Genomic DNA, 72089 nt, shown 5'->3' with positions numbered 1-72089 from the left:
ATGACGAATACAGACGGATTTCTCAGGTTTTTACTACATATGAACACTTTTCACCATCTCGCGTGCAATTCGGCTGCTAGTCCTCCTTTCATGCAGAACCTTAAGGTCCTAGCTCATGTCCAAGGCACCTAAGCCTGCTAAAAAGTCAATAATCGATACCTAAAACTGGTATTGTACTAATTCTTACTGGCTATTTCATCATCTTAGAAGCTTCATCTGTGTCCTACTATGGTGCTTTTAGTGTCTCCGCATACCGCAGCACGCGACATAGCTATCAGACGATAAGTACAACCGTTTCAGAGAGGAGAGCGGCCAATGTGACGATCTGGCTTTAAGTCGATTCGATAACAAATGACGAAAACGGACAGATTTCTCAGGATTTTACTACATATGAACACTTTTCACATTCTCCCGTGCAACTCGGCTGCTAGTCCTCCTTTCATGCAGAATCTTATGGTCCTAGCTATGTCCAAGGCACCAAAGCCAGCTAAAAAGTCAATAATCGATACCTAAAACTTGAGTTGTACTACTTCTTACTGGCTATTACATCAACTTAGAAGCTTCATCTGTGTTCTACTATGGTGCTTTTAGTGTCTCCACATACCGCAGCACGCGACATAGCTTTGCAGACGATAAGTACAACCTTTTCAGAGAGTTGAGCGGCCAATGTGACGATCCGGCTTTAAGTCGATTCGATAACAAGTGACGAAAATGGGCGGATTTCGCAGGTTTTTACTACATATGAACACTTTTCTCATTCTCCCGATCAACTCGGCTGCTAGTCCTCCTTTCATGCAGAATCTTATGGTCCTAGCTCATGTCCATGGCACCAAAGCCAGCTAAAAAGTCAATAATCGATACCTAGAACTTGAGTTGTACTACTTCTTACTGGCTATTACATCAACTTACAAGCATCATCTGTGTTCTACTATGGTGCTTTTAGAGTCTCCACATACCGCAACACGCGACATAGCTTTGCAGACGATATGTACAACCGTTTCAGAGAGAAGAGCGGCCAATGTGACGACCTGGCTTTAAGTCGACTCGATAACAAATGACGAAAACGGACGGATTTCTCAGGTTTTTACTACATATGAACACTTTTCACATCCTCCCGTGCAACTCGGCTGCTAGTCCTCCTTTCATGCAGAATCTTAATGTCCTAGCTCATGTCCAAGGCACCAAAGCATGCTAAAAAGTCAATAATCGATACCTAAAACTGGTATTGTACTAATTCTTACTGGCTATTTCATCATCTTAGAAGCTTCATCTGTGTCCTACTATGGTGCTTTCAGTGTCTCCGCATACCGCAGCACGCGACATAGCTTTCAGACGATAAGTACAACCGTTTCAGAGAGAAGAGCGGTCAATGTGACGATCTGGCTTTAAGTCGATTCGATAACAAATGACGAAAACGGACGGATTTCTCAGGATTTTACTACATATGAACACTTTTCACATTCTCCCGTGAACTCGGCTGCTAGTCCTCCTTTCATGCAGAATCTAATGGTCCTAGCTATGTCCAAGGCAACAAAGCCAGCTAAAAAGTCAATAATCGATACTTAGAACTTGAGTTGTACTACTTCTTACTGGCTATTACATCAACTTACAAGCATCATCTGTGTTTTACTATGGTGCTTTTAGAGTCTCCACATACCGCAACACGCGACATAGCTTTGCAGACGATATGTACAACCGTTTCAGAGAGATGAGCGGCCAATGTGACGATCTGGCTTTAAGTCGATTGCATACCAAATGACGAATACAGACGGATTTCTCAGGTTTTTACTACATATGAACACTTTTCACCATCTCGCGTGCAATTCGGCTGCTAATCCTCCTTTCATGCAGAACCTTAAGGTCCTAGCTCATGTCCAAGGCACCAAATCCAGCTAAAAAGTCAATAATCGATACCTAAATCTGGTATTGTACTAAATCTTACTAGCTATTACATCAACTTAGAAGCTTCATCAATGTTCTACTATGGTGATTTTAGTGTCCCCGCATATCGCAGCACGCGACATAGCTTTGCAGACGATATGTACAACCGTTTCAGAGAGAAGAGCGGACAATGTGACGACCTGGCTTTAAATCGATTCCGTAACAAATGAAGGAAACGGACGGATTTCTCAGGTTTTTACTTCATATGAACACTTTTCACATTCTGCCGTGCAATTCGGCTGCTAGTCCTCCATTCATGCAGAATCTTAAGGTCCTAGCTCACGTCCAATGCACCAAGGCCAGCTAAAAAGTCAATAATCGATACCTAGAACTTGAATTGTACTACTTCTTACTGGCTATTACATCAACTTAGAAGCTTCATCTGTGTTCTACTATGGTGCTTTTAGTGTCTCCACAAACCGCAGCACGCGACATAGCTTTGCAGACGATAAGTACAACCGTTTCAGAGAGAAGAGCGGCCAATGTGACGATCTGGCTTTAAGTCGATTCCATACCAAATGACGAATACAGACGGATTTCTCAGGTTTTTACTACATATGAACACTTTTCACAATCTCGCGTGCAATTCGGCTGCTAGTCCTCCTTTCTTGCAGAATCTTAAGGTCCTAGCTCATGTCCAAGGCACCAAAGCCTGCTAAAAAGTCAATAATCGATACCTAAAACTGGTATTGTACTAATTCTTACTGGCTATTTCATCATCTTAGAAGCTTCATCTGTGTCCTACTATGGTGCTTTTAGTGTCTCCGCATACCGCAGCACGCGACATAGCTATCAGACGATAAGTACAACCGTTTCAGAGAGGAGGGCGGCCAATGTGACAATCTGGCTTTAAGTCGATTCGATAACAAATGACGAAAACGGACAGATTTCTCAGGATTTTACTACATATGAACACTTTTCACATTCTCCCGTGCAACTCGGCTGCTAGTCCTCCTTTCATGCAGAATCTTATGGTCCTAGCTATGTCCAAGGCACCAAAGCCAGCTAAAAAGTCAATAATCGATACCTAAAACTTGAGTTGTACTACTTCTTACTGGCTATTACATCAACTTAGAAGCTTCATCTGTGTTCTACTATGGTGCTTTTAGTGTCTCCACATACCGCAGCACGCGACATAGCTTTGCAGACGATAAGTACAACCTTTTCAGAGAGTTGAGCGGCCAATGTGACGATCCGGCTTTAAGTCGATTCGATAACAAGTGACGAAAATGGGCGGATTTCGCAGGTTTTTACTACATATGAACACTTTTCTCATTCTCCCGATCAACTCGGCTGCTAGTCCTCCTTTCATGCAGAATCTTATGGTCCTAGCTCATGTCCATGGCACCAAAGCCAGCTAAAAAGTCAATAATCGATACCTAGAACTTGAGTTGTACTACTTCTTACTGGCTATTACATCAACTTACAAGCATCATCTGTGGTCTACTATGGTGCTTTTAGAGTCTCCACATACCGCAAACTCGCGACATAGCTTTGCAGACGATATGTACAACCGTTTGAGAGAGAAGAGCGGCCAATGTGACGACCTGGCTTTAAGTCGATTCGATAACAAATGACGAAAACGGACGGATTTCGCAGGTTTTTACTACATATGAACACTTTTCACATTCTCCCGTGCAACTCGGCTGCTAGTCCTCCTTTCATGCAGAATCTTATGGTCCTAGCTATGTCCAAGGCACCAAAGCCAATTAAAAAGTCAATAATCGATACCTAAAACTTGAGTTGTACTACTTCTTACTGGCTATTACGTCAACTTAGAAGCTTCATCTGTGTTCTACTATGGTGCTTTTAGTGTCTCCACATACCGCAGCACGCGACATAGCTTTGCAGACGATAAGAACAACCGTTTCAGAGAGAAGAGCGGCCAATGTGACGATCCGGCTTTAAGTCGATTCGATAACAAATGACGAAAATGGGCGAATATCTCAGGTTTTTACTACATATGAACACTTTTCACATTCTCCCGTGCAACTCGGCTGCTAGTCCTCCTTTCATGCAGAATCTTATGGTCCTAGCTATGTCCAAGGCACCAAAGCCAATTAAAAAGTCAATAATCGATACCTAGAACTTGAGTTGTACTACTTCTTACGGGCTATTACATCAAGTTACAAGCATCATCTGTGTTCTACTATGGTGCTTTTAGAGTCTCCACATACCGCAACACACGACATAGCTTTGCAGACGATATGTACAACTGTTTCAGAGAGAAGAGCGACCAATGTGACGACCAGGCTTTAAGTCGATTCGATAACAAATGACGAAAACGGACGGATTTCTCAGGTTTTTACTACATATGAACACTTTTCACATCCTCCCATGCAACTCGGCTGCTAGTCCTCCTTTCATGCAGAATCTTAAGGTCCTACCTCATGTCCAAGGCACCAAAGCCTGCTGAAAAGTCAATAATCGATACCTAAAACTGGTATTGTACTAATTCTTACTGGCTATTTCATCATCTTAGAAACTTCATCTGTGTCCTACTACGGTGCTTTTAGTGTCTCCGCATACCGCAGCACGCGACATAGCTTTGCAGACGATAAGTACAACCGTTTCAGAGAGAATGGCGGCCAATGTGACGATCTGGCTTTAAGTCGATTCGATAACAAATGACGAAAACGGACGGATTTCTCAGGTTTTTACTACATATGAACACTTTTCACATTCTCCCGTGCAACTCGGCTGCTAGTCCTCCTTTCATGCAGAATCTTATGGTCCTAGCTATGTCCAAGGCACCAAAGCCAGCTAAAAAGTCAATAATCGATACCTAAAACTGGTATTGCATTAATTCTTACTGGCTATTACATCATCTTAGAAGCTTCATCTGTGTTCTACTATGGTGCTTTTAGTGTCTCCGCATACCGCAGCACGCGACATAGCTTTCAGACGATAAGTATAACCGTTTCTGAGAGAAGAGCGGCCAATGTGACGACGTGGCTTTAAGTCGATTCGATAACAAATGACGAAAACCGACGGATTTCTCAGGTTTTTACTACATATGAACACTTTTCACATTCTCACGTGCAACTCGGTTGCTAGTCCTCCTTTCATGCAGAACCTTAAGGTCCTAGCTCATGTCCAAGGCACCAAATCCAGCTAAAAGTCAATAATCGATACCTAAAACTTGAATTGTACTACTTCTTACTGGCTATTAACTCATCTTAGAATCTTCATCTGTGTTCTACTATGGTGCTTTTAGCGTCTCCGCATACCGCAGCACGCGACATAGCTTTGCAGGCGATAAGTACAACCGTTTCAGAGAGAAGAGCGGCTAATGTGGCGACCTGGCTTTAAGTCGATTCCGTAACAAATGACGACAACGGACGGATTTCTCAGGTTTTTACTACATATGAACACTTTTCACATTCTCCCGTGCAACTCGGCTGCTAGTCCACCTTTCATGCAGAATCTTAAGGTCCTAGCTCATGTCCAAGGCACCAAAGCCAGCTAAAAAGTCAATAATCGATACCTAAAACTGGTATTCTACTAAAAATGCTGGCTATTACATCATCTTAGAAGCTTCATCTGTGTTCTACTATGGTGCTTCTAGTGTCTCCGCATACCGCAGCACGCGACATAGCTTTCAGACGATAAGTACAACCGTTTCAGAGAGAAGAGCGGCTAATGTGACGATCTGGCTTTCAGTCGATTCGATAACAATTGACGAAAACGGACGGATTTCTCAGGTTTTTACTACATATGAACACTTTTCACATTCTCCCTTGCTACTCGGCTGCTAGTCCTCCTTTCATGCAGAATCTTAAGGTCCTAGCTCACGTCCAATGCACCAAAGCCAGCTAAAAATCAATAATCTATACCTAAAACTTGAATTGTACTACTTCTTACTGGCTATTACATCAACTTAAAAGCTTCATCTCTGTTCTACTATGGTGCTATTAGTGTCTCCACAAACCGCAGCACGCGACATAGCTTTGCAGACGATAAGTACAACCGTTTCAGAGAGAAGAGCGGCCAATGTGACGATCTGGCCTTAAGTCGATTCCATAACAAATGACGAAAACGGACGGATTTCTCAGGTTTTTACTACATATGAACACTTTTCATATTCTAACATGCAACTCGGCTGCTATTCCTCCTTTCATGCAGAATCTTAAGGTCCTAGCTCATGTCCAAGGCACCAAATCCAGCTAAAAAGTCAATAATCGATACCTAAATCTAGTATTGTACTACTTCTTACTGGCTATTACATCTTCTTAGAAGCTTCATCTGTGTTCTACTATGGTGCTTTTAGTGTCTCCACAAACCGCAGCACGCGACATAGCTTTGCAGACGATAAGTACAACCGTTTCAGAGAGAAGAGCGGCCAATGTGACGATCTGGCTTTAAGTCGATTCCATAACAAATGACGAATACGGACGGATTTCTCAGGTTTTTACTACATATGAACACTTTTCACAATCTCGCGTGCAATTCGGCTGCTAGTCCTCCTTTCATGCAGAATCTTATGGTCCTAGCTCATGTCCAAGGCACCAAAGCCAGCTAAAAAGGCAATAATCGATACCTAGAACTTGAGATGTACTACTTCTTACTGGCTATTACATCATCTTAGAAGCTTCATCTGTGTTCTACTATGGTGCTTTTAGTGTCTCCGCATACCGCAGCACGCGACATAGCATTCAGACGATACGTACAACCGTTTCAGAGAGAAGAGCGGCGAATGTGATGATCTGGCTTTAAGTCGATTCGATAAAAAATGACGAAAACGGACGGATTTCTCAGGTTTTTCCTACATACGAACACTTTTCACATTCTCCCTTGCAACTCGGCTGCTAGTCCTCCTTTCATGCGGAATCTTAAGGTCCTAGCTCATGTCCAAGGCACCAAAGCCAGCTAAAAAGTCAATAATCGATACCTAAAACTTGAATTGTACTACTTCTTACTGGCTATTCCATCAACTTAGAAGCTTCATCTGTGTTCTACTATGGTGATTTTAGTGTCTCCGCATATCGCAGCACGCGACATAGCCTTGCAGAAGATATGTTTAACCGTTTCAGAGGGAAGAGCGGCCAATGTGACGACCTGGCTTTATGTCGATTCCATAACAAATGACGAAAACGGACGGATTTCTCAGGTTTTTACTACATATGAACACTTTTCACATTCTCCCGTGCAACTCGGCTGCTAGTCCACCTTTCATGCAGAATCTTAAGGTCCTAGCTCATGTCCAAGGCACCAAAGCCAGCTAAAAAGTCAATAATCGATACCTAAAACTGTTATTGTACTAATTCTTACTGGCTATTACATCATCTTAGAAGCTTCATCTGTGTTCTACTATGGTGCTTCTAGTGTCTCCGCATACCGCAGCACGCGACATAGCATTCAGACGATACGTACAACCGTTTCAGAGAGAAGAGCGGCGAATGTGATGATCTGGCTTTAAGTCGATTCGATAAAAAATGACGAAAACGGACGGATTTCTCAGGTTTTTCCTACATACGAACACTTTTCACATTCTCCCTTGCAACTCGGCTGCTAGTCCTCCTTTCATGCGGAATCTTAAGGTCCTAGCTCATGTCCAAGGCACCAAAGCCAGCTAAAAAGTCAATAATCGATACCTAAAACTTGAATTGTACTACTTCTTACTGGCTATTCCATCAACTTAGAAGCTTCATCTGTGTTCTACTATGGTGATTTTAGTGTCTCCTCATATCGCAGCACGCGACATAGCCTTGCAGAAGATATGTTTAACCGTTTCAGAGGGAAGAGCGGCCAATGTGACGACCTGGCTTTATGTCGATTCCATAACAAATGACGAAAACGGACGGATTTCTCAGGTTTTTACTACATATGAACACTTTTCACATTCTCCCTTGCTACTCGGCTGCTAGTCCTCCTTTCATGCAGAATCTTAAGGTCCTAGCTCACGTCCAATGCACCAAAGCCAGCTAAAAATCAATAATCTATACCTAAAACTTGAATTGTACTACTTCTTACTGGCTATTACATCAACTTAAAAGCTTCATCTCTGTTCTACTATGGTGCTATTAGTGTCTCCACAAACCGCAGCACGCGACATAGCTTTGCAGACGATAAGTACAACCGTTTCAGAGAGAAGAGCGGCCAATGTGACGATCTGGCCTTAAGTCGATTCCATAACAAATGACGAAAACGGACGGATTTCTCAGGTTTTTACTACATATGAACACTTTTCATATTCTAACATGCAACTCGGCTGCTAGTCCTCCTTTCATGCAGAATCTTAAGGTCCTAGCTCATGTCCAAGGCACCAAATCCAGCTAAAAAGTCAATAATCGATACCTAAATCTAGTATTGTACTACTTCTTACTGGCTATTACATCTTCTTAGAAGCTTCATCTGTGTTCTACTATGGTGCTTTTAGTGTCTCCACAAACCGCAGCACGCGACATAGCTTTGCAGACGATAAGTACAACCGTTTCAGAGAGAAGAGCGGCCAATGTGACGATCTGGCTTTAAGTCGATTCCATAACAAATGACGAATACGGACGGATTTCTCAGGTTTTTACTACATATGAACACTTTTCACAATCTCGCGTGCAATTCGGCTGCTAGTCCTCCTTTCATGCAGAATCTTATGGTCCTAGCTCATGTCCAAGGCACCAAAGCCAGCTAAAAAGGCAATAATCGATACCTAGAACTTGAGATGTACTACTTCTTACTGGCTATTACATCATCTTAGAAGCTTCATCTGTGTTCTACTATGGTGCTTTTAGTGTCTCCGCATACCGCAGCACGCGACATAGCATTCAGACGATACGTACAACCGTTTCAGAGAGAAGAGCGGCGAATGTGATGATCTGGCTTTAAGTCGATTCGATAAAAAATGACGAAAACGGACGGATTTCTCAGGTTTTTCCTACATACGAACACTTTTCACATTCTCCCTTGCAACTCGGCTGCTAGTCCTCCTTTCATGCGGAATCTTAAGGTCCTAGCTCATGTCCAAGGCATAAAGCCAGCTAAAAAGTCAATAATCGATACCTAAAACTTGAATTGTACTACTTCTTACTGGCTATTCCATCAACTTAGAAGCTTCATCTGTGTTCTACTATGGTGATTTTAGTGTCTCCGCATATCGCAGCACGCGACATAGCCTTGCAGAAGATATGTTTAACCGTTTCAGAGGGAAGAGCGGCCAATGTGACGACCTGGCTTTATGTCGATTCCATAACAAATGACGAAAACGGACGGATTTCTCAGGTTTTTACTACATATGAACACTTTTCACATTCTCCCGTGCAACTCGGCTGCTAGTCCACCTTTCATGCAGAATCTTAAGGTCCTAGCTCATGTCCAAGGCACCAAAGCCAGCTAAAAAGTCAATAATCGATACCTAAAACTGTTATTGTACTAATTCTTACTGGCTATTACATCATCTTAGAAGCTTCATCTGTGTTCTACTATGGTGCTTCTAGTGTCTCCGCATACCGCAGCACGCGACATAGCTTTCAGACGATAAGTACAACCGTTTCAGAGAGAAGAGCGGCTAATGTGACGATCTGGCTTTCAGTCGATTCGATAACAATTGACGAAAACGGACGGATTTCTCAGGTTTTTACTACATATGAACACTTTTCACATTCTCCCTTGCTACTCGGCTGCTAGTCCTCCTTTCATGCAGAATCTTAAGGTCCTAGCTCACGTCCAATGCACCAAAGCCAGCTAAAAAGTCAATAATCTATACCTAAAACTTGAATTGTACTACTTCTTACTGGCTATTACATCAACTTAAAAGCTTCATCTCTGTTCTACTATGGTGCTATTAGTGTCTCCGCATACCGCAGCACGCGACATAGCTTTGCAGACGATAAGTACAACCGTTTCAGAGCGAAGAGCGGCCAATGTGACGATCTGGTTTTAAGTCGTATCGATAACAAATGATGAAAACGGACGGATTTCTCAGGTTTTTACTACGTATGAACACTTTTCACATCCTCCCGTGCAACTCGGCTGCTAGTCCTCCTTTCATGCAGAATCTTAAGGTCGTAGCTCATGTCCAAGGCACCAAAGCCAGCTAAAAAGTCAATAATCGATACTTAAAAGTTGAATTGTACTACTTCTTACTGGCTATTACATCATCTTAGAAGCTTCATCTGTGGTCTACTATGGTGCTTTTAGTGTCTCCACAAACCGCAGCACGCGACATAGCTTTGCAGACGATAAGTACAACCGTTTCAGAGAGAAGAGCGGCCAATGTGACGATCTGGCTTTAAGTCGATTCCATAACAAATGACGAAAACGGACGGATTTCTCAGGTTTTTACTACATATGAACACTTTTCATATTCTAACATGCAACTCGGCTGCTAGTCCTCCTTTCATGCAGAATCTTAAGGTCCTAGCTCATGTCCAAGGCACCACATCCAGCTAAAAAGTCAATAATCGATACCTAAATCTAGTATTGTACTACTTCTTACTGGCTATTACATCTTCTTAGAAGCTTCATCTGTGTTCTACTATGGTGCTTTTAGTGTCTCCACAAACCGCAGCACGCGACATAGCTTTGCCGACGATAAGTACAACCGTTTCAGAGAGAAGAGCGGCCAATGTGACGATCTGGCTTTAAGTCGATTCGATAACAAATGACGAAAACGGACGGATTTCTCAGGTTTTTACTACATATGAACACTTTTCATATTCTAACATGCAACTCGGCTGCTAGTCCTCCTTTCATGCAGAATCTTAAGGTCCTAGCTCATGTCCAAGGCACCAAATCCAGCTAAAAAGTCAATAATCGATACTTAAATCTAGTATTGTACTACTTCTTACTGGCTATTACATCTTCTTAGAAGCTTCATCTGTGTTCTACTATGGTGCTTTCAGTGTCTCCACAAACCGCAGCACGCGACATAGCTTTGCAGACGATAAGTACAACCGTTTCAGAGAGAAGAGCGGCCAATGTGACGATCTGGCTTTAAGTCGATTCCATAACAAATGACGAATACGGACGGATTTCTCAGGTTTTTACTACATATGAACACTTTTCACAATCTCGCGTGCAATTCGGCTGCTAGTCCTCCTTTCATGCAGAATCTTATGGTCCTAGCTCATGTCCAAGGCACCAAAGCCAGCTAAAAAGGCAATAATCGATACCTAGAACTTGAGATGTACTACTTCTTACTGGCTATTACATCATCTTAGAAGCTTCATCTGTGTTCTACTATGGTGCTTTTAGTGTCTCCGCATACCGCAGCACGCGACATAGCATTCAGACGATACGTACAACCGTTTCAGAGAGAAGAGCGGCGAATGTGATGATCTGGCTTTAAGTCGATTCGATAAAAAATGACGAAAACGGACGGATTTCTCAGGTTTTTCCTACATACGAACACTTTTCACATTCTCCCTTGCAACTCGGCTGCTAGTCCTCCTTTCATGCGGAATCTTAAGGTCCTAGCTCATGTCCAAGGCACCAAAGCCAGCTAAAAAGTCAATAATCGATACCTAAAACTTGAATTGTACTACTTCTTACTGGCTATTCCATCAACTTAGAAGCTTCATCTGTGTTCTACTATGGTGATTTTAGTGTCTCCGCATATCGCAGCACGCGACATAGCCTTGCAGAAGATATGTTTAACCGTTTCAGAGGGAAGAGCGGCCAATGTGACGACCTGGCTTTATGTCGATTCCATAACAAATGACGAAAACGGACGGATTTCTCAGGTTTTTACTACATATGAACACTTTTCACATTCTCCCGTGCAACTCGGCTGCTAGTCCACCTTTCATGCAGAATCTTAAGGTCCTAGCTCATGTCCAAGGCACCAAAGCCAGCTAAAAAGTCAATAATCGATACCTAAAACTGGTATTGTACTAATTCTTACTGGCTATTACATCATCTTAGAAGCTTCATCTGTGTTCTACTATGGTGCTTCTAGTGTCTCCGCATACCGCAGCAAGCGACATAGCTTTCAGACGACAAGTACAACCGTTTCAGAGAGAAGAGCGGCTAATGTGACGATCTGGCTTTCGGTCGATTCGATAACAATTGACGAAAACGGACGGATTTCTCAGGTTTTTACTACATATGAACACTTTTCACATTCTCCCTTGCTACTCGGCTGCTAGTCCTCCTTTCATGCAGAATCTTAAGGTCCTAGCTCACGTCCAATGCACCAAAGCCAGCTAAAAAGTCAATAATCTATACCTAAAACTTGAATTGTACTACTTCTTACTGGCTATTACATCAACTTAAAAGCTTCATCTCTGTTCTACTATGGTGCTATTAGTGTCTCCGCATACCGCAGCACGCGACATAGCTTTGCAGACGATAAGTACAACCGTTTCAGAGCGAAGAGCGGCCAATGTGACGATCTGGTTTTAAGTCGATTCGATAACAAATGACGAAAACGGACGGATTTTTCAGGTTTTTACTACGTATGAACACTTTTCACATCCTCCCGTGCAACTCGGCTGCTAGTCCTCCTTTCATGCAGAATCTTAAGGTCGTAGCTCATGTCCAAGGCACCAAAGCCAGCTAAAAAGTCAATAATCGATACTTAAAAGTTGAATTGTACTACTTCTTACTGGCTATTACATCATCTTAGAAGCTTCATCTGTGTTCTACTATGGTGCTTTTAGTGTCTCCACAAACCGCAGCACGCGACATAGCTTGGCAGACGATAAGTACAACCGTTTCAGAGAGAAGAGCGGCCAATGTGACGATCTGGCTTTAAGTCGATTCCATAACAAATGACGAAAACGGACGGATTTCTCAGGTTTCTACTACATATATTTCATATTCTAACATGCAACTCGGCTGCTAGACCTCCTTTCATGCAGAATCTTAAAGGTCCTAGCTCATGTCCAAGGAACCAAATCCAGCTAAAAAGTCAATAATCGATACCTAAATCTAGTATTGTACTACTTCTTACTGGCTATTACATCTTCTTAGAAGCTTCATCTGTGTTCTACTATGGTGCTTTCAGTGCCTCCATAAACCGCAGCACGCGACATAGCTTTGCAGACGATAAGTACAACCGTTTCAGAGAGAAGAGCGGCCAATGTGACGATCTGGCTTTAAGTCGATTCCATAACAAATGACGAATACGGACGGATTTCTCAGGTTTTTTCTACATATGAACACTTTTCACAATCTCGCGTGCAATTCGGCTGCTAGTCCTCCTTTCATGCAGAATCTTATGGTCCTAGCTCATGTCCAAGGCACCAAAGTCAGCTAAAAAGGCAATAATCGATACCTAGAACTTGAGATGTACTACTTCTTACTGGCTATTACATCATCTTAGAAGCTTCATCTGTGTTCTACTATGGTGCTTTTAGTGTCTCCGCATACCGCAGCACGCGACATAGCATTCAGACGATACGTACAACCGTTTCAGAGAGAAGAGCGGCGAATGTGATGATCTGGCTTTAAGTCGATTCGATATAAATGACGAAAACGGACGGATTTCTCAGGTTTTTCCTACATACGAACACTTTTCACATTCTCCCTTGCTACTCGGCTGCTAGTCCTCCTTTCATGCGGAATCTTAAGGTCCTAGCTCATGTCCAAGGCACCAAAGCCAGCTAAAAAGTCAATATTCGATACCTAAAACTTGAATTGTACTACTTCTTACTGGCTATTCCATCAACTTAGAAGCTTCATTTGTGTTCTACTATGGTGATTTTAGTGTCTCCGCATATCGCAGCACGCGACATAGCTTTGCAGAAGATATGTTTAATCGTTTCAGAGGGAAGAGCGGCCAATGTGACGACCTGGCTTTATGTCGATTCCATACCAATCGACAAAAACGGACGGATTTCTCAGGTTTTTACTACATATGAACAATTTTCACATTATCCCATGCAATTCGGCTGCTAGTCCTATTTTCATGCAGAATCTTAAGGTCCTAGCTCATGTCTAAGGCACCTAAGCCAGCTAAAAATTCAATAATCGATACCTAAAACTTGAATTGTACTACTTCTTACTATTTATTACATCAACTTAGAAGCTTCATCTGTGTTCTACTATGGTGCTTTTAGTGTCTCCACATACCGCAGCACACAACATAGCTTTGCAGACGATAAGTACAACCGTTTTGAGAGAAGAGCGGTCATTGTGACGATCTGTCTTTAAGTCGATTCCATAACAAATGACGAATACGGACGGATTTCTTATGTTTTTACTACATATGAACACTTTTCACAATCTCCCGTGCAATTCGGCTGCTAGTCCTCCTTTCATGCAGAATCTTAAGGTCCTAGCTGATGTAAAAGGCAACAAAGCCAGCTAAAAATTCAATAATCGATACCTAAAACTTGTGTTGTACTACTTCTTACTGGCTATTACATCAACTTAGAAACTTCATCTGTGTTCTACTATGGTGCTTTTAGTGTCTCCGCATACCGCAGCACGCGACATAGCTTTCAGACGATAAGTATAACCGTTTCTGAGAGAAGAGCGGCCAATGTGACGACCTGGCTTTAAGTCGATTCGATAACAAATGACGAAAACGGACGGATTTCTCAGGATTTTACTACATATGAACACTTTTCACATTCTCCCGTGCAACTCGGCTGCTAGTCCTCCTTTCATACAGAATCTTAAGGTCCTAGCTCATGTCCAAGGCACCAAATCCAGCTAAAAGTCAATAATCGATACCTAAAACTTGAATTGTACTACTTCTTACTGGTTATTACATCAACTTAGAAGCTTCATCTGTGTTCTACTATGGTATTTTTAGTGTCTCCACATACCGCAGCTCGCGACATAGCTTTGCAGACGATAAGTACAACCGTTTCAGAGAGAAGAGCGGCCAATGTGACGATCTGGCTTTAAGTCGATTCGATAACAAATGACGAAAACGGACGGATTTCTCAGGTTATTACTACATATGAACACTTTTCACATTATCCCATGCAATTCGGCTGCTAGTCCTCCTTTCATGCAGAATCTTAAGGTCCTAGCTCATGTCCAAGGCACCAAATCCAGCTGAAAGTCAATAATCGATACCTAAAACTTGAATTGTACTACGTCTTACTGGCTATTACATCAACTTAGAAGCTTCATCTGTGTCCTGCTATGGTGATTTTAGTGTCTCCGCATATCACAGCACGCGACATAGCTTTGCAGACGATAAGTACAACCGTTTCAGAGAGAAGAGCAGCCAATGTGTCGATCTGGCTTGAAGTCGATTCGAAGACAAATGACGATAACGTACGGATTTCTCAGGTTTTTACTACATATGAACACTTTTCACATTCTCCCGTGCAACTCGGCTGCTAGTCCTCCTTTCATGCAGAATCTTAAGGTCCTAGCTCATGTCCAAGGCACAAAAGCCAGCTAAAAAGTCAATAATCGATACGTAAAACTTGAATTGTACTACTTCTTACTGGCTATTACATCAATTTAGAAGCTTCATCTGTGTTCTACTATGGTGCTTTTAGTGTCTCCGCATACCGCAGCACGTGACATAGCTTTGCAGACGATATGTACAACCGTTTCAGAGAGAAGAGCGGCCGATGTGACGTTCTGGCTTTACGTCGATTCCATAACAAATGACGAAAACGGACGGGTTTCTCAGGTTTTTACTACATATGAACACTTTTCACAATCTCCTGTGCAATTCGGCTGCTAGTCCTCCTCTCATGTAGAATCTTAAGGTCCTAGCTCATGTAAAAGGCACCAAAGCCAGCTAAAAAGTCAATAATCGATACCTAAAACTTGAATTGTACTACTTCTTACTGGCTATTACATCAATTTAGAAGCTTCATCTGTGTTCTACTATGGTGGTTTTTGTGTCTCCGCATACCGCAGCACGCGACATAGTTTTGCAGACGATAAGTACAACCGTTTCAGAGAGAAGAGCGGCCAATGTGACGATCTGGCTTTAAGTCGATTCGATAACAAATTGACGAAAACGGACGAATTTCTAAGGTTTTTACTACATATGAACACTTTTCACATTCTCCCGTGCAACTCGGCTGCTAGTCCTCCTTTCATGCAGAATCTTAAGGTTCTAGCTCACGTCCAAGGCACCAAAGCCAGCTAAAGAGTCAATAATCGATACCTAAAACTTGAATTGTACAACTTCTTACTGGCTATTACACAACTTAGAAGCTTCATCTGTGTTCCACTATGGTGACTTTAGTGTCTCCGCATAACGCAGCACGCGGCATAGCTTCGCAGACGATAAGTACAACCGTTTCAGAGAGAAGAGCGGCCAATGTGACGATCTGGCTTTAAGTCGATTCGATAACAAATGACGAAAACGGACGTATTTCTCAGATTTTTACTACATATGAACACCTTTCACATTCTTTCGTGCAACTCGGCTGCTAGTCATCCTTTCATGCAGAATCTTAAGGTCCTAGCTCATGTCCAAGGCACCAAAGCCAGCTAAAATGTCAATAATCGATACCTAAAACTTGAATTGTACTACTTCTTACTGGCTATTACATCAACTTAGAAGCTTCATCTGTGTTCTACTATGGTGCTTTTAGTGTCTCCGCATACCGCAGCACGCGACATAGCTTTGCAGACGATAAGTACAACCGTTTCAGAGAGAAGAGTGGCCAATGTGACGATCTGGCCTTAAGTCGATTCGATAACAAATGACGAAAACGGACGGATTTCTCAGGTTTTTACTACATATGAACACTTCTCACTTTCTCCCGTACAACTCGCCTGCTAGTCATCCTTTCATGCAGAATCTTAAGGTCCCAGCTCATGTCCAAGGCACCAAAGCCAGCTAAAATGTAAATAATCAGAACCTAAAACTTGAATTGTACAACTTCTTACTGGCTATTACATCAACTTAGAAGCTTCATCTGTGTTCTACTATGGTGCTTTTAGTGTCTCCGCATACCGCAGCACGCGACATAGCTTTGCAGACGATAAGTACAACCGTTTCAGAGAGAAGAGTGGCCAATGTGACGATCTGGCCTTAAGTCGATTCGATAACAAATGACGAAAACGGACGGATTTCTCAGGTTTTTACTACATATGAAGACTTTTCACATTCTCCCGTACAACTCGGCTGCTAATCCTTCTTTCATGCAGAATCTTAAGGTCCTAGCTAATGTCCAAGGCACCAAAGCCAGCTAAAATGTCAATAATCGATACCTAAAACTTGAATCGTACTAATTCTTACTGGCAATTACATCAACTTAGAAGCTTCATCTGTGTTCTACTATGGTGCTTCTAGTGTCTCCACATACCGCAGCACGCGACATAGCTTTGCAGACGATAAGTACAACCGTTTCAGAGAGAAGAGTGGCCAATGTGACGATCTGGCCTTAAGTCGATTCGATAACAAATGACGAAAACGGACGGATTCCTCAGGTTTTTACTACATATGAAGACTTTTCGCATTCTCCCGTACAAATCGGCTGCTAATCCTCCTTTCATGCAGAATCTTAAGGTCCTAGCTTATGTCCAAGGCACCAAAGCCAGCTAAAATATCAATAATCGATACCTATATCTTGAATCGTACTAATTCTTACTGGCTATTACATCAACTTAGAAGCTTCATCTTTGTTCTACTATGGTGCTTCTAGTGTCTCCACATACCGCAGCACGCGACATAGGTTTGCAGACGATAAGTACAACCGTTTCAGAGAGAAGAGCGGCCAAATGACGATCTGGCTTTAAGTTGATTCCATACCAAATGACGAAAACGGACGGAATTCTCAGGTTTTTACTACATATGAACACTTTTCACATTCTCCCATGCAACGCGGCTGCTAGTCCTCCTTTCATACTGAATCTTAAGGTCCTAGCTCATGTCCAAGGCATCAAAGCCAGCTAAAAAGTCAATAGTCGATACCTAAAACTTGAATTGTACTACTTCTTACTGGCTATTACATCAACTTAGAAGCTTCATCTGTGTTCCACTGTGGTGATTTTAGTGTCTCCGCGTAACGCAGCACGCGACATAGCTTTGCAGACGATAAGTACAACCGTTTCAGAGAGAAGAGCGGCCAATGTGACGATCATGCTTTAAGTTGATTCCATAACAACTGACGAAAACGGACGGATTTCTCAGGTTTTTACTACATTTGAACACTTTTCACATTCTCCCATGCAACTCGGCTGCTAGTCCTCCTTTCATACTGAATCTTAAGATCCTAGCTCATGTCCAAGGCATCAAAGCCAGCTAAAAAGTCAATAATCGATACCTAAAATTTCAATTGTACCACTTCTTACTGGCTATTACATCAACTTAGAAGCTTCATCTGTGTTCCACTGTGCTGATTTTAGTGTCTCCGCATAACGCAGCACGCGACATAGCTTTGCAGACGATAAGTACAACCGTTTTAGAGAGAAGAGCGGCCAATGTGACGATCTGGCTTTAAGTCGATATGATAACAAATTGACGAAAACGGACGAATTTCTAAGGTTTTTACTACATATGAACACTTTTCACATTCTCCCGTGCAACTCGGCTGCTAGTCCTCCTTTCATGCAGAATCTTAAGGTTCTAGCTCATGTCCAAGGCATCAATGCCAGCAAAAAGGCAATAATCGATACGTAAAACTTGAATTGTACTACTTCTTACTGGTTATTACATCAACTTACAAGCTTCATCTGTGTTCTACTATGGTGGTTTTTGTGTCTCCGCATACCGCAGCACGCGACATAGTTTTGCAGACGATAATTACAACCGTTTCAGAGAGAAGAGCGGCCAATGTGACGATCTGGCTTTAGGTCGATTCGATAACAAATTGACGAAAACGGACGAATTTCTAAGGTTTTTACTACATATGAATACTTTTCACATTCTCCCGTGCAACTCGGCTGCTAGTCCTCCTTTCATGCAGAATCTTAAGGTTCTAGCTCACGTCCAAGGCATCAAAGCCAGCAAAAAGGCAATAATTGATACCTAAAACTTGAATTGTACTACTTCTTACTGGCTATTACATCAACTTAGAAGCTTCATCTGTGTTCTACTATGGTGCTTTTAGAGTCTCCACACACCGCAACACGCGACATAGCTTTGCAGACGATATGTACAACCGTTTCAGACAGAAGAGCGGCCAATGTGACGACCTGGCTTTAAGTCGATTCGATAACAAATGACGAAAACGGACGGATTTCTCAGGTTTTTACTACATATGAACACTTATCACTTTCTCCCGTACAACTCGCCTGCTAGTCCTCCTTTCATGCAGAATCTTAAGGTCCTAGCTCATGTCCAAGGCACCAAAGCCAGCTAAAATGTCAATAATCGATAACTAAAACTTGAATTGTACTACTTCTTACTGGCTATTACATCAACTTAGAAGCTTCATCTGTGTTCTACTAAGGTGCTTTTAGTGTCTCCGCATACCGCAGCACGCGACATAGCTTTGCAGACGATAAGTACAACCGTTTCAGAGAGAAGAGCGGCCAATGTGACGATCTGGCCTTAAGTCGATTCGATAACAAATGACGAAAACGGACGGATTTCTCAGGTTTTTACTACATATGAACACTTTTCACATTCTCCCGTGGAACTCCGCTGCTGGTCCTCCTTTCATGCAGAATCTTATGGTCCTAGCTCATGTCCAAGGCACCAAAGCCAGCTAAAAAGTCAATAATCGATACCTAAAACATGAATCGTACTAATTCTTACTGGCTATTACATCTACTTAGAACCTTCATCTGTGTTCTACTATGGTGCTTTTAGTGTCTCCACATACCGCAGCACGCGACATAGGTTTGCAGACGATAAGTACAACCGTTTCAGAGAGAAGAGCGGCCAATATGACGATCTGGCTTTAAGTTGATTCCATACCAAATGACGCAAACGGACGGATTTCTCAGGTTTTTACTAGATATGAACACTTTTCACATTCTCCCATGCAACTCGGCTGCCAGTCCTCCTTTCATACTGAATCTTAAGGTCCTAGCTCATGTCCAAGGCATCAAAGCCAGCTAAAAAGTCAATAGTCGATACCTAAAACTTGAATTGTACTACTTCTTACTGGCTATTACATCAACTTAGAAGATTCATCTGTGTTCCACTGTGGTGATTTTAGTGTCTCCGCGTAACGCAGCACGCGACATAGCTTTGCAGACGATAAGTACAACCGTTTCAGAGAGAAGAGCGGCCAATGTGCCGATCTGGCTTTAAGTCGATTCGATAACAAATGACGAAAACGGACGTATTTCTCAGGTTTATACTACATATGAACACTTTTCACATTCTCCCGTGCAACTCGGCTGCTAGTCCTCCTTTCATGCAGAATCTTAAGGTCCTAGCTCAAGTCCAAGGCACCAAAGCCAGCTAAAAAGTCAATAATCGATACCTAAAACTTGAATTGTATTACTTCTTACTGGCTATTACATCAACTTAGAAGCTTCATCTGTTTTCTACTATGGTGCTTTTAGTGTCTCCGCATACTGCAGCACGCGACATAGCTTTGCAGACGTTAAGTACAACCGTTTCAGGGAAAAGAGCGGAAAATGTGACGATCTGGCTTTAAGTCGATTCGATAACAAATGACGAAAACGGACGGATTTCTCAGGTTTTTACTACATATGAACACTTCTCACATTCTCCCGTTCAACTCGCCTGCTAGTCCTCCTTTCATGCAGAATCTTAAGGTCCTAGCTCATGTCCAAGGCACCAAAGCCAGCTAAAATGTCAATAATCGATACCTAAAACTTGAATTGTACTACTTCTTACTGGCTATTACATCAACTTAGAAGCTTCATCTGTGTTCTACTAAGGTGCTTTTAGTGTCTCCGCATACCGCAGCACGCGACATAGCTTTGCAGACGATAAGTACAACCGTTTCAGAGAGAAGAGCGGCCAATGTGACGATCTGGCCTTAAGTCGATTCGATAACAAATGACGAAAACGGACGGATTTCTCAGGTTTTTACTACATATGAACACTTTTCACATTCTCCCGTGGAACTCCGCTGCTGGTCCTCCTTTCATGCAGAATCTTATGGTCCTAGCTCATGTCCAAGGCACCAAAGCCAGCTAAAAAGTCAATAATCGATACCTAAAACATGAATCGTACTAATTCTTACTGGCTATTACATCTACTTAGAACCTTCATCTGTGTTCTACTATGGTGCTTTTAGTGTCTCCACATACCGCAGCACGCGACATAGGTTTGCAGACGATAAGTACAACCGTTTCAGAGAGAAGAGCGGCCAATATGACGATCTGGCTTTAAGTTGATTCCATACCAAATGACGCAAACGGACGGATTTCTCAGGTTTTTACTAGATATGAACACTTTTCACATTCTCCCATGCAACTCGGCTGCCAGTCCTCCTTTCATACTGAATCTTAAGGTCCTAGCTCATGTCCAAGGCATCAAAGCCAGCTAAAAAGTCAATAGTCGATACCTAAAACTTGAATTGTACTACTTCTTACTGGCTATTACATCAACTTAGAAGATTCATCTGTGTTCCACTGTGGTGATTTTAGTGTCTCCGCGTAACGCAGCACGCGACATAGCTTTGCAGACGATAAGTACAACCGTTTCAGAGAGAAGAGCGGCCAATGTGCCGATCTGGCTTTAAGTCGATTCGATAACAAATGACGAAAACGGACGTATTTCTCAGGTTTATACTACATATGAACACTTTTCACATTCTCCCGTGCAACTCGGCTGCTAGTCCTCCTTTCATGCAGAATCTTAAGGTCCTAGCTCAAGTCCAAGGCACCAAAGCCAGCTAAAATGTCAATAATCGATACCTAAAACTTGAATTGTACTACTTCTTACTGGCTATTACATCAACTTAGAAGCTTCATCTGTGTTCTACTATGGTGCTTTTAGTGTCTCCGCATACCGCAGCACGCGACATAGCTTTGCAAACGATAAGTACAACCGTTTCAGAGAGAAGAGCGGCCAATGTGACGATCTGGCCTTAAGTCGTTTCGATAACAAATAACGAAAACTGATGGATTTCTCAGGTTTTTACTACATATGAACACTTTTCACATTCTCCCGTGGATCTCCGCTGCTGGTCCTCCTTTCATGCAGAATCTTATGGTCCTAGCTCATGTCCAAGGCACCAAAGCCAGCTAAAAAGTCAATAATCGATACCTAAAACTTGAATCGTACTAATTCTTACTGGCTATTACATCAACTTAGAAGCTTCATCTGTGTTCTACTATGGTGCTTTTTGTGTCTCCACATACCGCAGCACGCGACATTGGTTTGCAGACGATAAGTACAACCGTTTCAGAGAGAAGAGCGGCCAATATGACGATCTGGCTTTAAGTTGATTCCATACCAAATGACGAAAACGGACGGATTTCTCAGGTTTTTACTACATATGAACACTTTTCACATTATCCCATGAAACGCGGCTGCTAGTCCTCCTTTCATACTGAATCTTAAGGTCCTAGCTCGTGTCCAAGGGATCAAAGCCAGCTAAAAAGTCAATAGTCGAGACCTAAAACTTGAATAATACTACTTCTTACTGGCTATTACATCAACTTAGAAGCTTCATCTGTGTTCCACTGTGGTGATTTTAGTGTCTCCGCGTAACGAAGCACGCGACATAGCTTTGCAGACGATAAGTACAACCGTTTCAGAGAGAAGAGCGGCCAATGTGACGATCTGGCTTTAAGTTGATTCCATAACAAATGACGAAAACGGACGGATTTCTCAGGTTTTTACTACATTTGTACACTTTTCACATATTCCCATGAAACTCGGCTGCTAGTCCTCCTTTCATACTGAATCTTAAGGTCCTAGCTCATGTCCAAGGCATCAAAGCCAGCTAAAAAGTCAACAATCGATACATAGAATTTGAATTGTACTACTTCTTACTGGCTATTACATCATTTTAGAAGCTTCATCTGTGTTCCACTGTGCTGATTTTAGTGTCTCCGCATAACGAAGCACGCGACATAGCTTTGCAGACGATAAGTACAACCGTTTCAGAGAGAAGAGCGGCCAATGTGCCGATCTGGCTTTAAGTCGATTCGATAACAAATGACGAAAACGGACGTATTTCTCAGGTTTATACTACATATGAACACTTTTCACATTCTCCCGTGCAACTCGGCTGCTAGTCCTCCTTTCATGCAGAATCTTAAGGTCCTAGCTCATGTCCAAGGCACCAAAGCCAGCTTAAAAGTCAATAATCGATACCTAAAACGTGAATTGTATTACTTCTTACTGGCTATTACATCAACTTAGAAGCTTGATCTCTGTTCTACTATGGTGCTTTTAGTGTCTCCGCATACCGCAGCACGCGACATAGCTTTGCAGACGTTAAGTACAACCGTTTCAGGGAAGAGAGCGGAAAATGTGACGATCTGGCTTTAAGTCGATTCGATAACAAATGACGAAAACGGACGGACTTCTCAGGTTTTTACTACATATGAACACTTCTCACATTCTCCCGTTCAACTCGCCCGCTAGTCCTCCTTTCATGCAGAATCTTAAGGTCCTAGCTCATGTCCAAGGCACCAAAGCCAGCTAAAATGTCAATAATCGATACCTAAAACTTGAATTGTACTACTTCTTACTGGCTATTACATCAACTTAGAAGCTTCATCTGTGTTCTACTATGGTGCTTTTAGTGTCTCCGCATACCGCAGCACGCGACATAGCTTTGCAGACGATAAGTACAACCGTTTCAGAGAGAAGAGCGGCCAATGTGACGATCTGGCTTTAAGTTGATTCCATAACAACTGACGAAAACGGACGGATTTCTCAGGTTTTTACTACATTTGAACACTTTTCACATTCTCCCATGCAACTCGGCTGCTAGTCCTCCTTTCATACTGAATCTTAAGGTCCTAGCTCATGTCCAAGGCATCAAAGCCAGCTAAAAAGTCAACAATCGATACCTAAAATTTGAATTGTACTACTTCTTACTGGCTATTACATCAACTTAGAAGCTTCATCTGTGTTCCACTGTGCTGATTTTAGTGTCTCCGCATAACGAAGCACGCGACATAGCTTTGCAGACGATAAGTACAACCGATTCAGAGAGAAGAGCGGCCAATGTGACGATCTGGCTTTAAGTCGATTCGATAACAAATGACGAAAACGGACGGATTTCTCAGGTTTTTACTACATATGAACACTTCTCACATTCTCCCGTTCAACTCGCCCGCTAGTCCTCCTTTCATGCAGAATCTTAAGGTCCTAGCTCATGTCCAAGGCAATAAAGCCAGCTAAAAAGTAAATAATCAGTACCCAAAACTTGAATTGTACTACTTCTTACTGGCTATTACATTAACTTAGAAGTTTGATCTGTGTTCTACTATGGTGCTTTTAATGTCTCCGCATACCGCAGCACGCGACATAGCTTTGCAGACGATAAGTACAACCTTTTCAAAGAGAAGAGCAGCCAATGTGACGATCTGGCTTTAAGTCGATTCCATAACAAATGACGAAAACGGACGGATATCTCAGTTTTTTACTACATATGAACACTTTTCACATTCTCCCGTGCAACTCGGCTGCTAGTCCTCCTTTCATGCAGAATCTTAAGGTCCCAGCTCATGTCCAAGGCACCAACGCCGGCTAAAAAGTCAATAATCGATACCTAAAACTTGAATTGTACTACATATTGCTTGCTATTACATCAACTTAGAAGCTTCATCTGTGTTCAATCATGGTGCTTTTAGTGTCTCCGCATACCGCAGCACGCGACATAGCTTTGCAGACGATAAGTACAACCGTTTCAGAGAGAAGAGCGGCCAATGTGACGATCTGGCTTTAAATCGATTCGATAACAAATGACGAAAACTGACGTATTTCTCAGCTTTTTACTACATATGAACACTTTTCGCATTCTCCCATGCAACTCGGCTGCTAGTCCTCCTTTAATGGAGAATCTTAAGGTCCTAGCTCATGTCCATGGCACCAAAGCCAGCTAACACGTCAATAATCGATACCTAAAACGTGAATTGTATTACTTCTTACTGGCTATTACATCAACTTAGAAGCTTCATCTGTGTTCTACTATGGTGCTTTTAGTGTATCCGCATACAGCAGCACGCGACATAGCTTTGCAGACGTTAAGTACAACCGTTTCAGGGAGAAGAGCGGCAAATGTGACGATCTATCTTTAAGTTGATTCGATAACAAATGACGAAAACGGACGGATTTTTCAGGTTTTTACTACATATGAACACATCTCACTTTCTCCCGTTCAACTCGCCCGCTAGTCCTCCTTTCATGCAGAATCTTAAGGTCCTAGCTCATGTCCAAGGCACCAAAGCCAGCTAAAAAGTTAATAATCAGTACCTAAAACTTGAATTGTACTACTTCTTACTGGCTATTACATCAACATAGAAGCTTGATCTGTGTTCTACTATGGTGCTTTTAGTGTCTCCGCATACCGCAGCACGCGACATAGCTTTGCAGAAGATAAGTACAACAGTTTCAGAGAGAAGAGCGGCCAATGTGACGATCTGGCTTTAAGGTGATTCCGTAACAAATGACGAAAACGGACGGATTTCTCGGTTTTTTACTACATATGAACACTTTTCATATTCTCCCGTGCAACGCGGCTGCTAGTCCTCCTTTCATGCAGAATCTTAAGGTCCTAGCTCATGTCCAAGGCACCAAAGCCGGCTAAAAAGTCAATAATCAATACCTAAAACTTGAATTGTACTACTTCTTGCTTGCTGTTACATCAACTTAGTAGCTTCATCTGTGTTCAATCATGGTGCTTTTAGAGTCTCCGCATACCGCAGCACGCGACATAGCTTTGCAGACGATAAGTACAACCGTTTCAGAGAGGAGAGCGGCCAATGTGACGATCTGGCTTTAAATCGATTCGATAACAAATGACGAAAATGGACGGATTTCTCAGGTTTTTACTACATATGAACACTTGTCACATTCTCCCGTGCAACTCGGCTGCTAGTCCTCCTTTCATGCAGAATCTTAAGGTCGTAGCTCATGTTCAAGGCATCAAAGCCAGCTAAAAAGTCAATAATCGATACCAAAAACTTGAATTGTACTACTTCTTACTGGCTATTACATCAACTTAGAAGCTTCATCTGTGTTGCACTGTGGTGATTTTAGTGTCTCCGCATAACGCAGCACGCGACATAGCTTTGCAGACGATAAGTACAACCGTTTCAGAGAGAAGAGCGGCCAATGTGACGATCTAGCTTTAAGTTGATTCCATAACAAATGACGAAAACGGACGGATTTCTCAGTTTTTTACTACATATGAACACTTTTCACATTCTCCCGTGCAACTCGGTTGCTAGTACTTCTGTCTTGCAGAATCTTAAGGTCCTAGCTCATGTCCAAGGCACCAAAGCCAGCTAAAATGTCAATAATCGATAGGTAAAACTTGAATTGTACTACTTCTTACTGGCTATTACATCAACTTAGAAGCTTCATCTGTGTTCTACTATGGTGCTTTTAGTGTCTCCGCATACCGCAGCACGCGACATAGCTTTGCAGACGATAAGTACAACCGTTTCACAGAGAAGAGCGGCCAATGTGACGATCTGGCTTTAAGTCGATTCGATAACAAATGACGAAAACGGACGGATTTCTCAGGTTTTTACTACATATGAACACTTTTCACATACTGCCGTGCAACGCGGCTGCTAGTTCTCCTTTCATACAGAATCTTAAGGTCCTAGCTCATGTCCAAGGCACCAAAGCCAGAAAAAAGATCAATAATCGATACCTATAACTTGAATTGTACTACTTCTTACTGGCTATTACATCAACTTCGAAGCTTCATCTGTGTTCTACTATGGTGCTTTTAGAGTCTCCGCATACCGCAGCACGCGACATAGCTTTGCAGACGATAAGTACAACCGTTTCAGAGAGAAGAGCGGCCAATGTGACGATCTTGCTTTAAGTCGATTCGATAACAAATGACGAAAACGGACGGATTTCTCAGGTTTTTACTACATATGAACACTTTTCGCATTCTAACATAAAACTCGGCTGCTAGTCCTCCTTTCATGCAGAATCTTAAGGTCCTAGCTCATGTCCAAGGCACCAAAGCCAGCTAAAAAGTCAAAAATCGATACCTAAAACGTAAATTGTACTACTTCTTACTGGCTATTACATCAACTTAGAAGCTTCATCTATGTTCTACTATGGTGCTTTTAGTGTCTCCGCATACCGCAGCACGCGACATAGCTTTGCAGACGATAAGTACAACCGTTTCAGACAGAACTGCAGCCAATGTGATGATCCTGATTTAAGTAGATTCTATAACAAATGACGAAAACGGACGGATTTCTCATATTTTTACTACATATGAACACTTTTCACATACAGCCGTGCAACGCGGCTGCTAGTTCTCCTTTCATGCAGAATCTTAAAGTCCTAGCTCATGTCCAAGGCACCAAAGCCAGTTAAAAAGTCAATAATCGATACCTAAGACTTGAATTGTTCTACTTCTCACTCGCTATTACATCAACTTAGAAGCTTCACCTGTGTTCTACTATGGGGCTTTTAGTGTCTCCGTATACCGCAGCACGCGACATAGCTTTGCAGACGATAAGTACAACCGTTTCAGAGAGGAGGGGCCAATGTGACGATCTGGCTTTAAGTCGATTCGATAACAAATAACGAAAACGGACGGATTTCTCAGGTTTTTACTACATATGAACACTTTTCACATTCTCCCATGCAACTCGGCTGCTAGTCCTCCTTTCATACAAAATCTTAAGGTCCTAGCTCATGTCCAATTCACCAAAGCCAGAAAAAAGGTCAATAATCGATACCTATAACTTGAATTGTACTACTTCTTACTGGCTATTACATCAACTTCGAAGCTTCATCTCTGTTCTACTATTGTGCTTTTAGAGTCTCCGCATACCGCAGCACGCGACATAGCTTTGCAGACGATAAGTACAACCGTTTCAGAGAGAAGAGCGGCCAATGTGACGATCTTGCTTTAAGTCGATTCGATAACAAATGACGAAAACGGACGGATTTCTCAGGTTTTTACTACATATGAACACTTTTCGCATTCTCCCATGAAACTCGGCTGCTAGTCCTCCTTTCATGCAGAATCTTAAGCTCCTAGCTCATGTCCAAGGCACAAAAGCCAGCAAAATAGTCAATAATCGATACCTAAAACTTGAACTGTACTACTTCTTACTGGTTATTACATCAACTTAGAAGCTTCATCTGTGTTCTACTATGGTGCTTTTAGTGTCTCCGCATACCGCAGCACGCGACATTGCTTTGCAGACGATAAGTACTACCGTTTCAGAGAGAAGATCGGCCAATGTGACGATCTGGCTTTAAGTCGATTCGATAACAAATGACGAAAACGGACGTATTTCTTAGGTTTTTACTACATTTGAACACTTGTCACATTCTCCCGTGCAACTCGGCTGCTAGTCCTTCTTTCATGCAGAATCTTAAGGTCCTAGCTCATGTCCAAGGCACCAAAGCCAGCTAAAAAGTCAATAATCTATACCTAAAACTTGAATTGTACTACTTTTTACTGGTTATTACATCAACTTAGAAGCTTCATCTGTGCTCTACTATGGTGCTTTTAGTGTCTCCGCATAACGCAGCACGCGACATAGCTTTGCAGACGATAAGTACAACCGTTTCAGAGAAGAGGGGTCAATGTGACGATCTGGGTTTAAGTCGATTCGATAACAAATGACGAAAACGGACGGATTTCTCAGGTTTTTACTACATATGAACACTTTTCACATTCTCCCATGCAACTCGGCTGCTAGTCCTCCTTTCATGCAGAATCTTAAGGTCCTAGCTCATGTCCAAGTCTCCAAAGAATGGTAAAAAGTCAATAATCGAACCTAAGTCTTGAATTGTACAACATTTAACTGGATATTACTTCAACTTAGAAGCTTCATCTGTGTTCTACAATGGTGATTTAAGTGTCTCCGCATACCGCAGCACGCGACATAGCTTTGCAGACGATAAGTACAACCGTTTCAGAGAGAAGAGCGGCCAATGTGACGATCTGGCTTTCAGTCGATTCGATAACAAATGACGAAAACGGACGGATTTCTCTGGTTTTTACTACATATGAAAACTTTTCACATACAGCCGTGCAACGCGGCTGCTAGTTCTCCTTTCATGCAGAATCTTAAGGTCCTAGCTCATGTCCAAGGCACCAAAGCCAGCAAAATAGTCAGTAATCGATACCTAAAACATAAATTGTACTACTTCTTACTGGCTATTACATCAACTTAGAAGCTTCATCTATGTTCTACTATGGTGGTTTAGTGTCTCCGCATACCGCAGCACGCGACATAGCTTTGCAGACGATAAGTACAACCGTTTCAGAGAGAAGAGCGGCCAATGTGACGATCTGGCTTTAAGTCGATTCGATAACAAATGACGAAAACGGACGGATTTCTCAGGTTGTTACTACATATGAACACTTTTCACATACTCCCGTGCAACGCGGCTGCTAGTCCTCTTTTCATGCAGATTCGTAAGCTCCTAGCTCATGTACAGAGGCACAAAAGCCAGCAAAATAGTCAATAATCGATACCTAAAACTTGAACTGTACTACTTCTTACTGGCTATTACATCAACTTAGAATCTTCATCTGTGTTAAACTATGGTGCTTTTAGTGTCTCCGTATACCGCAGCACGCGACATAGCTTTGCAGACGATAAGTACAACCGTTTCAGAGGAGAGGGGCCAATGTGACAATCTGGGTTTAAGTCGATTCGATAACAAATGACGAAAACGGACGGATTTCTCAGGTTTTTACTACATATGAACACTTTTCACATTCTCCCATGCAACTCGGCTGCTAGTCCTCCTTTCATGCAGAATCTTAAGGTCCTAGCTCATGTCCAAGGCTCCAAAGAATGGTAAAAAGTCAATAATCGAACCTATGTCTTGAATTGTACAACATTTAACTGGATATTACTTCAACTTAGAAGCTTCAGCTGTGTTCTACAATGGTGATTTAAGTGTCTCCGCATACCGCTGCACGCGACATAGCTTTGCAGACGATAAGTACAACCGTTTCAGAGAGAAGAGCGGCCAATGTGACGATCTGGCTTTCAGTCGATTCGATAACAAATGACGAAAACGGACGGATTTCTCTGGTTTTTACTACATATGAACACTTTTCACATACTCCCGTGCAACGCGGCTGCTAGTCCTCCTTCATGCAGAATCTTAAGCTCCTAGCTCATGTCCAAGGCACCAAAGCCAGCTAAATAGTCAATAATCGATACCTAAATCTTGAACTGTACTACTTCTTACTAGCTATTACATCAACTTAGAAGCTTCATCTGTGTTGTACTATGGTGCTTTTAGTGTCTCCGTATACCGCAGCACGCGACATAGCTTTGCAGACGATAAGTACTACCGTTTCAGAGAGAAGAGCGGCCAATGTGAAAATCTGGCTTTAAGTCGATTCGATAACAAATGACGAAAACGGACGGATTTCTCTGGTTTTTACTACATATGAACACTTTTCACATACTCCCGTGCAACGCGGCTGCTAGTCCTCCTTTCATGCAGAATCGTAAGCTCCTAGCTCATGTACAAAGGCACAAAAGCCAGCAAAATAGTCAATAATCGATAACTAAAACTTGAACTGTACTACTTCTTACTAGCTATTACATCAACTTAGAAGCTTCATCTGTGTTCTACTATGGTGCTTTTAGTGTCTCTGCATACCGCAGCACCAGACATAGCTTTGCAGACGATAAGTACAACCTTTACAGTGAGAAGAGCGGCCAATGTGACGATCTGGCTTTAAGTCGATTCCATAACAAATGACGAGAACGGACGGATTTCTTTAGGTTTTTACTACATATGAACACTTTTCACATTCTCCCATGCAACTCGGCTGCTAGTCCTCCTTTCATGCAGAATCTTAATTCCTAGCTCATGTCCAAGGCTCCAAAGCCAGCTGAAAAGTCAATAATCGATACCTAAGACTTGAATTGTTCTACTTCTCACTCGCTATTACATCAACTTAGAAGCTTCATCTATGTTCTACTATGGTGGTTTAGTGACTCCGCATACCGCAGCACGCGACATAGCTTTGCAGACGATAAGTACAACCGTTTCAGAGAGAAGAGCGGCCAATGTGACGACCTGGCTTTAAGTCGATTCGATAACAAATGACGAAAACGGACGGATTTCTCAGGTTTTTACTACATATGAACACTTTTCACATACTCCCGTGCAACGCGGCTGCTAGTCCTCCTTTCATGCAGAATCTTAAGCTCCTAGCTCATGTCCAAGGCACCAAAGCCAGCTAAATAGTCAATAATCGATACCTAAAACTTGAACTCTACTACTTCTTACTAGCTATTACATCAACTTAGAAGCTTCATCTGTGTTCTACTATGGTGCTTTTAATGTCTCCGCATACCGCAGCACGCGACATAGCTTTGCAGACGAAAAGTACAACCTTTACAGTGAGAAGAGCGGCCAATGTGACGATCTGGCTTTAAGTCGATTCCATAACAAATGACGAAAACGGACAGATTTCTTTAGGTTTTTACTACATATGAACACTTTTCGCATTCTCCCATGCAACTCGGCTGCTAGTCCTCCTTTCATACTGAATCTTAAGGTACTAGCTCATGTCCAAGGCTCCAAAGCCAGCTAAAAAGTCAAAAATCGATACCTAAAACGTAAATTGTACTACCTCTTACTGGCTATTACATCAACTTAGAAGCTTCATCTATGTTCTACTATGGTGGTTTAGTGTCTCCGCATACCGCACCACGCGACATAGCTTTGCAGACGATAAGTACAACCGTTTCAGAGAGAAGAGCGGACAATGTGACGATCTGGCTTTAAGTCGATTCGATAACAAATGACGAAAACGGACGGATTTCTCAGGTTGTTACTACATATGAACACTTTTCACATACTCCCGTGCAACGCGGCTGCTAGTCCTCTTTTCATGCAGATTCTTAAGCTCCTAGCGCATGTACAAAGGCACAAAAGCCAGCAAAATAGTCAATAATCGATACCTAAAACTTGAACTGTCTCTACTTCTTACTGGCTATTACATCAACTTAGAAGCTTCATCTGTGTTCTACTATGGTGCTTTTAGTGTCTCCGTATACCGCAGCACGCGACAAAGCTTTGCAGACGATAAGTACAACCGTTTCAGAGAAGAGGGGCCAATGTGACAATCTGGGTTTAAGTCGATTCGATAACAAATGACGAAAACGGACGGATTTCTCAGGTTTTTACTACATATGAACACTTTTCACATTCTCCCATGCAACTCGGCTGCTAGTCCTCCTTTCATGCAGAATCTTAAGGTCCTAGCTCATGTCCAAGGCACCAAAGAATGGTAAAAAGTCAATAATCGAACCTAAGTCTTGAATTGTACTACATTTAACTGGATATTACTTCAACTTAGAAGCTTCCTCTGTGTTCTACAATGGTGATTTAAGTGTCTCCGCATACCGCAGCACGCGACATAGCTTTGCAGACGATAAGTACAACCGTTTCAGAGAGAAGAGCGGCCAATGTGACGATCTGGCTTTCAGTCGATTCGATAACAAATGACGAAAACGGACGGATTTCTCTGGTTTTTACTACATATGAACACTTTTCACATACTCCCGTGCAACGCGGCTGCTAGTCCTCCTTTCATGCAGAATCTTAAGGTCCTAGCTCATGTTCAAGGCACCAAAGCCGGCTAAAAAGTCAATAATCGATACCTAAAACTTGAATTGTACTACTTCTTACTTGCTATTACATCAACTTAGAAGCTTCATGTGTGTTCTAATATGGTGCTTTTAGTGTCTCCGCATACTGCAGCACGCGACATAGCTTTGCAGACGATAAGTACAACCGTTTCAGAGAGAAGACCGGCCAATGTGACGATCTGGCTTTAAGTCGATTCGATAACAAATGACGAAAACGGACGGGTTTCTCAGGTTTTTACTACATATGAACACTTTTCGCATTCACCCGTGCAACTCGGCTGCTAGTCCTCCTTTCATGCAGAATCTTAAGGTCCTAGCTCATGTCCAGTGTACCAAAGCCAGCTAAAAAGTCAATAATCGATACCTAAAACTTGAATTGTACTACTTCTTACTTGCTATTACATCGACTTAGAAGCTTCATGTGTGTTCTACTATGGTGCTTTTAGTGTCTGCGCATACTGCAGCACGCGACATAGCTTTGCAGACGATAAATACAACCGTTTCAGAGAGAAGAGCGGCCAATGTGACGATCTGGCTTTAAGTCGATTCGATAACAAATGACGAAAACGGACGGATTTCTCAGGTTTTTACTACATCTGAACACTTTTCACATACTCCCGTGCAACGCGGCTGCTAGTCCTCTTTAAATGCAGATTCTTAAGCTCCTAGCGCATGTACAAAGGCACAAAAGCCAGCAAAATAGTCAATAATCGATACCTAAAACTTGAACTGTACTACTTCTTACTGGCTATTACATCAACGTAGAAGCTTCATCTGTGTTCTACTATGGTGCTTTTAGTGTCTCCGTATACCGCAGCACGCGACATAGCTTTGCAGACGATAAGTACAACCGTTTCAGAGAAGAGGGGCCAATGTGACAATCTGGGTTTAAGTCGATTCGATAACAAATGACGAAAACGGACGGATTTCTCAGGTTTTTACTACATATGAACACTTTTCACATTCTCCCATGCAACTCGGCTGCTAGTCCTCCTTTCATGCAGAATCTTAAGGTCCTAGCTCATGTCCAAGGCACCAAAGAATGGTAAAAAGTCAATAATCGAACCTAAGTCTTGAATTGTACTACATTTAACTGGATATTACATCAACTTAGAAGCTTCATCTGTGTTCTACAATGGTGATTTAAGTGTCTCCGCATACCGCAGCACGCGACATAGCTTTGCATACGAAAAGTACAACCGTTTCAGAGAGAAGAGCGGCCAATGTGACGATCTGGCTTTCAGTCGATTCGATAACAAATGACGAAAACGGACGGATTTCTCTGGCTTTTACTACATATGAACACTTTTCACATACTCCCGTGCAACGCGGCTGCTAGTCCTCCTTTCATGCAGAATCTTAAGCTCCTAGCTCATGTCCAAGGCACCAAAGCCAGCTAAATAGTCAATAATCGATACCTAAAACTTGAACTGTACTACTTCTTACTAGCTATTACATCAACTTAGAAGCTTCATCTGTGTTCTACTATGGTGCTTTTAGTGTCTCCGCATACCGCAGCACGCGACATAGCTTTGCAGACGATAAGTACAACCTTTACAGTGAGAAGAGCGGCCAATGTGACGATCTGGCTTTAAGTCGATTCCATAACAAATGACGAAAACGGACGGATTTCTTTAGGTTTTTACTACATATGAACACTTTTCACATTCTCCCATGCAACTCGGCTGCTAGTCCTCCTTTCAAGCAGAATCTTAAGGTCCTAGCTCATGTCCAAGGCTCCAAAGCCAGCTAAAAAGTCAAAAATCGATACCTAAAACGTAAATTGTACTACTTCTTACTGGCTATTACATCAACTTAGAAGCTTCATCTATGTTCTACTATGGTGGTTTAGTGTCTCCGCATACCGCAGCACGCGACATAGCTTTGCAGACGATAAGTACTACCGTTTCAGAGAGAAGAGCGGCCAATGTGAAAATCTGGCTTTAAGTTGATTCGATAACAAATGACGAAAACGGACGGATTTCTCTGGTTTTTACTACATATGAACACTTTTCACATACTCCCGTGCAACGCGGCTGCTAGTCCTCCTTTCATGCATAATCGTAAGCTCCTAGCTCATGTACAAAGGCACAAAAGCCAGCAAAATAGTCAATAATCGATAACTAAAACTTGAACTGTACTACCTCTTACTAGCTATTACATCAACTTAGAAGCTTCATCTGTGTTCTACTATGGTGCTTTTAGTGTCTCCGCATACCGCAGCACCCGACATAGCTTTGCAGACGATAAGTACAACCTTTACAGTGAGAAGAGCGGCCAATGTGACGATCTGGCTTTAAGTCGATTCCATAACAAATGACGAGAACGGACGGATTTCTTTAGGTTTTTACTACATATGAACACTTTTCACATTCTCCCATGCAACTCGGCTGCTAGTCCTCCTTTCATGCAGAATCTTAATTCCTAGCTCATGTCCAAGGCTCCAAAGCCAGCTAAAAAGTCAAAAATCGATACCTAAAACGTAAATTGTACTACTTCTTACTGGCTATTACATCAACTTAGAAGCTTCATCTACGTTCTACTATGGTGGTTTAGTGTCTCCGCATACCGCAGCACGCGACATAGCATTGCAGACGATAAGTACAACCGTTTCAGAGAGAAGAGCGGACAATGTGACGATCTGGCTTTAAGTCGATTCGATAACAAATGACGAAAACGGACGGATTTCTCAGGTTGTTACTACATATGAACACTTTTCACATACTCCCGTGCAACGCGGCTGCTAGTCCTCTTTTCATGCAGATCCTTAAGCTCCTAGCTCATGTACAAAGGCACAAAAGCCAGCAAAATAGTCAATAATCGATACCTAAAACTTGAACTGTACTACTTCTTACTGGCTATTACATCAACTTAGAAGCTTCATCTGTGTTCTACTATGGTGCTTTTAGTGTCTCCGTATACCGCAGCACGCGACATAGCTTTGCAGACGATAAGTACAACCGTTTCAGAGAGAAGAGCGGACAATGTGACGATCTGGCTTTAAGTCGATTCGATAACAAATGACGAAAACGGACGGATTTCTCAGGTTTTTACTACATATGAACACTTTTCACATTCTCCCATGCAACTCGGCTGCTAGTCCTCCTTTCATGCAGAATCTTAAGGTCCTAGCTCATGTCCAAGGCTCCAAAGCCAGCTAAAAAGTCAAAAATCGATACCTAAAACGTAAATTGTACTACTTCTTACTGGCTATTACATCAACTTAGAAGCTTCATCTATGTTCTACTATGGTGGTTTAGTGTCTCCGCATACCGCAGCACGCGACATAGCTTTGCAGACGATAAGTACAACCGTTTCAGAGAGAAGAGCAGACAATGTGACGATCTGGCTTTAAGTCGATTCGCTAACAAATGACGAAAACGGACGGATTTCTCAGGTTGTTACTACATATGAACACTTTTCACATACTCCCGTGCAACGCGGCTGCTAGTCCTCCTTTCATGCATAATCGTAAGCTCCTAGCTCATGTACAAAGGCACAAAAGCCAGCAAAATAGTCAATAATCGATAACTAAAACTTGAACTGTACTACTTCTTACTAGCTATTACATCAACTTAGAAGCTTCATCTGTGTTCTACAATGGTGCTTTTAGTATCTCCGCATACCGCAGCACCCGACATAGCTTTGCAGACGATAAGTACAACCTTTACAGTGAGAAGAGCGGCCAATGTGACGATCTGGCTTTAAGTCGATTCCATAACAAATGACGAGAACGGACGGATTTCTTTAGGTTTTTACTACATATGAACACTTTTCACATTCTCCCATGCAACTCGGCTGCTAGTCCTCTTTTCATGCAGATTCTTAAGGTCCTAGCTCATGTCCAAGGCACCAAAGAATGGTAAAAAGTCAATAATCGAACCTAAGTCTTGAATTGTACTACATTTTACTGGATATTACTTCAACTTAGAAGCTTCCTCTGTGTTCTACAATGGTGATTTAAGTGTCTCCGCATACCGCAGCACGCGACATAGCTTTGCAGACGATAAGTACAACCGTTTCAGAGAGAAGAGCGGCCAATGTGACGATCTGGCTTTCAGTCGATTCGATAACAAATGACGAAAACGGACGGATTTCTCTGGTTTTTACTACATATGAACACGTTTCACATACTCCCGTGCAACGCGGCTGCTAGTCCTCTTTTCATGCAGAATCTTAAGCTCCTAGCTCATGTCCAAGGCACAAAAGCCAGCAAAATAGTCGATAATCGATACCTAAAACTTGAACTGTACTACTTCTTACTGGCTATTACATCAACTTAGAAGCTTCATCTGTGTTCTACTATGGTGCTTTTAGTGTCTCCGCATACCGCAGCACGCGACATAGCTTTGCAGACGATAAGTACAACCGTTTCAGAGAGAAGAGCGGCCAATGTGACGATCTGGCTTTCAGTCGATTCGATAACAAATGACGAAAACGGACGGATTTCTCTGGTTTTTACTACATATGAACACGTTTCACATACTCCCGTGCAACGCGGCTGCTAGTCCTCTTTTCATGCAGAATCTTAAGCTCCTAGCTCATGTCCAAGGCACCAAAGCCAGCTAAATAGTCAATAATCGATACCTAAATCTTGAACTGTACTACTTCTTACTAGCTATTACATCAACTTAGAAGCTTCATCTGTGTTCTACTATGGTGCTTTTAGTGTCTCCGTATACCGCAGCACGCGACATAGCTTTGCAGACGATAAGTACTACCGTTTCAGAGAGAAGAGCGGCCAATGTGAAAATCTGGCTTTAAGTCGATTCGATAACAAATGACGAAAACGAACGGATTTCTCAGGTTTTTACTACATATGAACACTTTTAACATTCTCCCTTGCAACTCGGCTGCTAGTCCTCCTTTCATGCAGAATCTTAAGGTCCTACATCATGTCCATGGCTCCAAAGCCAGCTAAAAAGTCAATAATCGATACCTAAAACTTGAATTGTACTACTTCTTACTTGCTATTACATCGACTTAGAAGCTTCATGTGTGTTCTACTATGGTGCTTTTAGTGTCTGCGCATACTGCAGCACGCGACATAGCTTTGCAGACGATAAATACAACCGTTTCAGAGAGAAGAGCGGCCAATGTGACGATCTGGCTTTAAGTCGATTCGATAACAAATGACGAAAACGGACGGATTTCTCAGGTTTTTACTACATCTGAACACTTTTCACATACTCCCGTGCAACGCGGCTGCTAGTTCTCCTTTCATGCAGAATCTTAAGGTCCTAGCTCATGTCCAAGGCACCAAAGCCAGCAAAATAGTCAGTAATCGATACCTAAAACGTAAATTGTTCTACTTCTTACTGGCTATTACATCAACTTAGAAGCTTCATCTATGTTCTACTATGGTGGTTTAGTGTCTCCGCATACCGCAGCACGCGACATAGCTTTGCAGACGATAAGTACAACCGTTTCAGAGAGAAGAGCGGCCAATGTGACGATCTGGCTTTAAGTCGATTCGATAACAAATGACGAAAACGGACGGGTTACTCAGGTTGTTACTACATATGAACACTTTTCACATACTCCCGTGCAACGCGGCTGCTAGTCCTCTTTAAATGCAGATTCTTAAGCTCCTAGCGCATGTACAAAGGCACAAAAGCCAGCAAAATAGTCAATAATCGATACCTAAAACTTGAACTGTACTACTTCTTACTGGCTATTACATCAACTTAGAAGCTTCATCTGTGTTCTACTATGGTGCTTTTAGTGTCTCCGTATACCGCAGCACGCGACATAGCTTTGCAGACGATAAGTACAACCGTTTCAGAGAAGAGGGGCCAATGTGACAATCTGGGTTTAAGTCGATTCGATAACAAATGACGAAAACGGACGGATTTCTCAGGTTTTTACTACATATGAACACTTTTCACATTCTCCCATGCAACTCGGCTGCTAGTCCTCCTTTCATGCAGAATCTTAAGGTCCTAGCTCATGTCCAGGGCACCAAAGAATGGTAAAAAGTCAATAATCGAACCTAAGTTTTGAATTGTACTACATTTAACTGGATATTACATCAACTTAGAAGCTTCATCTGTGTTCTACTATGGTGCTTTTAGTGTCTCCGTATACCGCAGCACGCGACATAGCTTTGCAGACGATAAGTACTACCGTTTCAGAGAGAAGAGCGGCCAATGTGAAAATCTGGCTTTAAGTCGATTCCATAACAAATGACGAAAACGGACGGATTTCTCAAGTTTTTACTACATATGAACACTTTTCACATACTCCCGTGCAACGCGGCTGCTAGTCCTCCTTTCATGCAGAATCTTAAGCTCCTAGCTCATGTCCAAGGCACCAAAGCCAGCTAAATAGTCAATAATCGATACCTAAAACTTGAACTGTACTACTTCTTACTAGCTATTACATCAACTTAGAAGCTTCATCTGTGTTCTACTATGGTGCTTTTAGTGTCTCCGCATACCGCAGCACGCGACATAGCTTTGCAGACGATAAGTACAACCTTTACAGTGAGAAGAGCGGCCAATGTGACGATCTGGCTTTAAGTCGATTCCATAACAAATGACGAGAACGGACGGATTTCTTTTGGTTTTTACTACATATGAACACTTTTCACATTCTCCCATGCAACTCGGCTGCTAGTCCTCCTTTCATGCAGAATCTTAATTCCTAGCTCATGTCCAAGGCTCCAAAGCCAGCTAAAAAGTCAAAAATCGATACCTAAAACGTAAATTGTACTACTTCTTACTGGCTATTACATCAACTTAGAAGCTTCATCTATGTTCTACTATGGTGGTTTAGTGTCTCCGCATACCGCAGCACGCGACATAGCTTTGCAGACGATAAGTACAACCGTTTCAGAGAGAAGAGCAGACAATGTGACGATCTGGCTTTAAGTCGATTCGCTAACAAATGACGAAAACGGACGGATTTCTCAGGTTGTTACTACATATGAACACTTTTCACATACTCCCGTGCAACGCGGCTGCTAGTCCTCCTTTCATGCATAATCGTAAGCTCCTAGCTCATGTACAAAGGCACAAAAGCCAGCAAAATAGTCAATAATCGATAACTAAAACTTGAACTGTACTACTTCTTACTAGCTATTACATCAACTTAGAAGCTTCATCTGTGTTCTACTATGGTGCTTTTAGTATCTCCGCATACCGCAGCACCCGACATAGCTTTGCAGACGATAAGTACAACCTTTACAGTGAGAAGAGCGGCCAATGTGACGATCTGGCTTTAAGTCGATTCCATAACAAATGACGAGAACGGACGGATTTCTTTAGGTTTTTACTACATATGAACACTTTTCACATTCTCCCATGCAACTCGGCTGCTAGTCCTCTTTTCATGCAGATTCTTAAGCTCCTAGCTCATGTACAAAGGCACAAAAGCCAGCAAAATAGTCGATAATCGATACCTAAAACTTGAACTGTACTACTTCTTACTGGCTATTACATCAACTTAGAAGCTTCATCTGTGTTCTACTATTTTGCTTTTAGTGTCTCCGTATACCGCAGCACGCGACATAGCTTTCTAGACGATAAGTACAACCGTTTCAGAGAAGAGGGGCCAATGTGACAATCTTGGTTTAAGTCGATTCGATAACAAATGACGAAAACGGACGGATTTCTCAGGTTTTTACTACATATGAACACTTTTCACATTCTCCCATATAACTCGGCTGCTAGTCCTCCTTTCATGCAGAATCTTAAGGTCCTAGCTCATGTCCAAGGCACCAAAGAATGGTAAAAAGTCAATAATCGAACCTAAGTCTTGAATTGTACTACATTTTACTGGATATTACTTCAACTTAGAAGCTTCCTCTGTGTTCTACAATGGTGATTTAAGTGTCTCCGCATACCGCAGCACGCGACATAGCTTTGCAGACGATAAGTACAACCGTTTCAGAGAGAAGAGCGGCCAATGTGACGATCTGGCTTTCAGTCGATTCGATAACAAATGACGAAAACGGACGGATTTCTCTGGTTTTTACTACATATGAACACGTTTCACATACTCCCGTGCAACGCGGCTGCTAGTCCTCTTTTCATGCAGAATCTTAAGCTCCTAGCTCATGTCCAAGGCACCAAAGCCAGCTAAATAGTCAATAATCGATACCTAAATCTTGAACTGTACTACTTCTTACTAGCTATTACATCAACTTAGAAGCTTCATCTGTGTTCTACTATGGTGCTTTTAGTGTCTCCGTATACCGCAGCACGCGACATAGCTTTGCAGACGATAAGTACTACCGTTTCAGAGAGAAGAGCGGCCAATGTGAAAATCTGGCTTTAAGTCGATTCGATAACAAATGACGAAAACGAACGGATTTCTCAGGTTTTTACTACATATGAACACTTTTAACATTCTCCCTTGCAACTCGGCTGCTAGTCCTCCTTTCATGCAGAATCTTAAGGTCCTACATCATGTCCATGGCTCCAAAGCCAGGTAAAAAGTCAAAAATCGATTCCTAAAACGTAAATTGTACTACTTCTTACTGGCTATTACATCAACATAGAAGCTTCATCTATGTTCTACTATGGTGCTTTTAGTGTCTCCGCATACCGCAGCACGCGACATAGCTTTGCAGACGATAAGTACAGCCGTTTCAGACAGAACTGCGGCTAATGTGACGATCTGGATTTAAGTCGATTCTGTAACAAATGATGAAAACGGACGGATTTCTCAGGTTTTTACTACATATGAACACTTTTCACATTTTCCCGTGCAACTCGGCTGCTAGTCCTCCTTTCATGCAGAATCTTAAGGTCCTAGCTCATGTTCAAGGCACAAAAGCCAGCAAAATAGTCGATAATCGATACCTAAAACTTGAACTGTACTACTTCTTACTGGCTATTACATCAACTTAGAAGCTTCATCTGTGTTCTACTATGGTGCTTTTAGTGTCTCCGTATACCGCAGCACGCGACATAGCTTTCTAGACGATAAGTACAACCGTTTCAGAGAAGAGGGGCCAATGTGACAATCTTGGTTTAAGTCGATTCGATAACAAATGACGAAAACGGACGGATTTCTCAGGTTTTTACTACATATGAACACTTTTTACATTCTCCCATGCAACTCGGCTGCTAGTCCTCCTTTCATGCAGAATCTTAAGGTCCTAGCTCATGTCCAAGGCACCAAAGAATGGTAAAAAGTCAATAATCGAACCTAAGTCTTGAATTGTACTACATTTTACTGGATATTACATCAACTTAGAAGCTTCATCTGTGTTCTACAATGGTGATTTAAGTGTCTCCGCATACCGCAGCACGCGACATAGCTTTGCATACGAAAAGTACAACCGTTTCAGAGAGAAGAGCGGCCAATGTGACGATCTGGCTTTCAGTCGATTCGATAACAAATGACGAAAACGGACGGATTTCTCTGGTTTTTACTACATATGAACACTTTTCACATACTCCCGTGCAACGCGGCTGCTAGTCCTCCTTTCATGCAGAATCTTAAGCTCCTAGCTCATGTCCAAGGCACCAAAGCCAGCTAAATAGTCAATAATCGATACCTAAATCTTGAACTGTACTACTTCTTACTAGCTATTACATCAACTTAGAAGCTTCATCTGTGTTCTACTATGGTGCTTTTAGTGTCTCCGTATACCGCAGCACGCGACATAGCTTTGCAGACGATAAGTACAACCGTTTCAGAGAAGAGGGGCCAATGTGACAATCTGGGTTTAAGTCGATTCGATAACAAATGACGAAAACGGACGGATTTCTCAGGTTTTTACTACATATGAACACTTTTCACATTCTCCCATGCAACTCGGCTGCTAGTCCTCCTTTCATGCAGAATCTTAAGGTCCTAGCTCATGTCCAAGGCACCAAAGAATGGTAAAAAGTCAATAATCGAACCTAAGTCTTGAATTGTACTACATTTTACTGGATATTACATCAACTTAGAAGCTTCATCTGTGTTCTACAATGGTGATTTAAGTGTCTCCGCATACCGCAGCACGCGACATAGCTTTGCATACGAAAAGTACAACCGTTTCAGAGAGAAGAGCGGCCAATGTGACGATCTGGCTTTCAGTCGATTCGATAACAAATGACGAAAACGGACGGATTTCTCTGGTTTTTACTACATATGAACACTTTTCACATACTCCCGTGCAACGCGGCTGCTAGTCCTCCTTTCATGCAGAATCTTAAGCTCCTAGCTCATGTCCAAGGCACCAAAGCCAGCTAAATAGTCAATAATCGATACCTAAATCTTGAACTGTACTACTTCTTACTAGCTATTACATCAACTTAGAAGCTTCATCTGTGTTCTACTATGGTGCTTTTAGTGTCTCCGTATACCGCAGCACGCGACATAGCTTTGCAGACGATAAGTACTACCGTTTCAGAGAGAAGAGCGGCCAATGTGAAAATCTGGCTTTAAGTCGATTCGATAACAAATGACGAAAACGGACGGATTTCTCTGGTTTTTACTATATATGAACACTTTTCACATACTCCCGTGCAACGCGGCTGCTAGTCCTCCTTTCATGCATAATCGTAAGCTCCTAGCTCATGTACAAAGGCACAAAAGCCAGCAAAATAGTCAATAATCGATAACTAAAACTTGAACTGTACTACTTCTTACTAGCTATTACATCAACTTAGAAGCTTCATCTGTGTTCTACTATGGTGCTTTTAGTGTCTCCGCATACCGCGGCACCCGACATAGCTTTGCAGACGATAAGTACAACCTTTACCGTGAGAAGAGCGGCCAATGTGACGATCTGGCTTTAAGTCGATACCATAACAAATGACGAGAACGGACGGATTTCTTTAGGTTTTTACTACATATGAACACTTTTCACATTCTCCCATGCAACTCGGCTGCTAGTCCTCCTTTCATGCAGAATCTTAATTCCTAGCTCATGTCCAAGGCTCCAAAGCCAGCTAAAAAGTCAAAAATCGATACCTAAAACGTAAATTGTACTACTTCTTACTGGCTATTACATCAACTTAGAAGCTTCATCTACGTTCTACTATGGTGGTTTAGTGTCTCCGCATACCGCAGCACGCGACATAGCTTTGCAGACGATAAGTACAACCGTTTCAGAGAGAAGAGCGGCTAATGTGACGACCTGGCTTTAAGTCGATTCCGTAACAAATGACGAAAACGGACGGATTTCTCAAGTTTTTACTACATATGAACACTTTTCACATACTCCCGTGCAACGCGGCTGCTAGTCCTCCTTTCATGCAGAATCTTAAGCTCCTAGCTCATGTCCAAGGCACCAAAGCCAGCTAAATAGTCAATAATCGATACCTAAAACTTGAACTGTGCTACTTCTTACTAGCTATTACATCAACTTAGAAGCTTCATCTGTGTTCTACTATGGTGCTTTTAGTGTCTCCGTATACCGCAGCACGCGACATAGCTTTGCAGACGATAAGTACAACCTTTACAGTGAGAAGAGCGGCCAATGTGACGATCTGGCTTTAAGTCGATTCCATAACAAATGACGAAAACGGACGGATTTCTTTAGGTTTTTACTACATATGAACACTTTTCACATTCTCCCATGCAACTCGGCTGCTAGTCCTCCTTTCAAGCAGAATCTTAAGGTCCTAGCTCATGTCCAAGGCTCCAAAGCCAGCTAAAAAGTCAAAAATCGATACCTAAAACGTAAATTGTACTACTTCTTACTGGCTATTACATCAACTTAGAAGCTTCATCTATGTTCTACTATGGTGGTTTAGTGTCTCCGCATACCGCAGCACGCGACATAGCTTTGCAGACGATAAGTACTACCGTTTCAGAGAGAAGAGCGGCCAATGTGAAAATCTGGCTTTAAGTTGATTCGATAACAAATGACGAAAACGGACGGATTTCTCTGGTTTTTACTACATATGAACACTTTTCACATACTCCCGTGCAACGCGGCTGCTAGTCCTCCTTTCATGCATAATCGTAAGCTCCTAGCTCATGTACAAAGGCACAAAAGCCAGCAAAATAGTCAATAATCGATAACTAAAACTTGAACTGTACTACTTCTTACTAGCTATTACATCAACTTAGAAGCTTCATCTGTGTTCTACTATGGTGCTTTTAGTGTCTCCGCATACCGCGGCACCCGACATAGCTTTGCAGACGATAAGTACAACCTTTACCGTGAGAAGAGCGGCCAATGTGACGATCTGGCTTTAAGTCGATACCATAACAAATGACGAGAACGGACGGATTTCTTTAGGTTTTTACTACATATGAACACTTTTCACATTCTCCCATGCAACTCGGCTGCTAGTCCTCCTTTCATGCAGAATCTTAATTCCTAGCTCATGTCCAAGGCTCCAAAGCCAGCTAAAAAGTCAAAAATCGATACCTAAAACGTAAATTGTACTACTTCTTACTGGCTATTACATCAACTTAGAAGCTTCATCTACGTTCTACTATGGTGGTTTAGTGTCTCCGCATACCGCAGCACGCGACATAGCTTTGCAGACGATAAGTACAACCGTTTCAGAGAGAAGAGCGGCCAATGTGACGACCTGGCTTTAAGTCGATTCCGTAACAAATGACGAAAACGGACGGATTTCTCAAGTTTTTACTACATATGAACACTTTTCACATACTCCCGTGCAACGCGGCTGCTAGTCCTCCTTTCATGCAGAATCTTAAGCTCCTAGCTCATGTCCAAGGCACCAAAGCCAGCTAAATAGTCAATAATCGATACCTAAAACTTGAACTGTGCTACTTCTTACTAGCTATTACATCAACTTAGAAGCTTCATCTGTGTTCTACTATGGTGCTTTTAGTGTCTCCGCATACCGCAGCACGCGACATAGCTTTGCAGACGATAAGTACAACCTTTACAGTGAGAAGAGCGGCCAATGTGACGATCTGGCTTTAAGTCGATTCCATAACAAATGACGAAAACGGACGGATTTCTTTAGGTTTTTACTACATATGAACACTTTTCACATTCTCCCATGCAACTCGGCTGCTAGTCCTCCTTTCAAGCAGAATCTTAAGGTCCTAGCTCATGTCCAAGGCTCCAAAGCCAGCTAAAAAGTCAAAAATCGATACCTAAAACGTAAATTGTACTACTTCTTACTGGCTATTACATCAACTTAGAAGCTTCATCTATGTTCTACTATGGTGGTTTAGTGTCTCCGCATACCGCAGCACGCGACATAGCTTTGCAGACGATAAGTACTACCGTTTCAGAGAGAAGAGCGGCCAATGTGAAAATCTGGCTTTAAGTTGATTCGATAACAAATGACGAAAACGGACGGATTTCTCTGGTTTTTACTACATATGAACACTTTTCACATACTCCCGTGCAACGCGGCTGCTAGTCCTCCTTTCATGCATAATCGTAAGCTCCTAGCTCATGTACAAAGGCACAAAAGCCAGCAAAATAGTCAATAATCGATAACTAAAACTTGAACTGTACTACCTCTTACTAGCTATTACATCAACTTAGAAGCTTCATCTGTGTTCTACTATGGTGCTTTTAGTGTCTCCGCATACCGCAGCACCCGACATAGCTTTGCAGACGATAAGTACAACCTTTACAGTGAGAAGAGCGGCCAATGTGACGATCTGGCTTTAAGTCGATTCCATAACAAATGACGAGAACGGACGGATTTCTTTAGGTTTTTACTACATATGAACACTTTTCACATTCTCCCATGCAACTCGGCTGCTAGTCCTCCTTTCATGCAGAATCTTAATTCCTAGCTCATGTCCAAGGCTCCAAAGCCAGCTAAAAAGTCAAAAATCGATACCTAAAACGTAAATTGTACTACTTCTTACTGGCTATTACATCAACTTAGAAGCTTCATCTACGTTCTACTATGGTGGTTTAGTGTCTCCGCATACCGCAGCACGCGACATAGCATTGCAGACGATAAGTACAACCGTTTCAGAGAGAAGAGCGGACAATGTGACGATCTGGCTTTAAGTCGATTCGATAACAAATGACGAAAACGGACGGATTTCTCAGGTTGTTACTACATATGAACACTTTTCACATACTCCCGTGCAACGCGGCTGCTAGTCCTCTTTTCATGCAGATTCTTACGCTCCTAGCTCATGTACAAAGGCACAAAAGCCAGCAAAATAGTCAATAATCGATACCTAAAACTTGAACTGTACTACTTCTTACTGGCTATTACATCAACTTAGAAGCTTCATCTGTGTTCTACTATGGTGCTTTTAGTGTCTCCGTATACCGCAGCACGCGACATAGCTTTGCAGACGATAAGTACAACCGTTTCAGAGAGAAGAGCGGACAATGTGACGATCTGGCTTTAAGTCGATTCGATAACAAATGACGAAAACGGACGGATTTCTCAGGTTGTTACTACATATGAACACTTTTCACATACTCCCGTGCAACGCGGCTGCTAGTCCTCCTTTCATGCATAATCGTAAGCTCCTAGCTCATGTACAAAGGCACAAAAGCCAGCAAAATAGTCAATAATCGATAACTAAAACTTGAACTGTACTACTTCTTACTAGCTATTACATCAACTTAGAAGCTTCATCTGTGTTCTACTATGGTGCTTTTAGTATCTCCGCATACCGCAGCACCCGACATAGCTTTGCAGACGATAAGTACAACCTTTACAGTGAGAAGAGCGGCCAATGTGACGATCTGGCTTTAAGTCGATTCCATAACAAATGACGAGAACGGACGGATTTCTTTAGGTTTTTACTACATATGAACACTTTTCACATTCTCCCATGCAACTCGGCTGCTAGTCCTCTTTTCATGCAGATTCTTAAGCTCCTAGCTCATGTACAAAGGCAGAAAAGCCAGCAAAATAGTCGATAATCGATACCTAAAACTTGAACTGTACTACTTCTTACTGGCTATTACATCAACTTAGAAGCTTCATCTGTGTTCTACTATGGTGCTTTTAGTGTCTCCGTATACCGCAGCACGCGACATAGCTTTCTAGACGATAAGTACAACCGTTTCAGAGAAGAGGGGCCAATGTGACAATCTTGGTTTAAGTCGATTCGATAACAAATGACGAAAACGGACGGATTTCTCAGGTTTTTACTACATATGAACACTTTTCACATTCTCCCATATAACTCGGCTGCTAGTCCTCCTTTCATGCAGAATCTTAAGGTCCTAGCTCATGTCCAAGGCACCAAAGAATGGTAAAAAGTCAATAATCGAACCTAAGTCTTGAATTGTACTACATTTTACTGGATATTACTTCAACTTAGAAGCTTCCTCTGTGTTCTACAATGGTGATTTAAGTGTCTCCGCATACCGCAGCACGCGACATAGCTTTGCAGACGATAAGTACAACCGTTTCAGAGAGAAGAGCGGCCAATGTGACGATCTGGCTTTCAGTCGATTCGATAACAAATGACGAAAACGGACGGATTTCTCTGGTTTTTACTACATATGAACACGTTTCACATACTCCCGTGCAACGCGGCTGCTAGTCCTCTTTTCATGCAGAATCTTAAGCTCCTAGCTCATGTCCAAGTCACCAAAGCCAGCTAAATAGTCAATAATCGATACCTAAATCTTGAACTGTACTACTTCTTACTAGCTTTTACATCAACTTAGAAGCTTCATCTGTGTTCTACTATGGTGCTTTTAGTGTCTCCGTATACCGCAGCACGCGACATAGCTTTGCAGACGATAAGTACTACCGTTTCAGAGAGAAGAGCGGCCAATGTGAAAATCTGGCTTTAAGTCGATTCGATAACAAATGACGAAAACGAACGGATTTCTCAGGTTTTTACTACATATGAACACTTTTAACATTCTCCCTTGCAACTCGGCTGCTAGTCCTCCTTTCATGCAGAATCTTAAGGTCCTACATCATGTCCATGGCTCCAAAGCCAGGTAAAAAGTCAAAAATCGATTCCTAAAACGTAAATTGTACTACTTCTTACTGGCTATTACATCAACATAGAAGCTTCATCTATGTTCTACTATGGTGCTTTTAGTGTCTCCGCATACCGCAGCACGCGACATAGCTTTGCAGACGATAAGTACAGCCGTTTCAGACAGAACTGCGGCTAATGTGACGATCTGGATTTAAGTCGATTCTGTAACAAATGATGAAAACGGACGGATTTCTCAGGTTTTTACTACATATGAACACTTTTCACATTTTCCCGTGCAACTCGGCTGCTAGTCCTCCTTTCATGCAGAATCTTAAGGTCCTAGCTCATGTTCAAGGCACAAAAGCCAGCAAAATAGTCGATAATCGATACCTAAAACTTGAACTGTACTACTTCTTACTGGCTATTACATCAACTTAGAAGCTTCATCTGTGTTCTACTATGGTGCTTTTAGTGTCTCCGTATACCGCAGCACGCGACATAGCTTTCTAGACGATAAGTACAACCGTTTCAGAGAAGAGGGGCCAATGTGACAATCTTGGTTTAAGTCGATTCGATAACAAATGACGAAAACGGACGGATTTCTCAGGTTTTTACTACATATGAACACTTTTCACATTCTCCCATATAACTCGGCTGCTAGTCCTCCTTTCATGCAGAATCTTAAGGTCCTAGCTCATGTCCAAGGCACCAAAGAATGGTAAAAAGTCAATAATCGAACCTAAGTCTTGAATTGTACTACATTTTACTGGATATTACTTCAACTTAGAAGCTTCCTCTGTGTTCTACAATGGTGATTTAAGTGTCTCCGCATACCGCAGCACGCGACATAGCTTTGCAGACGATAAGTACAACCGTTTCAGAGAGAAGAGCGGCCAATGTGACGATCTGGCTTTCAGTCGATTCGATAACAAATGACGAAAACGGACGGATTTCCCTGGTTTTTACTACATATGAACACGTTTTACATTCTCCCATGCAACTCGGCTGCTAGTCCTCCTTTCAAGCAGAATCTTAAGGTCCTAGCTCATGTCAAAGGCTCCAAAGCCAGCTAAAAAGTCAAAATCGATACCTAAAACGTAAATTGTACTACTTCATACTGGCTATTACATCAACTTAGAAGCTTCATCTGTGTTCTACTATGGTGGTTTAGTGTCTCCGCATACCGCAGCACGCGACATAGCTTTGCAGACGATAAGTACAACCGTTTCAGAGAGAAGAGCGGACAATGTGACGATCTGGCTTTAAGTCGATTCGATAACAAATGACGAAAACGGACGGATTTCTCAGGTTGTTACTACATATGAAGACTTTTCACATTTTCCCGTGCAACTCGGCTGCTAGTCCTCCTTTCATGCAGAATCTTAAGGTCCTAGCTCATGTTCAAGGCACCAAAGCCGGCTAAAAAGTCAATAATCGATACCTAAAACTTGAATTGTACTACTTCTTACTTGCTATTACATCAACTTAGAAGCTTCATGTGTGTTCTACTATGGTGCTTTTAGTGTCTCCGCATACTGCAGCACGCGACATAGCTTTGCAGACGATAAGTACAACCGTTTCAGAGAGAAGACCGGCCAATGTGACGATCTGGCTTTAAGTCGATTCGATAACAAATGACGAAAACGGACGGGTTTCTCAGGTTTTTACTACATATGAACACTTTTCGCATTCACCCGTGCAACTCGGCTGCTAGTCCTCCTTTCATGCAGAATCTTAAGGTCCTAGCTCATGTCCAATGTACCAAAGCCAGCTAAAAAGTCAATAATCGATACCTAAAACTTGAATTGTACTACTTCTTGCTTGCTATTACATCGACTTAGAAGCTTCATGTGTGTTCTACTATGGTGCTTTTAGTGTCTCCGCATACTGCAGCACGCGACATAGCTTTGCAGACGATAAGTACAACCGTTTCAGAGAGAAGAGCGGCCAATGTGAAAATCTGGCTTTAAGTCGATTCCATAACAAATGACGAAAACGGACGGATTTCTCAGGTTTTTACTACATATGAACACTTTTCACATACTCCCGTGCAACGCGGCTGCTAGTTCTCCTTTCATGCAGAATCTTAAGGTCCTAGCTCATGTCCAAGGCACCAAAGCCAGCAAAATAGTCAGTAATCGATACCTAAAACGTAAATTGTTCTACTTCTTACTGGCTATTACATCAACTTAGAAGCTTCATCTATGTTCTACTATGGTGGTTTAGTGTCTCCGCATACCGCAGCACGCGACATAGCTTTGCAGACGATAAGTACTACCGTTTCAGAGAGAAGAGCGGCCAATGTGACGATCTGGCTGTAAGTCGATTCGATAACAAATGACGAAAACGGACGGATTTCTCAGGTTGTTACTACATATGAACACTTTTCACATACTCCCGTGCAACGCGGCTGCTAGTCCTCTTTAAATGCAGATTCTTAAGCTCCTAGCGCATGTACAAAGGCACAAAAGCCAGCAAAATAGTCAATAATCGATACCTAAAACTTGAACTGTACTACTTCTTACTGGCTATTACATCAACTTAGAAGCTTCATCTGTGTTCTACTATGGTGCTTTTAGTGTCTCCGTATACCGCAGCACGCGACATAGCTTTGCAGACGATAAGTACAACCGTTTCAGAGAAGAGGGGCCATTGTGACAATCTGGGTTTAAGTCGATTCGATAACAAATGACGAAAACTGACGGATTTCTCAGGTTTTTTCTACATATGAACACTTTTCACATTCTCCCATGCAACTCGGCTGCTAGTCCTCCTTTCATGCAGAATCTTAAGGTCCTAGCTCATGTCCAAGGCACCAAAGAATGGTAAAAAGTCAATAATCGAACCTAAGTCTTGAATTGTACTACATTTAACTGGATATTACGTCAACTTAGAAGCTTCATCTGTGTTCTACAATGGTGATTTAAGTGTCTCCGCATACCGCAGCACGCGACATAGCTTTGCAGACGATAAGTACAACCGATTCAGAGAGAAGAGCGGCCAATGTGACGATCTGGCTTTAAGTCGATTCGATAACAAATGACGAAAACGGACGGATTTCTCTGGTTTTTACTACATATGAACACTTTTCACATATTCCCGTGCAACGCGGCTGCTAGTCCTCCTTTCATGCAGAAACTTAAGCTCCTAGCTCATGTCCAAGGCACCAAAGCCAGCTAAATAGTCAATAATCGATACCTAAATCTTGAACTGTACTACTTCTTACTAGCTATTACATCAACTTAGGAGCTTCATCTGTGTTCTACTATGGTGCTTTTAGTGTCTCCGTATACCGCAGCACGCGACATAGCTTTGCAGACGATAAGTACTACCGTTTCAGAGAGAAGAGCGGCCAATGTGAAAATCTGCCTTTAAGTCGATTCGATAACAAATGACGAAAACGGACGGATTTCTCTGGTTTTTACTACATATGAACACTTTTCACATACTCCCGTGCAACGCGGCTGCTAGTCCTCCTTTCATGCATAATCGTAAGCTCCTAGCTCATGTACAAAGGCACAAAAGCCAGCAAAATAGTCAATAATCGATAACTAAAACTTTAACTGTACTACTTCTTACTAGCTATTACATCAACTTAGAAGCTTCATCTGTGTTCTACTATGGTGCTTTTAGTGTCTCCGCATACCGCAGCACCCGACATAGCTTTGCAGACGATAAGTACAACCTTTACAGTGAGAAGAGCGGCCAATGTGACGATCTGGCTTTAAGTCGATTCCATAACAAATGACGAGAACGGAGGATTTCTTTAGGTTTTTACTACATATGAACACTTTTCACATTCTCCCATGCAACTCGGCTGCTAGTCCTCCTTTCATGCAGAATCTTAATTCCTAGCTCATGTCCAAGGCTCCAAAGCCAGCTAAAAAGTCAAAAATCGATACCTAAAACGTAAATTGTACTACTTCTTACTGGCTATTACATCAACTTAGAAGCTTCATCTACGTTCTACTATGGTGGTTTAGTGTCTCCGCATACCGCAGCACGCGACATAGCTTTGCAGACGATAAGTACAACCGTTTCAGAGAGAAGAGCGGCCAATGTGACGACCTGGCTTTAAGTCGATTCCATAACAAATGACGAAAACGGACGGATTTCTCAAGTTTTTACTACATATGAACACTTTTCACATACTCCCGTGCAACGCGGCTGCTAGTCCTCCTTTCATGCAGAATCTTAAGCTCCTAGCTCATGTCCAAGGCACCAAAGCCAGCTAAATAGTCAATAATCGATACCTAAAACTTGAACTGTACTACTTCTTACTAGCTATTACATCAACTTAGAAGCTTCATCTGTGTTCTACTATGGTGCTTTTAGTGTCTCCGCATACCGCAGCACGCGACATAGCTTTGCAGACGATAAGTACAACCTTTACAGTGAGAAGAGCGGCCAATGTGACGATCTGGCTTTAGGTCGATTCCATAACAAATGACGAAAACGGACAGATTTCTTTAGGTTTTTACTACATATGAACACTTTTCACATTCTCCCATGCAACTCGGCTGCTAGTCCTCCTTTCAAGCAGAATCTTAAGGTCCTAGCCCATGTCCAAGGCTCCAAAGCCAGCTAAAAAGTCAAAAATCGATACCTAAAACGTAAATTGTACTACTTCTTACTGGCTATTACATCAACTTAGAAGCTTCATCTATGTTCTACTATGGTGGTTTAGTGTCTCCGCATACCGCAGCACGCGACATAGCTTTGCAGACGATAAGTACAACCGTTTCAGAGAGAAGAGCAGACAATGTGACGATCTGGCTTTAAGTCGATTCGCTAACAAATGACGAAATCGGACGGATTTCTCAGGTTGTTACTACATATGAACACTTTTCACATACTCCCGTGCAACGCGGCTGCTAGTCCTCCTTTCATGCATAATCGTAAGCTCCTAGCTCATGTACAAAGGCACAAAAGCCAGCAAAATAGTCAATAATCGATAACTAAAACTTGAACTGTACTACTTCTTACTAGCTATTACATCAACTTAGAAGCTTCATCTGTGTTCTACTATGGTGCTTTTAGTATCTTCGCATACCGCAGCACCCGACATAGCTTTGCAGACGATAAGTACAACCTTTACAGTGAGAAGAGCGGCCAATGTGACGATCTGGCTTTAAGTCGATTCCATAACAAATGACGAGAACGGACGGATTTCTTTAGGTTTTTACTACATATGAACACTTTTCACATTCTCCCATGCAACTCGGCTGCTAGTCCTCTTTTCATGCAGATTCTTAAGCTCCTAGCTCATGTACAAAGGCACAAAAGCCAGCAAAATAGTCGATAATCGATACCTAAAACTTGAACTGTACTACTTCTTACTGGCTATTACATCAACTTAGAAGCTTCATCTGTGTTCTACTATGGTGCTTTTAGTGTCTCCGTATACCGCAGCACGCGACATAGCTTTCTAGACGATAAGTACAACCGTTTCAGAGAAGAGGGGCCAATGTGACAATCTTGGTTTAAGTCGATTCGATAACAAATGACGAAAACGGACGGATTTCTCAGGTTTTTACTACATATGAACACTTTTCACATTCTCCCATATAACTCGGCTGCTAGTCCTCCTTTCATGCAGAATCTTAAGGTCCTAGCTCATGTCCAAGGCACCAAAGAATGGTAAAAAGTCAATAATCGAACCTAAGTCTTGAATTGTACTACATTTTACTGGATATTACTTCAACTTAGAAGCTTCCTCTGTGTTCTACAATGGTGATTTAAGTGTCTCCGCATACCGCAGCACGCGACATAGCTTTGCAGACGATAAGTACAACCGTTTCAGAGAGAAGAGCGGCCAATGTGACGATCTGGCTTTCAGTCGATTCGATAACAAATGACGAAAACGGACGGATTTCTCTGGTTTTTACTACATATGAACACGTTTCACATACTCCCGTACAACGCGGCTGCTAGTCCTCTTTTCATGCAGAATCTTAAGCTCCTAGCTCATGTCCAAGGCACCAAAGCCAGCTAAATAGTCAATAATCGATACCTAAATCTTGAACTGTACTACTTCTTACTAGCTATTACATCAACTTAGAAGCTTCATCTGTGTTCTACTATGGTGCTTTTAGTGTCTCCGTATACCGCAGCACGCGACATAGCTTTGCAGACGATAAGTACTACCGTTTCAGAGAGAAGAGCGGCCAATGTGAAAATCTGGCTTTAAGTCGATTCGATAACAAATGACGAAAACGAACGGATTTCTCAGGTTTTTACTACATATGAACACTTTTAACATTCTCCCTTGCAACTCGGCTGCTAGTCCTCCTTTCATGCAGAATCTTAAGGTCCTACATCATGTCCATGTCTCCAAAGCCAGGTAAAAAGTCAAAAATCGATTCCTAAAACGTAAATTGTACTACTTCTTACTGGCTATTACATCAACATAGAAGCTTCATCTATGTTCTACTATGGTGCTTTTAGTGTCTCCGCATACCGCAGCACGCGACATAGCTTTGCAGACGATAAGTACAGCCGTTTCAGACAGAACTGCGGCTAAAGTGACGATCTGGATTTAAGTCGATTCTGTAACAAATGATGAAAACGGACGGATTTCTCAGGTTTTTACTACATATGAACACTTTTCACATTTTCCCGTGCAACTCGGCTGCTAGTCCTCCTTTCATGCAGAATCTTAAGGTCCTAGCTCATGTTCAAGGCACAAAAGCCAGCAAAATAGTCGATAATCGATACCTAAAACTTGAACTGTACTACTTCTTACTGGCTATTACATCAACTTAGAAGCTTCATCTGTGTTCTACTATGGTGCTTTAATGTCTCCGTATACCGCAGCACGCGACATAGCTTTCTAGACGATAAGTACAACCGTTTCAGAGAAGAGGGGCCAATGTGACAATCTTGGTTTAAGTCGATTCGATAACAAATGACGAAAACGGACGGATTTCTCAGGTTTTTACTACATATGAACACTTTTCACATTCTCCCATATAACTCGGCTGCTAGTCCTCCTTTCATGCAGAATCTTAAGGTCCTAGCTCATGTCCAAGGCACCAAAGAATGGTAAAAAGTCAATAATCGAACCTAAGTCTTGAATTGTACTACATTTTACTGGCTATTTCTTCAACTTAGAAGCTTCACCTGTGTTCTACTATGGTGCTTTTAGTGTCTCCGTATACCGCAGCACGCGACATAGCTTTGCAGACGATAAGTACAACCGTTTGAGAGAAGAGGGGTTAATATGTCAATCTGGGTTTAAGTCGATTCGATAACAAATGACGAAAACGGACGGATTACTCTGGTTTTTACTACATATGAACACTTTTCACATACTCCCGTGCAACGCGGCTGCTAGTCCTCCTTTCATGCAGATTCTTAAGCTCCTAGCTCATGTCCAAGGCACCAAAGCCAGCTAAATAGTCAATAATCGATACCTAAATCTTGAACTGTACTACTTCTTACTAGCTATTACATCAACTTAGAAGCTTCATCTGTGTTCTACTATGGTGCTTTTAATGTCTCCGTATACCGCAGCACGCGACATAGCTTTGCAGACGATAAGTACTACCGTTTCAGAGAGAAGAGCGGCCAATGTGAAAATCTGGCTTTAAGTCGATTCGATAACAAATGACGAAAACGGACGGATTTCTCTGGTTTTTACTACATATGAACACTTTTCACATACTCCCGTGCAACTCGGCTGCTAGTCCTCCTTTCATGCAGAATCTTAAGGTCCTACCTCATGTCCAAGGCACCAAAGCCAGCAAAAAAGTCAATAATCGATACCTAAAACTTGAATTGTACTACTTCTTACTGGCTATTACATCAACTTAGAAGCTTCATCTGTGTTCTACTATGGTGCTTTTAGTGTCTCCGCATACCGCAGCACGCGACATAGCTTTGCAGACGATAAGTACAACAGTTTCAGAGAGAAGAGCGGCCAATGTGACGATCTGGATTTAGTCGATTCGATAACAAATGACGAAAACGAACGGATTTCTCAGGTTTTTACTACATATGAACACTTTTAACATTCTCCCTTTCAACTCGGCTGCTAGTCCTCCTTTCATGCAGAATCTTAAGGTCCTACATCATGTCCATGGCTCCAAAGCCAGGTAAAAAGTCAAAAATCGATTCCTAAAACGTAAATTGTACTACTTCTTACTGGCTATTACATCAACTTAGAAGCTTCATCTATGTTCTACTATGGTGCTTTTAGTGTCTCCGCATACCGCAGCACGCGACATAGCTTTGCAGACGATAAGTACAGCCGTTTCAGACAGAACTACGGCTAATGTGACGATCTGGATTTAAGTCGATTCTGTAACAAATGATGAAAACGGACGGATTTCTCAGGTTTTTACTACATATGAACACTTTTCACATTTTCCCGTGCAACTCGGCTGCTAGTCCTCCTTTCATGCAGAATCTTAAGGTCCTAGCTCATGTCCAAGGCACCAAAGCCGGCTAAAAAGTCAATAATCGATACCTAAAACTTGAATTGTACTACTTCTTACTTGCTATTAAATCAACTTAGAAGCTTCATCTGTGTTCTACTATGGTGCTTTTAGTGTCTCCACATACCGCAGCGCTCGAAATACCTTTGCAGACGATAAGTACAACCGTTTCAGAGAGAAGACCGGCCAATGTGACGATCTGGCTTTAAGTCGATTCGATAACAAATGACGAAAACGGACGGGTTTCTCAGGTTTTTACTACATATGAACACTTTTCGCATTCACCCGTGCAACTCGGCTGCTAGTCCTCCTTTCATGCAGAATCTTAAGCTCCTAGCTCATGTCCAATGTACCAAAGCCAGCTAAAAAGTCAATAATCGATACCTAAAACTTTAATTGTACTTCTTCTTACTTGCTATTACATCAACTTAGAAGCTTCATGTGTGTTCTACTATGGTGCTTTTACTGTCTCCGCATACTGCAGCATGCGACATAGCTTTGCAGACGATAAGTACAACCGTTTCAGAGAGAAGAGCGGCCAATGTGACGATCTGGCTTCAAGTTGATTCGATAACAAATGACTAAAACGGACGGATTTCGCAGGTTTTTACTACATATGAACACTTTTCACAATACTACCGTGCAACGCGGCTGCTAGTCCTCCTTTCATGCTGAATCTTAAGGTCCTACCTCATGTCCAAGGCTCCAAAGCCAGCTAAAAAGTCAAAAATCGATACCTAAAACGTAAATTGTACTACTTCTTACTGGCTATTACATCAACTTAGAAGCTTCATCTATGTTCTACTATGGTGCTTTTAGTGTCTCCGCATACCGCAGCACGCGACATAGCTTTGCAGACGATAAGTATAGCCGTTTCAGACAGAACTGCGGCCAATGTGACGATCTGGATTTAAGTCGATTCTACAACAAATGATGAAAACGGACGGATTTCTACATATGAACACTTTTCACATTCTCCCTTGCAACTCGGCTGCTAGTCCTCCTTTCATGCAGAATCTTAAGTTCCTAGCTCATGTTCAAGGCACCAAAGCAGGCTAAAATGTCAATAATCGATACCTAAAACTTGAAATTTACTACTCCTTACTGGCTATTACATCAACTTAGAAGCATCATCTGTGTTCTACTATAGTGCTTTTAGTGTCTCCGCATACCGCAGCACGTGACATAGCTTTGCAGACGAATTGTACAACCGTTTCAGAGAGAAGAGCGTGCAATGTGACGAACTGGCTTTAAGTCGATTCGATAACAAATGACGAAAACGAACGGATATCTCAGGTTTTTACTACATATGAACACTTTTCACATACTACCGATCAACTCGGCTGCTAGTCCTCCTTTCATGCAGAATCTTAAGGTCCTAGCTCAGGTCCAAGGCACCAAAGCAAGCTAAAAAGTCAATAATCGATACCTAAAACTTGAATTGTACTACTTCTTACTGGCTATTACATCAACTTAGAAGCTTCATCTGTGTTCTACTATGGTGCTTTTAGTGTCTCCGCATACCGCAGCGCGCGACATAGCTTTGCAGACGATAAGTACAACCGTTTCAGAGAGAAGAGCGGCCAATGTGACGGTCTGGCTTATGTCGATTCGATAATATATTACGAAAAGGAACGGATTTGTCAGGTTTTTACTACACATGAACACTTTTCGCATTCTCCCGTTCAACTCGGCTGCTAGTCCTCTTTTCATGCAGAATCTTAAGGTCCTAGCTCAGGTCCAAGGCACCAAAGCAAGCTAAAAAGTCAATAATCGATACCTAAAACTTGAATTGTACTACTTCTTACTGGCTATTACATCAACTTAGAAACTTCATCTGTGTTCCACTATGGTGATTTTAGTGCCTCCGCATACCGCAGCACGCGACATAGTTTTGCAGACGATAAGTTCAACCGTTTCAGATAGAGGAGCGGCCAATGTGACGATCTGGCTTTAAGTCGATTCGATAACAAATGACGAAAATGGACGGATTTCTCAGGTTTTTACTACATATAAACTCTTTTCACATACTAGCATTCAACGCGGCTGCTAGTCCTCCTTTCATGCAGAATCTTAAGCTCCTAGCTCATGTCCAAGGCACCAAAGCCAGCTAAAAAGTCCATAATCGATACCTAAAACTTGAATTGTACTACTTCTTACTGGCTATTACATCAACTTAAAAGCTTAATCTGTGTTCTACTATAGTGCTTTCAGTGTCTCCGCATACCGCAGCACGCGACATAGCTTTGCAGACGATAAGTACAACCGTTTCAGAGAGAAGAGCGGCCAATGTGACGCGCTGCTTGAAGTCGATTCGATAATAAATTACGAAAACGGACGGATTCCACACGTTTTTACTACATATGAACACTCTTCACATTCTCCCTAGCAACTCGGCTGCTAGTCCTCCTTTCATGCAGATTCTTAAGGTCCAAGCCTGTGTCCAAGGCACCAAAGCCAGCAAAAAGTCCATAACCGATACCTAAAACTTGAATTGTACTACTTCTTACTGGCTATTTCATCAACTTAAAAGCTTAATCTGTGTTCTACTATAGTGCTTTTAGTGTCTCCGCATACCGCAGCACGCGACATAGCTTTGCAGACGATAAGTACAACCATTTCAGAGAGAAGAGCGGCCAATGTGACGCACTGCTTGAAATGGATTCGATAATAAATTACGAAAACGGTCGGATTTCTCAGGTTTTTACTACATATGAACACTTTTCACATCCTCCCATGCAACGCGGCTGCTAGTTCTCCTTTCATGCAGAATCTTAAGGTCCTAGCTCATGTCCAAGGCACCAAAGCCAGCTAAAAAGTCAATAATCGATACCTAAAACTTGAATTGTACTACTTCTTACTGGCTATTACATCAACTTAAAAGCTTAATCTGTGTTCTACTATAGTGCTTTTAGTGTCTCCGCATACCGCAGCACGCGACATAGCTTTGCAGACGATAAGTACAACCGTTTCAGAGAGAAGAGCGGCCAATGTGACGCGCTGCTTGAAGTCGATTCGATAATAAATTACGAAAACGGACGGATTTCTCAGGTTTTTACTACATATGAACACTTTTCACATTCTCCCATATAACTCGGCTGCTAGTCCTCCTTTCATGCAGAATCTTAAGGTCCTAGCTCATGTCCAAGGCACCAAAGAATGGTAAAAAGTCAATAATCGAACCTAAGTCTTGAATTGTACTACATTTTACTGGATATTACTTCAACTTAGAAGCTTCCTCTGTGTTCTACAATGGTGATTTAAGTGTCTCCGCATACCGCAGCACGCGACATAGCTTTGCAGACGATAAGTACAACCGTTTCAGAGAGAAGAGCGGCCAATGTGACGATCTGGCTTTCAGTCGATTCGATAACAAATGACGAAAACGGACGGATTTCTCTGGTTTTTACTACATATGAACACGTTTCACATACTCCCGTGCAACGCGGCTGCTAGTCCTCTTTTCATGCAGAATCTTAAGCTCCTAGCTCATGTCCAAGGCACCAAAGCCAGCTAAATAGTCAATAATCGATACCTAAATCTTGAACTGTACTACTTCTTACTAGCTATTACATCAACTTAGAAGCTTCATCTGTGTTCTACTATGGTGCTTTTAGTGTCTCCGTATACCGCAGCACGCGACATAGCTTTGCAGACGATAAGTACTACCGTTTCAGAGAGAAGAGCGGCCAATGTGAAAATCTGGCTTTAAGTCGATTCGATAACAAATGACGAAAACGAACGGATTTCTCAGGTTTTTACTACATATGAACACTTTTAACATTCTCCCTTGCAACTCGGCTGCTAGTCCTCCTTTCATGCAGAATCTTAAGGTCCTACATCATGTCCATGGCTCCAAAGCCAGGTAAAAAGTCAAAAATCGATTCCTAAAACGTAAATTGTACTACTTCTTACTGGCTATTACATCAACATAGAAGCTTCATCTATGTTCTACTATGGTGCTTTTAGTGTCTCCGCATACCGCAGCACGCGACATAGCTTTGCAGACGATAAGTACAGCCGTTTCAGACAGAACTGCGGCTAAAGTGACGATCTGGATTTAAGTCGATTCTGTAACAAATGATGAAAACGGACGGATTTCTCAGGTTTTTACTACATATGAACACTTTTCACATTTTCCCGTGCAACTCGGCTGCTAGTCCTCCTTTCATGCAGAATCTTAAGGTCCTAGCTCATGTTCAAGGCACAAAAGCCAGCAAAATAGTCGATAATCGATACCTAAAACTTGAACTGTACTACTTCTTACTGGCTATTACATCAACTTAGAAGCTTCATCTGTGTTCTACTATGGTGCTTTAATGTCTCCGTATACCGCAGCACGCGACATAGCTTTCTAGACGATAAGTACAACCGTTTCAGAGAAGAGGGGCCAATGTGACAATCTTGGTTTAAGTCGATTCGATAACAAATGACGAAAACGGACGGATTTCTCAGGTTTTTACTACATATGAACACTTTTCACATTCTCCCATATAACTCGGCTGCTAGTCCTCCTTTCAAGCAGAATCTTAAGGTCCTAGCTCATATCCAAGGCACCAAAGAATGGTAAAAAGTCAATAATCGAACCTAAGTCTTGAATTGTACTACATTTTACTGGATATTTCTTCAACTTAGAAGCTTCACCTGTGTTCTACTATGGTGCTTTTAGTGTCTCCGTATACCGCAGCACGCGACATAGCTTTGCAGACGATAAGTACAACCGTTTGAGAGAAGAGGGGTTAATATGTCAATCTGGGTTTAAGTCGATTCGATAACAAATGACGAAAACGGACGGATTACTCTGGTTTTTACTACATGTGAACACTTTTCACATACTCCCGTGCAACGCGGCTGCTAGTCCTCCTTTCATGCAGATTCTTAAGCTCCTAGCTCATGTCCAAGGCACCAAAGCCAGCTAAATAGTCAATAATCGATACCTAAATCTTGAACTGTACTACTTCTTACTAGCTATTACATCAACTTAGAAGCTTCATCTGTGTTCTACTATGGTGCTTTTAATGTCTCCGTATACCGCAGCACGCGACATAGCTTTGCAGACGATAAGTACTACCGTTTCAGAGAGAAGAGCGGCCAATGTGAAAATCTGGCTTTAAGTCGATTCGATAACAAATGACGAAAACGGACGGATTTCTCTGGTTTTTACTACATATGAACACTTTTCACATACTCCCGTGCAACTCGGCTGCTAGTCCTCCTTTCATGCAGAATCTTAAGGTCCTACCTCATGTCCAAGGCACCAAAGCCAGCAAAAAAGTCAATAATCGATACCTAAAACTTGAATTGTACTACTTCTTACTGGCTATTACATCAACTTAGAAGCTTCATCTGTGTTCTACTATGGTGCTTTTAGTGTCTCCGCATACCGCAGCACGCGACATAGCTTTGCAGACGATAAGTACAACAGTTTCAGAGAGAAGAGCGGCCAATATGACGATCTGGATTTAGTCGATTCGATAACAAATGACGAAAACGAACGGATTTCTCAGGTTTTTACTACATATGAACACTTTTAACATTCTCCCTTTCAACTCGGCTGCTAGTCCTCCTTTCATGCAGAATCTTAAGGTCCTACATCATGTCCATGGCTCCAAAGCCAGGTAAAAAGTCAAAAATCGATTCCTAAAACGTAAATTGTACTACTTCTTACTGGCTATTACATCAACTTAGAAGCTTCATCTATGTTCTACTATGGTGCTTTTAGTGTCTCCGCATACCGCAGCACGCGACATAGCTTTGCAGACGATAAGTACAGCCGTTTCAGACAGAACTGCGGCTAATGTGACGATCTGGATTTAAGTCGATTCTGTAACAAATGATGAAAACGGACGGATTTCTCAGGTTTTTACTACATATGAACACTTTTCACATTTTCCCGTGCAACTCGGCTACTAGTCCTCCTTTCATGCAGAATCTTAAGGTCCTAGCTCATGTCCAAGGCACCAAAGCCAGCTAAAAAGTCAAAAATCGATACCTAAAACGTAAATTGTACTACTTCTTACTGGCTATTACATCAACTTAGAAGCTTCATCTATGTTCTACTATGGTGCTTTTAGTGTCTCCGCATACTGCAGCATGCGACATAGCTTTGCAGACGATAAGTACAACCGTTTCAGAGAGAAGAGCGGCCAATGTGACGATCTGGCTTCAAGTTGATTCGATAACAAATGACTAAAACGGACGGATTTCGCAGGTTTTTACTACATATGAACACTTTTCACAATACTACCGTGCAACGCGGCTGCTAGTCCTCCTTTCATGCTGAATCTTAAGGTCCTACCTCATGTCCAAGGCTCCAAAGCCAGCTAAAAAGTCAAAAATCGATACCTAAAACGTAAATTGTACTACTTCTTACTGGCTATTACATCAACTTAGAAGCTTCATCTATGTTCTACTATGGTGCTTTTAGTGTCTCCGCATACCGCAGCACGTGACATAGCTTTGCAGACGAATTGTACAACCGTTTCAGAGAGAAGAGCGTGCAATGTGACGAACTGGCTTTAAGTCGATTCGATAACAAATGACGAAAACGAACGGATATCTCAGGTTTTTACTACATATGAACACTTTTCACATACTACCGATCAACTCGGCTGCTAGTCCTCCTTTCATGCAGAATCTTAAGGTCCTAGCTCAGGTCCAAGGCACCAAAGCAAGCTAAAAAGTCAATAATCGATACCTAAAACTTGAATTGTACTACTTCTTACTGGCTATTACATCAACTTAGAAGCTTCATCTGTGTTCTACTATGGTGCTTTTAGTGTCTCCGCATACCGCAGCGCGCGACATAGCTTTGCAGACGATAAGTACAACCGTTTCAGAGAGAAGAGCGGCCAATGTGACGGTCTGGCTTATGTCGATTCGATAATATATTACGAAAAGGAACGGATTTGTCAGGTTTTTACTACACATGAACACTTTTCGCATTCTCCCGTTCAACTCAGCTGCTAGTCCTCTTTTCATGCAGAATCTTAAGGTCCTAGCTCATGTCCAAGGCACCAAAGCCAGCTACAAAGTCAATAATCGTTACCTAAAACTTGAATTGTACTACTTCTTACTGGCTATTACATCAACTTAGAAGCTTCATCTGTGTTCCACTATGGTGATTTTAGTGCCTCCGCATACCGCAGCACGCGACATAGTTTTGCAGACGATAAGTTCAACCGTTTCAGATAGAGGAGCGGCCAATGTGACGATCTGGCTTTAAGTCGATTCGATAACAAATGACGAAAATGGACGGATTTCTCAGGTTTTTACTACATATAAACTCTTTTCACATACTCCCATTCAACGCGGCTGCTAGTCCTCCTTTCATGCAGAATCTTAAGCTCCTAGCTCATGTCCAAGGCACCAAAGCCAGCTAAAAAGTCCATAATCGATACCTAAAACTTGAATTGTACTACTTCTTACTGGCTATTACATCAACTTAAAAGTTAATCTGTGTTCTATTATGGTGCTTTTAGTGTCTCCGCATACCGCAGCACGCGACATAGTTTTGCAGACGATAAGTACAACCGTTTCAGAGAGAAGAGCGGCCAATGTGACGCACTGCTTGAAGTGGATTCGATAATAAATTACGAAAACGGACGGATTCCTCACGTTTTTACTACATATGAACACTTTTCACATTCTCCCTTGCAACTCGGCTGCTAGTCCTCCTTTCATGCAGAATCTTAAGGTAATAGCTCGTGTCCAAGGCACCAAAGCCAGCAAAAAGTCCATAATCGATACCTAAAACTTGAATTGTACTACTTCTTACTGGCTATTACATCAATTTAAAAGCTTAATCTGTGTTTTACTATAGTGCTTTTAGTGTCTCCGCATACCGCAGCACGCGACATAGCTTTGCAGACGATAAGTACAACCGTTTCAGAGAGTAGAGCGGCCAATGTGACGCACTGCTTTAAGTCGATTCGATAAGAAATTACGAAAACGGTCGGATTTCTCAGGTTTTTACTACATATGAACACTTTTAACATTGTCCCTTGCAACTCGGCTGCTAGTCCTCCTTTCATGCAGAATATTAAGGTCCTAGCTCATGTACAAGGCAGAAAAGCCAGCTAAAATCTCAATAATCGATACCTAAAACTTGAATTGTACTACTTCTTACTGTATATTACAACAACTTAGAAACTTAATCTGTGTTCTACTATGGTGCTTTTAGTGTCTCCGCATACCGCAGCACGCGACATAGCTTTGCAGACGATAAGTACAACCGTTTCAGAGAGAAGAGGGGCCAATGTGACGATCTGGCTTTAAGTCGATTCGATAACAAATGACGAAAATGGACGGATTTCTCAGGTTTTTACTACATATGAACACTTTTCACATACTCCCGTGCAACGCAGCTGCTAGTCCTCCTTTCATGCAGAATCTTAAGGTCCTAGCTCATGTCCAAGGCACCAAAGCCAGCAAAAAGTCCATAATCGATACCTAAAACTTGAGTTGTACTACTTCTCACTGGCTATCACATCAACTTAGAAGCTTCATCTGTGTTCTACTATGGTGCTTTTAGTGTCTCCGCATACTGCAGCACGCGACATAGCTTTGCAGACGATAAGTACAACCGTTTCAGAGAGAAAAGCGGCCAATGTGACGCACTGCTTGAAGTCGATTCGATAATAAATTACGAAAACGGACGGATTCCTCACGTTTTTACTACATATGAACACTTTTCACATTCTCCCTTGCAAATCGGCTGCTAGTCCTCCTTTCATGCAGAATCTTAAGGTCCTAGCTCATGTCCAAGGCACCAAAGCCAGCAAAAAAGTCAATAATCGATACCTAAAACTTGAATTGTACTACTTCTTACTGGCTATTACATCAACTTAGAAGCTTAATCTGTGTTCTAATATGGTGCTTTTAGTGTCTCCGCATACCGCAGCACGCGACATAGCTTTGCAGACGAAAAGGACAACCGTTTCAGAGAGAAGAGCGGCCAATGTGACGCACTGCTTGAAGTGGATTCGATAATAAATTACGAAAACGGACGGATTCCTCACGTTTTTACTACATATGAACACTTTTCACATTCTCCCTTGCAACTCGGCTGCTAGTCCTCCTTTCATGCAGAATCTTAAGGCAATAGCTCGTGTCCAAGGCACCAAAGCCAGCAAAAAGTCCATAATCGATACCTAAAACTTGAATTGTACTACTTCTTACTGGTTATTACATCAACTTAAAAGCTTAATCTGTGTTTTACTATAGTGCTTTTAGTGTCTCCGCATACCGCAGCACGCGACATAGCTTTGCAGACGATAAGTACAACCGTTTCAGAGAGTAGAGCGGCCAATGTGACGCACTGCTTTAAGTCGATTCGATAAGAAATTACGAAAACGGTCGGATTTCTCAGGTTTTTACTACATATGAACACTTTTAACATTGTCCCTTGCAACTCGGCTGCTAGTCCCCTTTCATGCAGAATATTAAGGTCCTAGCTCGTGTCCAAGGCAGAAAAGCCAGCTAAAAACTCAATAATCGATACCTAAAACTTGAATTGTACTACTTCTTACTGACTATTACATCAACTTAGAAGCTTCATCTGTGTTCCGCTATGTTGATTTTAGTGCCTCCGCATACCGCAGCACGCGACATAGCTTTGCAGACGATAAGTACAACCGTTTCAGAGAGAAGAGGGGCCAATGTGACGATCTGGCTTTCAGTCGATTCGATAACAAATGACGAAAACGGACGGATTTATCAGGTTTTTACTACATATGAACACTTTTCACATTCTCCCTTGCAACTCGGCTGCTAGTCCTCCTTTCATGCAGAATCTTAAGGTCCTAGCTCATGTCCAAGGCACCAAAGCCAGCAAAAAGTCCATAATCGATACCTAAAACTTGAATTGTACTACTTCTTACTTGCTATTACATCAACTTAGAAGCTTAATCTGTGTTCTACTATGGTGCTTTTAGTGTCTCCGCATACCGCAGCACGCGACATAGCTTTGAGGACGATAAGTACAACCGTTTCAGAGAGAAGAGCGGCCAATGTGACGATCTGGCTTTAAGTCGATTTGATAACAAATGACGAAAATGGACGGATTTCTCAGGTTTTTACTGCATATGAACGTTTTTCACATACTCCCGTTCAACGCGGCTGCTAGTCCTCCTTTCATGCTGAATCTTAAGGTCCTAGCTCATGTGCAAGGCACCAAAGCCAGCTAAAAAGTCAATATTCGATACCTAAAACTTGAATTGTACTACTCCTTACTGGCTATTACATCAACTGAGAAGCTTCATCTGTGTTCTACAATGGTGCTTTTAGTGTCTCCGCATACCGCAGCACGCGACATAGCTTTGCAGACGATAAGTACAACCGTTTCAGAGAGAAGAGCGGCCAATGTGACGCACTGCTTTAAGTCGATTCGATAATAAATTACGAAAACGGACGGATTTCTCAGGTTTTTACTACATATGAACACTTTTCGTATCCTCGCGTGCAACTCGGCTGCTAGGCCTCCTTTCATGCAGAATCTTAAGGTCCTAGCTCATGTCCAAGGCACCAAAGCCAGCTAAAAAGTCAATAATCGATACCTAAAACTTGAATTGTACTACTTCTGACTGGCTACTACATCAACTTAGAAGCTTCATCTGTGTTCTACTATGGTGCTTTAAGTGTCTCCGCATACCGCAGCACGCGACACAGCTTTGCAGACGATAAGTACTACCGTTTCAGAGAGAAGAAGGGCCAATGTGACGATCTGGCTTTAAGTCGATTCGATAACAAATGACGAAAATGGACGGATTTCTCAGGTTTTTACTACATATGAACACTTTTCACATACTCCCGTGCAACGCGGCTGCTAGTCCTCCTTTCATGCAGAATCTTAAGGTCCTAGCTCATGTCCAAGGTACCAAAGCCAGCTAAAAGTCAATAATCGATACCTAAATCTTGAATTGTACTACTTCTTACTGGGTATTACATCAACTTTGAAGCTTCATCTGTGTTCTACTATGGTGCTTTCAGAGTCTCCGCATACCGCAGCACGCGACATAGCTTTGCAGACGATAAGTACAACCGTTTCAGAGAGAAGAGCGGCCAATGTGACGAACTGGCTTTAAGTCGATTCGATAACAAATGAAGAAAACGGACGGATTTCTCTGGTTTTTACTACATATGAACACTTTTCACATTCTCCCTTGCAACTCGGCTGCTAGTCCTCCTTTCATGCAGAATCTTAAGGTCCTAGCCTGTGTCCAAGGCACCAAAGCCAGCAAAAAGTCCATAATCGATACCTAAAACTTGAATTGTACTACTTCTTACTGGCTATTTCATCAACTTAAAAGCTTAATCTGTGTTCTACTATAGTGCTTTTAGTGTCTCCGCATACCGCAGCACGCGACATAGCTTTGCAGACGATAAGTACAACCGTTTCAGAGAGAAGAGCGGCCAATGTGACGCACTGCTTTAAGTCGATTCGATAATAAATTACGAAAACGGTCGGAATTCTCAGGTTTTTACTACATATGAACACTTTTCACATTCTCCCTTGCAACTCGGCTGCTAGTCCTCCTTTCATGCAGACTCTTAAGGTAATAGCTCGTGTCCAAGGCACCAAAGCCAGCAAAAAGTCCATAATCAATACCTAAAACTTGAATTGTACTACTTCTTACTGGCTATTACATCAACTTAAAAGCTTAATCTGTGTTTTACAATAGTGCTTTTAGTGTCTCCGCATACCACAGCACGCGACATAGCTTTGCAGACGATAAGTACTACCGTTTCAGAGAGTAGAGCGGCCAATGTGACGCACTGCTTTAAGTCGATTCGATAAGAAATTACGAAAACGGTCCGATTTCTCAGGTTTGTACTACATATGAACACTTTTCACATTGTCCCTTGCAACTCGGCTGCTAGACCTCCTTTCATGCAGAATCTTAAGGTCCTAGCTCATGTCCAAGGCAGAAAAGCCAGCTAAAAAGTCAATAATCGATACCTAAAACTTGAATTGTACTACTTCTTACTGGCTATTACATCAACTTAGAAGCTTAATCTGTGTTCTACTATGGTGCTTTTAGTGTCACCGCATACCGCAGCACGCGACATAGCTTTGCAGACGATAAGTACAACCGTTTCAGAGAGAAGAGCGGCCAATGTGACGATCTGGCTTTAAGTCGATTCGATAATAAATTACGTAAACGGACGGATTTCTCAGGATTTTACTACATATGAACACTTTTCACATTCTCCCATGCAACACGGCTGCTAGTCCTCCTTTCATGCAGAATCTGAAGGACATAGCTCATGTCCAAGGCACAAAAGCCAGCTAAAAAGTCAATAATCGATACCTAAAACTTGAATTGTACTACTTCTTACTGGCTATTACATCAACTTAGAAGCTTCATCTGTGTTCCGCTATGTTGATTTTAGTGCCTCCGCATACCGCAGCACGCGACATAGCTTTGCAGACGATAAGTACAACCGTTTCAGAGAGAAGAGGGGCCAATGTGACGATCTGGCTTTAAGTCGATTCGATAACAAATGACGAAAACGGACGGATTTCTCAGGTTCTTACTACATATGAACACTTTTCGCATCCTCCCGTGCAACTCGGCTGCTAGTCCTCCTTTCATGCTGAATCTTAAGGTCCTAGCTCATGTGCAAGGCACCAAAGCCAGCTAAAAAGTCAATATTCGATACCTAAAACTTGAATTGTACTACTCCTTACTGGCTATTACATCAACTGAGAAGCTTCATCTGTGTTCTACAATGGTGCTTTTAGTGTCTCCGCATACCGCAGCACGCGACATAGTTTTGCAGACGATAAGTACAACCGTTTCAGAGAGAAGAGCGGCCAATGTGACGCACTGCTTTAAGTCGATTCGATAATAAATTACGAAAACGGACGGATTTCTCAGGTTTTTACTACATATGAACACTTTTCGTATCCTCGCGTGCAACTCGGCTGCTAGGCCTCCTTTCATGCAGAATCTTAAGGTCCTAGCTCATGTCCAAGGCACCAAAGCCAGCTAAAAAGTCAATATTCGATACCTAAAACTTGAATTGTACTACTCCTTACTGGCTATTACGTCAACTTAGAAGCTTCTTCTGTGTTCTACTATGGTGCTTTTAGTGTCTCCGCATATCGCAGCACGCGACATAGCTTTGCAGGCGATAAGTACAACCGTTTCAGAGAGAAGAGCGGCCAATGTGACGATCTGGCTTCAAGTTGATTCGATAACAAATGACGAAAACGGACGGATTTCTCAGGTTTTTACTACATATGAACACTTTTCACATACTCCCGATCAACTCGGCTGCTAGTCCTCCTTTCATGCAGAATCTTAAGGTCCTAGCTCAGGTCCAAGGCACCGAGGCCAGCTAAAAAGTCAATAATCGATACCTAAAACTTGAATTGTACTACTTCTGACTGGCTACTACATCAACTTAGAAGCTTCATCTGTGTTCTACTATGGTGCTTTAAGTGTCTGCGCATACCGCAGCACGCGACACAGCTTTGCAGACGATAAGTACTACCGTTTCAGAGAGAAGAAGGGCCAATGTGACGATCTGGCTTTAAGTCGATTCGATAACAAATGACGAAAATGGACGGATTTCTCAGGTTTTTACTACATATGAACACTTTTCACATACTCCCGTGCAACGCGGCTGCTAGTCCTCCTTTCATGCAGAATCTTAAGGTCCTAGCTCATGTCCAAGGTACCAAAGCCAGCTAAAAGTCAATAATCGATACCTAAATCTTGAATTGTACTACTTCTTACTGGGTATTACATCAACTTTGAAGCTTCATCTGTGTTCTACTATGGTGCTTTCAGAGTCTCCGCATACCGCAGCACGCGACATAGCTTTGCAGACGATAAGTACAACCGTTTCAGAGAGAAGAGCGGCCAATGTGACGATCTGGCTTTAAGTCGATTCGATAACAAATGAAGAAAACGGACGGATTTCTCTGGTTTTTACTACATATGAACACTTTTCACATTCTCCCTTGCAACTCGGCTGCTAGTCCTCCTTTCATGCAGAATCTTAAGGTCCTAGCCTGTGTCCAAGGCACCAAAGCCAGCAAAAAGTCCATAATCGATACCTAAAACTTGAATTGTACTACTTCTTACTGGCTATTTCATCAACTTAAAAGCTTAATCTGTGTTCTACTATAGTGCTTTTAGTGTCTCCGCATACCGCAGCACGCGACATAGCTTTGCAGACGATAAGTACAACCGTTTCAGAGAGAAGAGCGGCCAATGTGACGCACTGCTTTAAGTCGATTCGATAATAAATTACGAAAACGGTCGGAATTCTCAGGTTTTTACTACATATGAACACTTTTCACATCCTCCCGTGCAACTCGGCTGCTAGTCCTCCTTTCATGCAGAATCTTAAGGTCCTAGCTCATGTCCAAGGCACCAAAGCCAGCAAAAAAGTCAATAATCGATACCTAAAACTTGCATTGTACTACTTCTTACTGGCTATTACATCAACTAAGGAGCTTTATCTGTGTTCTACTATGGTGCTTTTAGTGTCACCGCATACCGCAGCACGCGACATAGCTTTGCAGACGATAAGTACAACCGTTTCAGAGAGAAGAGCGGCCAATGTGACGCACTGCTTGAAGTCGATTCGATAATAAATTACGAAAACGGACGGATTCCTCACGTTTTTACTACATATGAACACTTTTCACATTCTCCCTTGCAACTCGGCTGCTAGTTCTCCTTTCATGCAGACTCTTAAGGTAATAGCTCGTGTCCAAGGCACCAAAGCCAGCAAAAAGTCCATAATCAATACCTAAAACTTGAATTGTACTACTTCTTACTGGCTATTACATCAACTTAAAAGCTTAATCTGTGTTTTACAATAGTGCTTTTAGTGTCTCCGCATACCACAGCACGCGACATAGCTTTGCAGACGATAAGTACAACCGTTTCAGAGAGAAGAGCGGCCAATGTGACGCACTGCTTTAAGTCGATTCGATAAGAAATTACGAAAACGGTCCGATTTCTCAGGTTTGTACTACATATGAACACTTTTCACATTGTCCCTTGCAACTCGGCTGCTAGACCTCCATTCATGCAGAATCTTAAGGTCCTAGCTCATGTCCAAGGCAGAAAAGCCAGCTAAAAAGTCAATAATCGATACCTAAAACTTGAATTGTACTACTTCTTACTGGCTATTACATCAACTTAGAAGCTTAATCTGTGTTCTACTATGGTGCTTTTAGTGTCACCGCATACCGCAGCACGCGACATAGCTTTGCAGACGATAAGTACAACCGTTTCAGAGAGAAGAGCGGCCAATGTGACGATCTGGCTTTAAGTCGATTCGATAATAAATTACGTAAACGGACGGATTTCTCAGGATTTTACTACATATGAACAC

Source organism: Schistocerca gregaria, unplaced genomic scaffold, assembly GCF_023897955.1.
Source record: "Schistocerca gregaria isolate iqSchGreg1 unplaced genomic scaffold, iqSchGreg1.2 ptg000352l, whole genome shotgun sequence".
NCBI lineage: Eukaryota > Metazoa > Arthropoda > Insecta > Orthoptera > Acrididae > Schistocerca > Schistocerca gregaria.
This window is presented reverse-complemented; position numbering follows the sequence as displayed.